This window comes from Gossypium raimondii, chromosome 13 (assembly GCF_025698545.1).
Source record: "Gossypium raimondii isolate GPD5lz chromosome 13, ASM2569854v1, whole genome shotgun sequence".
NCBI lineage: Eukaryota > Viridiplantae > Streptophyta > Magnoliopsida > Malvales > Malvaceae > Gossypium > Gossypium raimondii.
In genome coordinates this window covers 18926057-18998145 of record NC_068577.1, presented here as the reverse complement: position 1 = coordinate 18998145, position 72089 = coordinate 18926057, and the positions used below count along the sequence as shown (strand labels likewise).

Below are 72089 nucleotides of genomic sequence, written 5' to 3'. Positions count from 1 at the left end.
TATAACATCCATGCCCCACATAGAAAAAGGCCACGGAGAAGTCATGACATGAAGGGGCAAAGGAGCTACATGAATTTTATCACCGTAAACTTGACACTTGTGGCATTTTCGTGCGTAGCTAATACAATCTCTTTCCATCGTCAGCCAAAAATAACCATGTCTCATAATCTGCCTAGCCATAGTAAACCCATTGGCATGCGTTCCACAAATTCCTTCATGGACTTCTTCAAGTATTTTTCTAGCTTCAACAGCGTCCACTTATCTCAGGAGCATTTGATCCTTTCCTCTTTTGTATAGGATATCCCCGTCAAGAACAAACCCAGCCGCTATTCTCCTGATTGTTCTCTTGTCATTCTCATTTGCTTGCTCAGGATACCTTTGATTCTTAATATACTCCAAGATGTCATGAAACCATGGTCGTCCATCTGATTCTTTTTCAATGCTAAAACAATGTGCGGGGACCTCATATATGCTCATTTGAAGAGGCATTATTTCTGTTTCTCTATTTGCTTTGAACATTGAAGCCAATGTGGCCAGGGCGTCAGCCAAATGGTTTTCTTATTTTGGGAAGTAATGAAAAGTCACTTCTTTGAATTCTTTGACCAATTCTGCCACGAGATCGCGAGACCTGACTAATTTCGAATCTCTTACTTCCCAATCTCCGCGAATTTGATAAATCACTAACTCTGAGTCCCCATACACCTTTAAGATTTCTATTTTTCGTTCAATAGATGCACGAAGTCCCATGATGCAAGCTTCATATTCTGCTATGTTATTAGTACAGAAGAAATTCAATCTTGTAGTGAGCGGGTAATGGTTTCCTTCAGGTGACACTAAGACTGTTCTATCCCGTGCTCCAATGCGTTCGATGCCCCATTAAAACTCATTTTTCATGACTGATCTTTTGGTGATTCACCTTCGAAAATGCACATCAAGTATTCATTTGGGAAATCAAATCTCAACAGATCATATTCCTCCATTGCTCGACTTGCCAAGAAATCAGCTATCGCGCTTCCCTTTATCGACTTTTGGCTCTCATACACAATGTCATACTCAGACAATAGGATCTGCCATCGTACCATTCTCCCTGAGAGTGCGGGTGATTCCATCAAGTACTTTAATGGATCTAGCTTTGAAATTAACCACGTTGTATGATACAACATGTATTGTCTGAGCCTTCGAACTACCCAGATCAATGCACAACAGAATTTTTCAATTGACGGGTACTTTGCTTCATATTATGTGAACTTTTTGCTGAGGTAATAAATCGCTTTTTCTTTTTTCCCTGACTCATCATGTTGCCCCAGTACGCAACCCATTGAGTTTTCGAACACGGTCTGGTACAATATTAAGGGTTTTCCAGGGGTCGGCGGTACTAGCACCGGAGGATTAGACAAATATTGTTTTATCTTGTCAAAAGCCACTTAGCACTCCTCATTCCACTCTCCTGGATTATGTTTTCGAAGGAGTCAAAAAATCAGATCGCATTGACTGGTAAGTTGAGAAATGAATCGAGCAATGTAATTCAACCTTCTTAAAAATCCTCTGACTTCTTTTTGTGTACGCGGAGGTGGCAATTCTTGTATGGCCTTTATCTTGTCCGGATCAACCTCAATACCTCTCTCGCTGACAATGAAACCTAACAATTTTCCCGAGGTAGCCCCAAATGTACACTTGGCTGGGTTAAGCTTCAACTGAAACTTTTTTAATCTTTCGAACAGCTTCTTGAGGTTCCCAACATGCTCTTCTTCTCCCCGGGACTTTGCAATCATATCATCGACATAAACTTCTATTTCTTTATGCGTCATGTCGTGGAACAGCATCACCATGGCTCTCTGATATGTTGCTCCAGCATTCTTCAATCCGAATGGCATCACTTTGTAGCAGAATGTTCCCCACATTGTCACGAATGTGGTTTTCTCCATGTCTTCGGGAGCCAACTTTATATGATTATAACCCGAGAAACCATCCATGAACGAAAATAAAGAATGTTTTACAGAGTTATCCACCAACGTATCGATGTGTGGCAAAGGAAAATTATCCTTAGGGCTTGCTCGATTCAGATCACGATATTCCACGCACATTCGTACCTTGCCGTCTTTCTTCGGTACCGGGACTATGTTAGCTACCCATTCCGGATATTTAGATACCTGTAAGAAGCCAGCATTGTATTGTTTCTTGACTTCTTCTTTTATCTTTAGCAGCATTTCAGGTCTCATCCTTCTTAACTTTTGCTGAACGGGTTTGCATTCTAGTTTCAGTGGGAGCCTATGGACCACCACATCCTCATTCAACCCTGGCACGTCCTGATACGACCAGGAAAATACATCTTTATACTCACGGAGCAAGGCAATCAAATTCTGTTTGGTGTTCTCTGAAATGGAAGTCCCAATATTCACCTCTTGTTTCTTTTCTTCACTCCCCAAGTTCACTGTCTCAACAGATTCTTGATGGGGTCAAATCTGTTTCTCTTCTTGTTCAACCATTCTCAGTAAGTCAGGGGACGGGACACAATCTTCAACACTTTTTTCGGCTTCGAATTATCCTAAGCAAACAGCTTTCTCGAAATCGATTCTAGGACTTGTAACAGGATTGTTCATGCCATGAATATCTGAGCACCTAAAAGGTGAATGGGAAATAAAACTATAGAGGAACATCAAAGTATTGGAATTAACACACACAATGTTATAAAATGATATGAGATACATGGAGATAAAGGATATGAAGCGAGGGGGTAATTATTAAAGTGATGGAAATGAAAAGATCATGACAAAATGCATCTTCATTAATGTTTCATTGAAATGATAAAGAGCAAACATAAGCTCTTACAAAAGGAATCCCACTATTTAGGGGCACACAAAATAAATAGAGAAGTAACATTGGGCATTACTCTAGAGTGGACTTAGAAACTACAAAAATGTCCACAGTAGTCTAATTGTTCAAAACATATCCTGGAGGACAGGGGTGTATCATTGAAACATCCTCAATTGGATCACTCTCGTTGAGCTCATCATCCATAGCTCTAGCTCTTAGACGTATCATATAAGAATGACGTGATTCCAGACTTGTAGTGTTGCAACTGTGGATTATACGGTTTTGGTCTTAGTGAATGATTAGAGTGATGCACATGCAATGAATGAATGAATGAATGAATGAATGATGAATGTCAGTCATGCATAAATATGCAAAAAATGGTGTTGATTTCAATATAGCCCCATATTTTGGCGTTTCATTAATCAAAAGAGTCCATTACAAAATATTTTGCCAATAAAGATACCCCTAGTGTCTGAGTCCCATTGTTTCCAGATCTTAATCAAGTCTTCGAAGTTATTCTAGCGCATTCGAAATCACATGTCTAGAAAGATCGAAGATATATCCTTCCTTTAAACTATCCCCTTTTACTATCTGAATCCTCGAAGACCAGTCTTGGACTACAGCATTTTTCTCAGTTACTTGTGTAATTGACTATTCCATCAGAAACCCTTTTTTGGCAACTAATCTTTAATCAACACCTTCCTAATAAACTGCCTATGATACATGATGAGAAATAAAATGAAGACAAATAACATTGGTTAGTAATCACAATAGATATAAATAAAGGAAATAACTAAAAACTATAAAAAATCTAACAAATTAAGCTATTCAATCATGCAATTTGGTGAAATAGACCCAAGTTTTTTTTTGCCCCATCATGCTTTACAAGAAACCTACCCCACATACTCATTAGATAATCTACCCGATCCAATTTATTAAACAGACCTAATTCCCTTGCAAAAAAAATGTAAATGTAAAAGAAATAAAATGTAAGAGGCGTTTCTCCCATGTACTTTTTTTGGTGACTATTCAACGAACGGAGGTTCAGTATGGCTCTAATTGGGTGGCTCGTACGGCTCACTATATGTGGTTTTAGTTCTAGAAAGGTACTCAAATTGTCCATACCGTCACCTACTAAGGTTAGTACGGAGCCTCGTTTATCACCCGTTATGGGCTTGCAAGCTCAATTCGAGGGATTACATTTACTTATGCCTATGCGGAGGGACAAGTTAACTCACGAAAGCATAAGTCATATGTAACCCGAAAGTAATTACTAGACTGTGCGGAGGGACGAGTTAACTCACGAAGGCGTAGCGTTTACTTCCACTTAAACGGACGGAGCCCGGGTAGAGAGCTCATGTTATGCAAGAATGCCAGTGCACAGTGTGTGGGGAGAAACTCACAAACCTTTTTTATTTTTTTATTTTTACTAAAAACGAAATAAAATACATAAAACTTAGAGCTGAAACGAAACAGAAAAATAAAACAAGTTAGAAAAATATTAATTTAAAAACCGAATGCAGATGCATGACTTTTCAAAAATAAAATTCAAGGATCACGATTAAAAATTAATTTGAACAAGAAATTTTAAAAATTTGACAACACGCGTTTAACATCAGACTCGACTCTCAAAAAAAAGTCTCCAGTGGAGTCGCCAGCTGTAGCAACTTAAAATTTTTCAAGGGCACTAGTCGAAGTAATTATTGAAAATTTGAAAACAGTGTCTCGATTTTATTTGAAAAAGGAGTCGCCACCGATCTTTTTTCCTAGGTGTGATGGGACACCTAATAAATTCTCTCTCTTTTTTTTAAAGAAATTTATTTTTCAATTTTTTTTTAAAAAAGTCAATTTTAGGTCCACGTCAAAATCCAGAGAATATTAGGGTTCGGGAGTCGGTTACGCGCAAGGAAGGTATTAGCACCCTCGCGATGCCCAAAATTGGTATCTCGTTAATCGCGTGTTGTCTTCATTTTCAAAAATACGAGTTCAATTTAATATTTACTCGCGATCCGATCGAAACATGAGAATTTTCTTTTCTAAACACGAGAATTTTGAAACAAATTTTTTTTAAAACACGAAAATTTTGGAAACATGAGAATTTTAGAAACACGAGAATTGTTGAAAACACGAACATTTTGAAAAAAAAATTTTTGAAACACGAGAAATTTTTGAAAACACGAAAATTTTTTGAATCATCGAAATTTTTGAAAACACGAAGATTTTTGAAACACCGGAATTTTTGAAAACAAGAGGATTTTTGAAACAAGAAAATTTTCGAAAACACAAAAATTTATCTTTAAAACACGGGAATTTTTTAAAAACACGAAAATTTTATAAAAACGTGAAAATTCTTGAAAACACGGAAATTTTTGAATCATCGAAATTCTTGAAAACACGAAAATTTTTTTGAAATGCCGGAATTTTGGAAAACAAAAGGATTTTTGAAACATGAAAATTTTGAAAACACGAAAGCACGAAAATAAAATTTTTAAACACAAAATTTTTGAAAAAATACGGATTTTTTTAAAGACGTATTGCATTTAACACGAACCGGTGATATTCACTCAACATAGCGATGAAATCATCGAATTAGTGTCAAACCGAATCAACTGAATATTTAATCGTGATTTTATTAAAACACGAGAATTTTTAAAAAAACACGAGAATTTTTGAATATTTACAATATTTAAAAGGGCGTATCGTTTTTAACATAAACCAGTGATATTCACCCAACATAGCGATGAAATCAACGATTTAATATTAAATCGATTCGTTGCCTTATTTATTAAAATTATTTAAAATAAAATTACATTAAATTAAATGAAAAACATAAATACAAAAATATAAAAATGCATAAAAATACCAATAATATTAAAACGAAATGACATAAAAATACATGCATTAAATTAAAAGTGAAGTAAACGAAATTACCAAAAAGGTCCAAAACACAAGCTTGGTCGAACGGGTTACGCAAATTCAACCTCTTTTTCTTCTTATTTTTTCTTTTTTTTTATTTTTTCGCTGCCTCTTTTGGGCTCTTTGGTCATTGGTCAAGCCTAACTTCTTTGGGCTCTTTGGTGGACTGAGGGCTGATGAAATTTCTTCTTTGAAATTTGGGCCTCGGCTGGTGTGCAAATTGGCCTACTGGGCTGCCCAAAAAAATGGCCTGCTTTTTTTTTCTGTTTTGCTTTTTTTTTTCTTTTTTTTCTGGGCTGCTCTCTGGACTGGCGCCGAAATTTCTTTGGTATTCTTGGTCGGGGTTCTCGGGTCACTGGTCAGTCGGTCGGCCCGATTAAAAAAGTTATTTTCTTTTTTCTTTTTCTTTTTCTTTTTTTCTTCTTTCTTCTTCCCCTTTTCTTCTTTCTTTTTCTTCTTTCTCGATGAGCCCCCGACGGTGCTCCTCCCAACCCGATGCGACAGTCGACGATGGCGGAGGAGCTCTCCTCTCCCCTCTTTCTTCTTTTTCTTTTCTTTCTTTGCTATTTTTTCTTTTTTGTTTGCTTTTTTTTATTTTTTGTGTCTTTGCTTTGCTTTTTATTTGTTGGCTCTCTTTGTCTTTGGTAGGTAGGAGGATGAAGAAGGCCGGTGGTAAGGTACGGCGGTGGACACGGAGGTGTGGGGCTTGTTTGCTGCTGTTTCTGATTTTTTTTGCTCAAAATTTGTTTTTTTTACTTCCTCCCTTTTTCCAATTAGGGGTTTGAAAAACCTTTTAAATTGTTGATTTCTCTTTCTTTTTGAAAGTAGCAGAGGGCTAGGGAGGGCCTAGGTGGGTCATGCATGGCGTTGCAGTGCAACTTTGCGTCGATGGTACGCCAGAGGAACCAAAATGTAATGGCAGCAAAACTTTTGGGGCCGAAATGTAATTTTGAGAAAGTGTAGTGTTTAAAAAGTAATTTAGAAAAATTAAGGGGTTGAAATGTAATTTTGAAAAATTTTAGGGGTCAAAATGTAATTTTAGAAAAGTTTAGGGGTTAAAATATAATTTTTTAATTAATTTTTTTAAAAAAACACGAAATTATTCCCGGACAAAATTCAGTGATTACAATAACATTAGCATATGAAGCCGCTTCCACCCATTTAGTGAAATAGTCAATAACCACAAAGATGAAACAATGCCCATTAGAAGCCTTCGGCGATATTGGCCCGATGACATCCATACCCCAAATGGAGAAAGGCCATAGAGAAGTCATAACGTGAAGAGGTGAAGGAGGTGTGTGGATTTTGTCCCCATAAATTTGGCATTTATGGCACTTCTTGGCATAATTGATGCAATCTCTTTCCATGGTGGACTAGTAATACCCGAATCTCATAATCTGTCTAGCCATGGTGAATCCGTTGGCATGCATTTCACAAATACCCTCATGGACTTCCTCCAAGATTTTCTTGGCCTCCACAGTGTCCACGCATCTCAATAGTACTTGATCCTTTCCCTTTTTGTATAAAATCTCTCCATCTAAGACATAGTCAATGGCTAGTCTCCTCAATGTCCTCTTATCATTCTTTGTTGCCTGATCAGGGTACTCGCGGTTTTTCACATATTACAATATATCTTGGTACCAATGATGGTTATCATTTTCCTCTTCCTCAATACTGTAGCAATGGGTCAGGGTCTCATAAATGCTTATTTGAATAGGCTTCATGTCTTCTAGTTTATTCACTTTGATCATGGAGGCTAGGGTAGCCAAAGCATCAGCCATCTGATTTTCTTCTCGTGGGAGATAACAAAAAGTGATACTGTCAAACTCTTCGATCAACTCCAAAACCAATCTCCGATAACGGACTAACTTTGGGTCTCTCGTTTCCCATTCCCCTTTGAGCTGATATTTTTCGCTCTTTATATTCAGCCATGTTATTGGTGCAATCAAAATCTAATTTACTGGTAAAAGGATAATGATCCCCATTTGGGGACACAAGAACTGCCCCAATCCCATTACCTACGGCATTCAAAGCTCCGTCAAAATTTAACCTCCAAGGGTGATTTTCTTGAGAATCCTGTTCAGCAGTTGCCACACACATTAAGTCTTCATTTGGGAAATCAAAATCCAGAGGTTCATAGTCTTCTAAAGCTCTACTGGCCAAAAAGCCTGCTATCGCAGTCCCTTTGACAACCTTCTGATTTACATATACTATATCAAACTCGGAGAGCAAAATCTGCCATCTAGCCATCCTCCCATTCAACACCGTTGAATCCATTATATACTTTAAAGGGTCTAACTTTGAAATTAGCCAAGTCGTATGGTAGAGCATGTATTGCCTCAATCTCCGTGTCATCCAGATTAGGGCACAACATAATTTTTCATTAGGCGAATATCTCATCTCGCAATCAGTGAATTTCTTACTGAGATAGTATATCGCATTTTCTTTCCTTCCTGTCTCATCATGTTGGCCCAGCACACATCCTATAGAATTATCAGTCACCGTTAAATACAAAATCAGCGGCCTATCCGGGCTAGGCGGTGACAGCACTGGAGTATTGGACAAGTATTGTTTTATCTTGTCAAAAGCTTCCTGCCATTCTTCATCCCACACATATGGATTATGTTTCTTCAGAAGACAAAATATGGGGTCACATTTCTCGGTCAGTTGTGAAAAGAACCGAGCAATGTAATTCAGTCTTCCTAAGAAACCTTGAACTTCTTTCTGAGTACGTAGTGGAGACAAATCTCGTATCGCCTTGACTTTGTCTGGGTCGATCTCGATTCCTTTTTCACTGACTATGAAGCCCAACAGCTTTCCTGACCTGGCTCCAAAAGTGCATTTCGTTGGATTAAGCTTGAGCTGGAACTTTCTCAGTCTTAAAAACAATTTTCTCAAGACCTACACATGTTCCTCTTTTGTTCTGGATTTTGCAATCATATCACCAACGTAAACCTCAATTTCCTTGTGCATCATGTCAGGGAACAAGGCTACCATGGCTCTTTGATATGTTGCTTCCGCATTCTTTAATCCGAATGGCATCACCTTATAGCAAAATGTTCCCCACAAGGTAATGAATGTGGTCTTTCCTATATCTTCAGAATGCATCTTTATCTGGTTATATCCAGAGAAACCATCCATAAAGGAAAACAGTGAATGGCCCGCCGTATTATCCACCAAAGTGTCAATGTAAGGCAATGGGAAGTTGTCCTTTGGGTTGGCCTTGTTCAAGTGTCTATAATCCACACACATTCGTACTTTCCCATCATTTTTAGGGACTGGGATGAGGTTGGCTACCCATTCGGAATATTTGACCTCTTGTAAAAACCCAGCATCAAACTATTTTTTGACTTCCTCCTTTATTTTAAGCACAATATTAGGCCTCACCCTTCTGAGTTTCTACTGAACTGGCTTGCAATCATCTCTTATAGGAAGGCGATGCACTACAATATCAATGCTTAACCCGGGAATATCCTGGTATGACCATGCGAAAAATTCTTTAAACTCCCGAAGTAACTCGATGAAGTCTCGCTTCGTTTCTTCGGTTATGCATGTCCCAATTTTCACCACCTTTCCCTCTTCTAGGGTCACAATTTCCACCGTTTCCTTATGAGGTAGGATTTGTTTCTCTCCTTTCTCTACCATCCTCAAAAAGTCCGAATATAAGTTATGATCTATGTTATCTTCAAAGTCATGATATCCCTCTAGACACATGTCTTGTTCAAAAGGATTTTCTGAGTCCATAGCAGAGTCACTCATGTCATTGATATCTGGGGACCTATTATAGGTACTAATGAATATACAAAGAATTGTATGAATTTAAGAATACTTATTTGTATGGTATGATTATAAATTAATGAAAGAATGATTTGGCAAAGAATTCAAAATAATTACTCATACAAAAGATTGAAAGAAACTTAAAGGAATATCTACTCAAAATAATTATAAAGATATATTTCATTAAAATAATGATGTTGAATATGAGCCTATTTTACAAAGGAGTTCTTATTGTCTCTAGGCTAAAACAACAAGTGTGTTCTGAATATTACTCTGAGAAAGCTCTAAAAACTTCAGGTATTTCTTCTGCAGTCCAATTATTTAGAACACTCTCAAGTTCATAAGGACGGAGATTTAACAAGGTCCCCTCTTCATTTGTGTCTTTATGTATGGCATTGATGTGAACATTTCCCAACATCTGGTCGATGCTTTCTTTCATCGGTATCCTTCTCTCAGGATGAATGATCCCTTCTAATACAAAGGTTTTGGATATGAGGGGAATTATCATTGGTTCCCATTTAATTTTTTCTCCACTTAGGCGTGTCCTTCTTCTTTCTTGCCTTTTTTCTAACTCCTTCTTTCTCTGTCTTATATCTGGCCTGTACCCTAAGCCAAAGTGATCTTGTTTTTCTTTTAGCACCGGAGCTTCAATTCTTCCTTGAAGATGTCTCCCTAATCCTCTTCAGGGTAAAGCTCATTTCCCTACCAACAACTGTAACCCCATCTTCGTGGTTTTGGATATTTTAGGCACTGGAATTTTATTCCCCTAAGAAATAAATGTTGCATTTACAAACTCTAAAGATCGTAAGGAGCATTCAATTGCCTCATCATTAGTTTCCACGTACGGTGCATCATTAGCTACAGCCGCTATGATATCCTCTTCGACATTTATTGTCACCAGCCGACCTTCTGACACTAGCTTCAACTTCTAATGTAATGATGACGGTACAGCCCTCGCTGAATGTATCCATGGTCTCCCTAATAAGCAATTGTAGGAAGGCTTGATATCCATTACAAGAAAATCCACCTTTTAGATAGTCGAATCAATTAATAAGGGTATTTCGATTCTTCCTATGACCTTCCTTTCTGTGCCATCAAATGCCCTCACTATATTCTGGCATGTCTTCATGTGCGAGCTATCCACGGGCAACCTATTAAGTGTAGATAAGGGCAGTACATTCAATGCTGATCCGTGGTTGATCAAAACTTCTGGCAAGGTATACCCTTTGCATCGGGTAGTAATGTGCAAAGCTTTAGTAGACCACATACCCCCAGGTGGTATTTCATCATCGTTGAAGAAGATAAAGTTATCCACACTTATATTATTGACCAGCCGATCTAATTTCTTGACAGAGATATCATTGGCCACATAGGTTTTGTTCAGCACTTTCATCAACGCATTTCGATGCACCTCTGAACTCAAGAGAAAGGCTAGCACAGATATGCGAGCTGGTTGTTTATACAGCTGTTCCACAATACTGTACTCGCTGTGCTTTAAGAATTTGAGGAAGTCCTTGGCTTCTTCTTCTTTTATTGGCTCGTTGATAGGTAACATAGGCTTGATTGCTTTCCCCTTCTTTTGTTCCGTCACTATGGCCTTTCCTTTTAAAGGTTTTGTTTGAGGACTTATCAAATCGTAGAGTCTCCCACTACGCGTATGAGAACCTATACCTTGATCCTCTTTTGCAGCACTGGCTAAAGTCTCACTTCCCAGGATGGTTGCGTTACACTCATAGTTCCACAAGACTTTCTTGCTATCCTTGTAAGAGAAGGTTACAGGTTTTTGAATTATGATCTTTGGCATTATCGGTACTCCCGCTTCATTATTCTTTGGTCGCAAGATGATGACCACCGAATGATTTACTTTCGGAACCTTTGTCATTGATTTTGACGCGCGTATGCTTCCTTCTTCCTTGACTTCTTCATAGAACTCCACTTCCTTATCATCCATCATGCCTTGAACCAAGGCTCTGAATTCTATGCACTCTAGGATTTCGTGCCCTTCTTTGTAATGGAACTCACAATAATTTCTCGTCTTTTTGTAGATCCCTTTTAAATTCAAAATGATTAACCCCCTTTCTACCATCTTCTTTTAGACCCATCTCAAAGGAGTTCTTATTTCTGCAATGTCTGCCTTATTTCTTCTCCCCATGTTTCCACTCATCATGTTTACCCCATTATCAGTATGATTAGGTAATGGATTTTCTGTACTAGATGAATCATCAAATTTGACAATAACCATATTGATGAATCTTTCAACCAGCTTTTTAAAGGCAATGCAATTTTCTATGGAATGCCCCGTAATTATCTCATGATAGTCGCATTGTACATTTGCATCGTACCATTTGGGGTACGGAGGTTGTAGAGGTTTTAAGTAGAAAGGGGAAACAATGTGTGCATCGAATAAAATTTGATACAACTCCCTATACGTCATTGGAATTGGCGTAAACTGGAGCTTCTCAGTGTTTTGTCTTGTGTCGAATTCTTGTTTTGATGAACCTTGTTGGTTAGCAGCCACATTTCTTGGCTGATTCACCGTAATCGATTTTGAGTAACCCTTGCTATATGTACTTGTGTTGTTCACCTCATTTTCCTTTTTCTTTGAGGCCGCCCTTCTGTTACTTTCCCCAGCATCAATCTTTCCACTCCTTATGGCATTTTCAATTATTTCACCATTCATGATTATGTCAGAAAAGCTTTTTGTGGCACTTCCTAACATATGTGTGATAAACAGGGTTTTCAGTGTGTTAATAAAGAGCATTGTCATTTCTTTTTCCAGGAGTGGTGGCTGAACTTGGATGGCAACCTCTCTCCACCTTTGTACGTATTGTCTAAAACTTTTATTCGGCTTCTTTTCCATATTTTGTAGGGTGATTCTATCAGGAACCATATCTGTTACGTGACTATACTACTTTATGAATGCTTGTGCTAAATCTCTCCATGAACTAATCTTGGTACGACTCAATTGATTGTACCATTTAGATGCTGCCCCTGTGAGGCTATCTTGAAAGCAATGTATTAGCAGTTGGTTGTTGTTAACATATCCAATCATCCGCCTACAAAACATGGTGGTATGAGCTTCAGGGCAACTGGTCCCATTGTACTTCTCAAATTCTGGCATTTTGAACTTGTAAGGGAGTACCAAATCCGGGACCAAGCTCAAATCTTTAGCATCAATCCCATGGTAATTCTCAGTGCTTTCCACTGCCTTGAATTTTTCTTTGAGCCATTTACACATTTCCTCTAGCTGTTTTGGAAATTCCTCCTTTGTTTTTTCTTTTTCAGCCATTTCATCGAAATCAGGGATAGCAAGATTAATATGGTTATCTCTGGGGTTAGAGCCTGATCCAGCTTGGAAGTAAATTGGTGTTGAGGCACCAGCCTAAAACTGCTGAGGCCTGATTGTGACAGAGGATTTGTGCGGGTACACCTTAGCTTGGGTCTGCATATGTGGAGGAGTAAAACCTGGGGGATAGAGAGGTCCCTCATTGTCTCCTTCTTCAATAGTAGCCATAGGGCCCTCTCCTTTATCATTTCCCCCAGCCAACAGTTGAGTCAACTGAGTCATCATGTTTCTTTGATATTCCAGTATTTTGTCCATCATATCTTGCAAATCTTAGCTAGCTGCTCTTGCATTTGCAACTGAAGTTGGTCTTGCATCTCCTTTTGGAGCTGTTCAAGTCTTCCCAATCTTTGGTCCATGTATTTGGTTTTTGCTCGAGTACCGTAACGGTGTTTGGTTGGTTAGTTGGTTTCCAGATTAACTGAGGAATGATTTTAATCGATTAGGATCTTTTAATAGTCTTTAATGCGTATGATGCAATGCAATGAAATGAATACAGAAAAGGCTTCAATTCTGATTCAATTCCATTTAGAAAACTTTACTAGAAAATAAATTTCTTTACATAAAATGTGCTACAAATAAAGTTTTGCCCTAATACTCAAAACTCTAATATTCCTAAGTAACAAGGCTAACTCTTACCCCCGGTCTGATTCCAATTCATACTTTACACTCAGTGTATCGGCCTGTACTACCAAAGTCTGCAGGTGATGAGCTACTCTCGAATCTGAACCACGGCTTCTCCCATAATGCGATCCCTGTTTCTAACTTGATTCTGAAAGTATTGAAGCTGCTCATTATGACAATCTTCATTTGCTTCCAGGTACTCGATTCAGATATCATAATTTTGCAATGTCATATCTAACTCTTCTATACTTTTTTTCATTTCTTCAATCCTACTCAAGCCCGCTCTCAACTCTATCGCAAAATTCTGATTTTTATACTGACAAAGAGATCTTTCTAACTCGGCCACTTTTTCCTTTTGGTTCTCTAACAAACTCTTCTCTAAAGACTCATTTCATGTTTGAACCTGTTGGAATTTCCTTTCCCATCTATCGGCCTTATTCTTTTCTTCTCGAATCTCTTCATGCCACTGCTCTGAAGTTTTTCCCAACTCGGTAATTCTCATTTACAGATGCAGCTTCTTATAATCAGTCTTCAAGCTATCTAAATCCTCTTTGGCTTTATTTTTCCCTATTCTTAATTTCTCGACCTCGAGTTTCTGAACATCCATGTCTAATCTCAAGTTTATCTTTTCTTCTTCCATTTGTTCTATCTTTTTTTTCTAATTCGGCATTTCTTCTTTCAAAATCTTGTCTTATGATTTCTAGCTCAGAAAGGACAACTTGCAAATGTTCCTCTATTGACTGATTGTTTCCCTGAATTGGCTTAGGGATATTATCATTGATCCTTCTAACCCACCATTCATTATACTCAGGAGTTGTCATTAGACCCACAGCTAATCTCTTCATCCGGTGAGCCTGGTTCTATGCATTGGACATCTCTCGAATCATCTTTTTGTAACCATCTCCCTTGTATGAGAATTCACACTCAACTATTCCCTGGGTTGCGAGTATAAATTGTCTTGACCTATACTGCTTGAGTACTAGCAACTGGGCATAACCAACAGCTCCCCAAATCCCAAGCAGAGGAACATAGTCAAAATCACCGCATCGATATAGGATCTCATCCGGAAGCAACTAAGGAGCTCTCCACTTGATGTCCTCTTCTTGAAGATTCTGAAGAATTGTTATCCATTTCTCCTCCAAGATGTCATCCCTTCTCAGTGTAGCTACTATCTCTTTCAGTAGCAAATAGTTTTTGGAGAAGACCCGATACGAAACCCTATCAATCTTCCAAAAGTGACTGTGGAACCATGCGAGTAGGAGTTGCGCACATCCGATGAATCTACCCTCACCTACTTTTCGATATGCATTCAGTGACCTGAAGTTTTCTACCAAAATTGTCGAGACTGGTGTAACACTCTTATCAAGCCGGTCGAATCAATCAGTGACTGCTTCATCAACGTGTCCCAAAGCTTTGGGGAAGACAACTAAGCCGTATATACTCAAAGCAAAGACATCCACCCTCTTCTTCGTATCTGGGTGTGCTAGAATTAGATCCTTCAAGCTCTTCCAGGGAATGCACTTGCTATCCCCCTTCTGCTTGATCCGAGCTGCAACCCACTACTCGTTCATCCCGGTTAAATTTATCAGCTTCTTCAAAAAGGTCGGTACATTTACAGCTCTCGAGTAGGTTCTGTCTACTTGAATCTTCGAACACCAAAGTAAAGTCATGTATTCTTCTATTGTAGGCACCAAATCGACCTTTCCAAATGTGAAGCAACTGTAAGCAAGATTCCAAAACTGGGCGAGAACCCGAAATAGGTGTTTGTCTACCTTCACATCAAGAAGATAAGCCAAATCCCCATAATTAGAGTAGAATAGCTGTCTAACCTCATCGTTCCACTGATCCCAGATTTCCTTCAACTATTGCAAACTGTTTTGAGTTACGCTAATACGGGTAAAGTCCCATAGTTCCGATACATATCCCTCAGCCAAACTATCACCTTTCTTGCATTGTGTCGTTTCAAACCAAGTTTGGACAGCCGCATTATCCTCCACCTTATCAAGAAACCCTTTTTCCATGATAAGCTTTCTATCTAGCAACTGAATATAAACCAACGCCTTTTATAATGAAATGTCATGTAGTTGAAATTCCATGCAATCAAAGTAAGACACAAAAAGTCAGTATCATGTATAAACATAGAATCCAATACAATCAAGAAATAAGAAAACACTTATTCGGGTATTTATTAGGGTTCGGTGTGGTTCTACCTAGGGTGAGTTCCTAAGGCTCACTACATAAAGTTTGGCTTCTAGGGCAAAGGTACTTGAACCAGTCGATTCCTTGATCTTCACCCATTATAGGCTCATGCAGACCGAGTTCGGTTCAGGGGAATACATTTCCCTATGACTATACGGAGATGAAAATCTAACGAAGGTATAGGTACAAATGTATCTCGAAAGTGATCCACTATCCAATACGGAGGTCAAAACCTAAAGAAGGAATAGTTTCTCACTCCTACTTAAAGGGGTAAAATCATCCAACTCATGTAATGCGAAATGTAAATACATTAACGGACTTAAGCCAACCAAGCAAGCACACTATAATGAAAATGAGATTGAATGCAAAGGGGGATATTATGAATTTTAAAACAAAATTTGATTTTTCAACCATAAGACAAAAATTAATCAATTTGTGGCTCGACTCTCTTAAAATCAGTCCCTAGTGGAGTCGCCAAGCTGTCGAAACCACTTTTTGAAAACAAAAAAAAAGTGTTGACTAAAAAATGTAAATTGGAGTTGCCACCGATCTTTTATTGAGGTGTGATCAAATCACCTTAAAAAATGATTTTGGTCTACGAGTTTTAGAAAAATGGGTTCGGGAGTCAGTTACGTACGAGGAAGGATTAGCACCCCCGTAACGCCCAAAATTGGTACCTAATTGATTATTTAATGTCTTAAGGTCAAATATCGTAAAAAAAATGATTCCCCTTTTAAAAATCTTTATTGAAATTTATCATTTTGAAAACTAAAAATTTGGTCATCTTGCTTCAATGAGGAAATCGAAACCCCGTAAGTTAGGGTACGATTTTTTGAAGTTCCGATGACAACATGAATTTGCCTTTATTAAAAAAACATTGTCTCGAGATAGTAAAATGTCATATCCAATGAGTTAGGACACCACGTTTTGAATCTTGAGATAAGCTTTGATATGAAATTTCTATGTTTTCATTGAAAAAGGGATACTCAGTTACTTAAATTCAACGAGAAAAATTGAAGCCCATTAAGTTAGGGCACAATCTTCTCGAAAATCTCGGATACCGAGTATTGCCTTATTTTGAAAACCCTTGAATAAAACAATTTCAACACTTTAGCTAAGCGTAATCTTTTAAACAAAAATACGATGAATGATAGTACATAACGCAAAAGGATAATTCGTAAGTCAAAATGCATACTAATGAACACAAATAATCAATCAATACAAACAAGCAATACAATGTACATAATAATAATAATAATAACTTACATCACATGTAAATATTAACACCAATATTTGAAAGTTAATGACCTAAAAGCCTATCACAAATAAATGTAACAAATTTAAAATAGCTAAAAACATGAGAGAAAAGAAATTTGAAATTACCAATGTATATACACAAAATTCCACGTATATAAAAATTTAAAAGAAATAATCAATATGAAGACTTAAAATAGTTTAGAAATAGAATTAAAAATGAATAATAATATCTAAGTGAATATTGAAGTATGAATTATAAGAAGAAAATCAAAATAAATAAAACCCAAAATAATATACATATATTAATCTAAATAGATAATACATATGAAATGAAACACTCAATATAAATAATATTATATATAATCATATATGTAAAAGTTGAAACAAGTCAAATAAAATAGAGTATTTAAAAGAAATAAAGTATATATATATAGAAAATAGGTATATATATATATATATAATTTGAAATCAATAGTATATTATGTATCTACATATGCATAATAAAAAGAATTCAATATAAATTGTATATACATATATGCAATGGTATTATGAAAATATTATCGTATAAATCTTTAAAGTTAGAAACATATAAAATGGATTTTAAGAATATATTATAAAGGAAAATCATAAAATGTGTACAAATTATACTAGATTAACATAAAAATATGTAAAGTAATACATTATGAAATTAAATAATATATGGAAAACTTAAAATAATATTACATAATAAAGTAAAATAATGTATATACATAAAAAATAGGTAGATAAATATATAAACTAGTATAATAACCATATCAATAATAAATATATTAGTAATAAAAACTATGATAATAATAATAAATTAATTAATAAACTAATTAATAAATAACAAATAACAAAAAAATTAAATCGTAATTAAAATCGAATTAACAGGAAACAAACGGAATTAAAAACAAAAAGAAGGATCAAAACGCAATATGCGGATTACATGGGGGCCAAGTAGGGAATATTCCCTCCCCTCAAAACGCAGCACTTTAGCATGGACTAAATTGAATCAAAAATCAAATGCACGATTAAATTGAAAAGGAAATAAAAAACAAAAAGGACCAGATCGAAATATGTCTGAAAGGAGGAGGGGCCGCATGCGCAAATAACCCAAATGATAGAAACGAGCGGATCCTTCCTCGGGTCAAGTCACCGTGCGGTCATGGCCACTAAACGGCATCGTATTGTAATGTTATTTAAACAAAAATTTCCTAAAAAAAAGCATTAGCAGCGCATGTTTTAAAAAAAAAACAGAATGGCTGCTTCTTTTTCCTCTGCTAGGGCTTTGACCCTAGCCTCAGCCACCGTTCTCATGCCCCCAATCCCCATTCAAACTTCGATTGCAACGAAGCGACAAGGATTTGATGGCGCCGATATAAGGTAAACCCTTACCCCTTTTTGTGTGTTTCTTTTCTTAAACAATAAACAATTATCAACCAAAATAATCGAAGAAACAAAAACGAAATTAAAAAAATCAAATCACCTTCAAAAAACAGCTGTGATTTTTATTGCTTTCTAATTTTCTTTAGTCAACTTTCGATTTTTTTCCTTTTTACAATCAAGTCTGCTTTTTATAGCAGATAATGGAAAAAGAAAATTGTAAAAAAAAATCTAACTTTAAATGCATTATTTGCTTGTTGCCTTTGATTTGCGATTTTTCTGATTTTCTTTCTTGTTGCCATTTTTGTTGTGCAAGTACAAGCTCGGAGGAGACGCCTTGTGTGTGCAGCAGACGCTGTGAGGGCTGGGTTGGTTGTGCAGAGGCGAAGGTTCTTTATTCTTTGCTAGGGTTTTATTTTTTTTTTAGGCTAGAAATGGGTTTGTAATTTGGTTATTGGCTGGGGCTGAATTTTTGGCTTTTAAATTTTGGTTGTAATCTAGACTGGACATTTAGTTTATTAATTGGGCCCGGGCAAAATTGGGTATTACATCCCTAATTGGAATTGTAGATGAAATAAGAATCCTTCTAAGTATTTGAATCAAACACTCACTTTGATTCTTTTACGAGATTACGGACTTGCTTAGATAATCTACTGATGTAAGTTGTCTTTCTAGCAATGTAAACGTTCTTACAGTGCCATTTATCATCAATTTGAACTTAGACAATCAATGAGCTAATATTTGTTTGTCACAATTTCGCTATGCATGTAAAACATGAAAGGCAGAAACACAAAAGACATAATAGTGAAATGTGAAATTAACTTTATTTGTTCATTCATTGCTCAAATACATAGAAAAAGATTACATGTTTACTTCAATATGGGCACATTTCCCAACAGGAAGTGCATCATTAGATAAACTGGAGTAAAGGAAACTGGCACATATAGTGCAAACTGGTGCACGAAGCGCATCTTGACACACAAAGTGTATCCTAGCGTACAAAGTGCATTCTAGCACACAGAGTGTATCCTGGCACATGAGGTGTATCCTAACCAATAAGTGTATAATCTCGTACACAATCCAATCTTATGGTATGCCAACTATATTCGACTTAGCTCGACTAGTTAATAGGGTACCAATGCTCAATTACATTTTGCAATTCAATACATATATAATTTCTCGATTATGATCATATTCACGATGCAATTCATCATTAATACACATATATTTCATGTCATACAACATATTTCCATCCATTTTCCATATCACATATCATATTCCAAGCAATTCATACCATTTTCTATTCCATTCATTTTAGTCATCTATCTTTATATTCCATATCAGACTCAACCAAAACAATTCATACTATCATGCTCACCTTGATATTAAATCATTCATTTAACATATATATGCAAGCAAATTAAACAATCCTGAATCATAAAAGTACAAACCAAGATTTCACTTCACTTGTCGAAAACTTTTGCTTTTCCTTTCCCTCTCGAAGGTTCTGCATCGATGATAGCTACGTACAGTCATAAAGCATATAACACTATCAATTTCCATCCAATTCACAATCAAATACAAGATCAAGCATATTTTGCAATTTATTTAATTTAGTCTCTAAATCAAGGACAATCATAACTTTCGATCTAAAGCTTTGGATTAGAATTCGATTTCTCCTTTATTCATTAGGGACCCTATACTTTATATCCCTAGCATAATTTCATAACATGTTTTCATTTTATTCAATTTGGTCCCTCCCTAAGGGAACAAAGTTAACGATCAAGCTTGTTAAGCTTTACAATTTAGTCCTTTTCATAATCTAAGCTTAATTTTTATCAATTTTTCAACTAATTCTTCAATTTCTCAACAATGAAAACTTATCAAAATTTCACTAATTGAACAAATTGATACATGGGCTAGCTAAATCAAGCTCCCATGATTCAATTTTCATAAAAAATCAAAGAAAATGGCCAGGGACTTACTTGTAATTAATGGCCGAATACGAAAATAGGTTAAAAGCTTTCTTCTTTTTCTTGGCTATGGCAGACCGTCATGAAATGAAAAAATGATGATGGTGTTGTTTATCATCTTTTTCCACTAACTTTTCACTTCTATAGTTAGATTAATTTTTAATTAAACATGTTTAATTAGTTTAATCTTAATTAATTAAGTACTAATCTTTGATTAACTTAATATAATGACAGCCGCCATCACAATCCACTATCATCTAATTAAAATTGGTTTATTGTTCATTTTAGTCGTTTGAATAATTACTATTTAAGCCCTCAAATCTTTTCCTAATTAAAACTCTATAGCGATTATCCAAAAGACTTAAATAGTAAAATTCTATTCTTATGACTTGTCCAAAAGTAAATAGTAAAATTCTATTTAAGTTCCCAAACCTTTTACTATTTTATCTAATTTTAATTTTGCTTTTGGACAAGTCAAAATAATACAATTTAGTCCCTAGGCCTTAATTAATCTCATTTTTGCTAAATTACTTAACCAAATTTTAATATATCTATATATTAACTCCTTAAATATCCTATTTAATATTTATGGATCTAATTTACGAAAATGAGGTTCCAAAAGCGCATTTTATGACATAACTAGAAATTGGGTCGTTACATTTTTTTATATTTTATGCTTAAAGTTTGATTAAAGTAATAATTCCATTTTTAAATTGGCACAATTTTTAACTAATAATGTAAATTAAATTATAATTATTTTAAATACGTAATTATCGAACTTCTATTAAATTACAATTTGTTTTAAATGCATAATTACCACAACTTCTATTTTATTTCACCTTTTTATTTTTAAAGTGATTTTAGTAATATGATGAAAATAAAGATATTCTCATCAATTCAAAAATTTTTCCAAACTCGTGCTTCTATATATACTAGCTTCTAATGTCACATGCATTGCATGTGATTTTACATGTTTAATATTTAACTAGGTTTTTAAATATTGTGTTTTTAATTACAGTAATGAGAATAAAATAATAATTCTTTTTTAGAGAGCATAAAATAATAATAGAAAATAATAATTTTAATCTAATAATTCAAATATATTAACTTATCAATTAAAAATACAATAGAAAATTTTCAATAATAATTAAAGTAATTTTAACATATTCAACACACAATATAGTATTACTTTATGTAATTAATGAAAAGTAACATTAATAAAAACAATAACTAATTAACATAATTAATTCTAATATCAATTAAGTGATAATTAATATGCTTAGAATTCTATTTAAGTAACAACTCTATTTTACATCAATACAAGTATCACAACTTTTATTTATCTCAAAAATTCTTAAGTAATAATTGCAACCTATAATTATTACTATCACAATTTTTTCTATTTTTTATGCCTAGAGTTCTGCTCAAGTAAAAACTCTATTTTAAAATGAACACAACTTTTTTAACTAATAATTGTAATTTAAATTCTAATTATTTTTAAATGTGAAATTATTACAACTTTTATTAAACTAGAATTCTTTTAAATGTATAATTAGCACTTCTATTTTATTTCAACTTTTTAACAAATAATTCTAAGTAAAATATTGCAATTATTTTAAAATGTGAATTGAGTACTGTCGAAACCATTTTTTTGTAAACGGGGTCGACTTTGATTTTGAAAATAAAAAAACGAATGTGGAAGTCGCCACCAATCCTTTTTTATTTAGGTGTGATTAGATCACCTCATAATTAAATCATTTTAATAAAAATTTAAATTTACTAAAACGATAATTTTTTTGGCCTTAAAAATCCAGAAAACGGGTTCGGGAGTCGGTTACGCACGAGGAAAGGTTAGCACCCTCGACAAGCCCAAAATTGGTACCTCGTTGATTAATTAGTGTCTTAATATAAAAAATGTGCAAAGATTTTAAAATACGATCATTGTATTAAAAAACTTGTATAAATCAAATTACATGTTAAGACCCTCGCATTTCGGAGAGAGAAAATGTCACACCCAACGGGTTAGGGCATGATATTTCACATTCTCAAAAATGAGCTTGTCCTTTAAAAAACTCACACAATGGAATTTAAAAGGATATTCAATTGTTTATGAAGAAATCGAAGCCCAATACGCTAGGACCCAATTTCTCAAAATTCCAAACATTGAATATTGCCTTTATTATTTTTTATGGAAAAACCTTCATCTCGAGAGAACAACATGTCATATCCAATGCGTTAGGACACAACGTATCGAATCCCCGAGAATGAGCTTTTTATTTATGTGTTTTGATTAAAGAATATTCTCGATTATTTCGATTCAACAAAGAAAATTGGAACCCAATACGTTAGGGCTCAATCCTCTCGTAGATCCCAAATACCAAGTATTGCATTATCTTGAAAGCTTTTGAATAAAATGATTCCCAAAACTTAAACCATATTAAACATATTTTTTTTGAGCAAATAAAGCATGATGGAAGTAAAAGACGAAAATAAATTACGTTACTAGTATGCATAACAGAATAAATACTAAAGCATTACTATAAACAATGATATGAAGAAACAAAAATGAAATAAAATAAACAAGTTGAAATTAAAATACAAATAATAAATATAACACATTAACAATTTAAAACTAAAGATCTAAATTTAAATTAATATGGTATAAAACAATCTAAGAATCATATTTTTTAAAAAAATGATAATGATAACAATAATAATAATTAAAAAATCTAAAATTTAAAGATGAAGGAATATTTAATAAGTAAAATAACATACTAAAAAATAAATATATTTAGATAGATAAACAAATAAATACAAAATAACTATTATAATAATAATCATAAGTAAATAAACATGAAAAAATAAAAACAAAAAATAAGAAAAATAACTAAATATATATAATAATGGTAATGAAAATAATAATTATAATTATAATAATAATGGCAATAATAATATTAATAGTATTAATAATAAGAAAAAATAAAATAAAATAAATAGTAATAACATTAATAATAATTCTAATAATGATGTTAATAGTAATAAAATAGCAATAAAACTGATAATAATAATAATAATAATAATAGGACAAAATTGAAAATAAAACAAAATCTCAGAGGAGAAATCAGAAATAAAATAAGGCAGAGGACCGAATTACACTACGCGAATGAAACGGAGGGACTGAAATAGTGCATATCCCGCCCTCCAAAATGCATCACTTTGCGCGGGACTAAAATGAAATAGAATTAAAATTATGCGGAAAAATTAAAATAAAAGAAAAGAAAGAGAAATGACCAAATTGCAACACATCGCAAAAGGGGAAGGACCGCACGCGCAAATAACCCATTTTTAAAAACAAGCGGATCCTCTGGTCGGGTCCGATCGACGCGCAGATCCTGAGGCAAAACGACGTAGTTTTGGGGCTTATGGACGCCAAACAAAACGGCGTCGTTTTATGCTGCCTATATAAGTAAAAAAATTTCCCAAAAAATCATTTCAGCTCCTTTAAAAAAACTATCTAAAAATTCGGCCATCGGTCCGGTGAGGGCTCCAGCCGGAGGCGGCCGGCACTGCCGTATACAATGGTCGGTAAAAATAAAAAAGTGTCCTTTTAAGCGCCTTTTCGCGATGAGTCCGATTTTGAGGCTAGAAGCGCCGAGATCTCAGCAAATCGGGCCAAAAGTGAGAAAAACCTTTCGGTTCTCTCTTTTCACCGCCACCAAAAACAGGTAAAACCTAACCCCTCTTTGTATTTTTTATATTTTTTTGTTAAAATATATTTGTAAAATATAAAGAAGTAAATAAATAGAACGAAGAAAAGGTAACAAATGGACTATATTAACACCTTTCAAAAAAATTTCTTTCTCTATTTTTGATTCCCTAGAGTCTGTCCCAAAAAAGATTACATTTCGTTTTGGCTTTTATAGTCGATTATGCTATTGTTCTACTACTGTTGCTGCTCTTTTTCTTGCTTGTTTGCAGGTGATTGATGTTGATGGAGTAGGTGGCGCGGCGACAGGTGGTCAGGGGTTAGGTGCGGCAGTGGCAGAGCAGTGGCGCGGACCTAGGTGCGGCGCCTAGGGTTTTATTTTTTTATTTTTTTGCTAGTTTTTTGTTTTGGGTTGGTGTTTTGTTATTGGGCTTATTCGGCCCGGGCATAAATTGGGCTTGTACAGCTGCCTCTCTTTGCTCCTTGTCGTGTAACGAGAACAGAGCAAAAACTAAGAAAGACTAATTTTGCCCGGTCTCGCCGATTCTTGACTTGTTCTGGTGCCTTTCTTCTTCAAGTAGCCTCTTTCCAGTCCACTGTGTCTTGTTGCTTCAATCCATTCCACTGCACTTGAAAGAGATACGGATTGTAGCTTCAATCCACTCTGCTGCAACTTCAGGGGGACGAAATTTGTGGTTTTAGTCTGCTCTATTGCACCTTTTGGGAGATAAGACTCGTGATTTCGAACTGCCTCACTGCAACTACTGCAACTTCAGAGGTATAGGATTCATCGTTTTAATTCACTCCACTATAACTTCAGGGAGATAGGATTAGTAGCTTCAATCTGCTCCACTACAACTTTAGGGAGATAAGGTTTGTTATTTCAACCTGATCTACTGCAACTTCAGAGAGATAAGGTTTGTGGCTTTAATCTGCTCCACTGCAACTTCAGGGAGATAAGATTCGTAGCCTGTCTTCAATCTGCTCCAGTACAACTTCAAGGAGATAAGATTGATTTATTTTTAACCTGTTCCACTGCAATTTCAAGGAGATAATGTTTAATATGATCTGCTCTATTGCAACTTCAAAGAGATAAGATCCGTAATTTATAGCTTCAATTTGTTCTACTGTAACATCAAGGAAATAAGATTCGCTATCTTCAGTCTGCTCCACTGCAACTTTAGGGAGATAAGATTGATTTATTTTTAACCTGCTCCACTGCAACTTCAGGGAGATAAGGTTTGATATGATCTGCTCTATTACAACTTCAGAGAAATAAGATCTGTAATTTATAGCTTTAATCTGTTCCACTGCAACTTCAGGGAAATAAGATTCGCTATCTTCAGTCTGCTCCATTGCAACTTCAGGGAGATAAGACTTGATTTATTCAATTTACCCCAGTGCAACTTCAGGGGGATAAGATTAGTGGCTTCAATTTTCTCCACTACAACTTCAGGGAGATAAGATTTGTAATTTATAGCTTCAATCTGTTCCACTGCAACTTCAGGGAAATAAGATTCGTTATCTTCAGTCTGCTCCACTACAACTTCAGGGAGATAAGACTTGATTTATTCAATCTGCCCCACTGCAAATTCAGGGGGATAAGATTAGTAGCTTCAATCTGCTCCACTGCAACTTCAGGGAGATAAGATTTGTAACCCGTCTTCAATCTGCTCTACTGCAACTTTAGGGAGATAAGGTTGATTTATTTTTAACCTGCTCCACTGCAACTTCAAAGAGATAATGTTTGATATAATCTGCTCTACTGCAACTTCAGAGAGATAAGATCTGTAATCTATAGCTTCAATCTGTTCCACTGCAACTTCAGTGAAATAAGATTCGTTATCTTCAGTCTGCTCCACTACAACTTCAAGGAGATAAGACTTAGTATGATCAATCTGCCCCACTGTAACTTCAGGGGGATAAGATTAGTGGCTTCAATCTGCTCTACTGAAACTTCAGAGAGATAAGATTTGTAACCCGTCTTCAATCTGCTCTACTGCAACTTCAAGGAGATAAGAGTGATTTATTTTTAACCTGCTCCACTGCGACTTCAGGGAGATAAGGTTTGATATGATAAGATCCGCTATCAACAGTCTGCTCCACTACAAATTTAGGGAGATAAGACTTGTTATGGTAGATTTAATCTGACCTACTGCAACTTCAGAGGTATATGATCCATCGTTTTAATCCGCTCTACTGTAACTTCAGGGAGATAGGATTAGTAGCTTCAGTCTGCTCCACTATAACTTCAGGGAGATAAGACTGGTATCTTCAACTTACCCCACTGCAACTTCAGGGGATAAGGTTTGTTACTTCAACATGCTCTACTGCAGCTTCAGAGAGATAAGGTTTGAGGCTTTAATCTACCCCACTGCAACTTCAGGGAGATAAAATTCGCCATGATAACTTCAATCCATCCTACTGTAACTTCAGGGGTATAAGATTTGTGGTTTCACTGACTTGTTCTCTAGGGAACATGACCTGTAGAATCCATTTTATGGACCTATTTATGCCTAGTGATTAGGATGTCATGATCAGAATGAATCAAATGCTCCTAACTAGATGTGTATGAATGATATTTGCATGAATGCATATTGTCATTTTTTTTAGAATGATCCCTTTTTAATGCTTAGGTTGTCATTGCTCGTTGTTCATCAAGGTTCCATCACTGATGTGTTACCATGCCTTCTTGTTCAGCTGGTATCTTTGACGGAAAACCCGAAGAAATAGCCATAATTCAGACTATTCTTTCTCAAATGTTTCTAACCCTTAGGTTTGGTTAGTTCTAAATAATAGTCCTGTTTCAGGTCCTCGCACTATTTAGTACCTTTCAGAGTAATATGCAGAACTCCTTTTACTTGAATATTATCAGTCCATTAATTGTTATGACAGATGCTTGAAAAAGATTATCACAATGGACTAGATGGAATTTTATTGAGAGCAAAGCTCAAAATGAATAAATTAATCAAGATAGCAAATTTTGCTAAGATACGAAATGAATAAGATGAAAACAGGTGCCCCAGATATCGCAACATGAGCTTCTCTGCACAAAACTTCTCAAGGACCCTTTGAACTTGATATGTGTTTAGAAGTCCTAGAAGACTTTGTTGATGCCCCAAGATGTAGCATCCCTCTTTCTTGTTAATTCAGAGAGGACAAGACTACCACATGCCCCACCGTTGATCAAAAATTTGAATTGCCCATTCCCGGGTTTTCAATTCAAAACCCCTTTGGTCTCAAGGCGCCCTTTGCGGGTTTTCGCCTTAGCCTCTCATTTTTTTTCTTTTTTTTTGTTTTTCCTTTCTTTTTTATGAAACATTTTTTATTGAATCTAAACTCATAGGATTAGGAAAATCCTTGTTTTCCCTCCCGGTCAAAGTAAACGTTTCTCCAGATAAGGCCTTCCACATACGGTTCTTCCCAGTTTGGTATCCAATTTCTTCTGAAGTCCTTTTGTATGGGGAAGATCTTCTTCGATACCAGGTCCCCCTCATGGAATTCTCTAGGGCGAACCTTCCTTGGTAAGCTCGTATAATTTATTTTTGATGCATTTGACCATGACAGATAATTTTAAGACTTTCTATTCGATTGGGATTGGATCTAAAAAACTCAGAGAGAAGAAAATCTCGACCTCAATGGGTAAAATTGCAATAAGCCAACGAGAAAGGCGTTGCCCCGGTAGAGTTTTTTTGTTTTTTATTTTTTTATTTTTTTCATTTGTTTATTTTTTTCCCTATTTTTTGCCTCCACTGCATCGTTCACTTTGGGGCGATATGGCGTTTAATCTTAAACAGACTGCAAACTTTTGATACCGTGCTGTTGTTCAAATTTAGTGTATTGTCAGATATGATCCATTTTTGGCATTCCATACCGACATATGACTTTTTTTAAAGAATTTGCTAACTGTTAACTTTGTGATATTGGCATATGAAACAGCCTCTACCCACTTGGTGAAGTAATCGACGACCACAAAGATGAATCGATGACTGTTAGAAAATTTTAGCGAGATCAGCCCAATGACATCCGTGTCCCACATAGAGAAAGTCCATGGATTCTATTGATTCTTTGTAAGGTAGGATCTTGTTCTACCATCCTTAACAAATCAGTAGACAAACTGCAGTCTCGATCATCTTCAAAGTCCTGAGGTTCCTCTAGACACATATCTTGCTTAAAAAGAGGTTCTGAGTCAATAGTAGTGTTGCTTATATCATTGATATCTGGAGACCTGTTATAGGGACGAAGGAATATCCAAAGAATAAAAGAATCTAAAAATATTTATCTGTATAGTATGATTATGAATGAAATGGAAACAATAAAAGAATAGTTGCTCGAAGTGAGAAACAAATATGCATTTTATTGAAATAAAGATATTAGACATAAGTCTATCTCACAAAAGGATTCTTATTGCTTCTAGGCTTAGAGTAATAAGCGTGTTTTGGACATTACTCTGGATCAGCTTTAAAAAATACAGGGATCTCTTCCGCAGTCCCATTATTCAAAACACTCCCAGATGTGTAAGGGCAGATGCCTTATAAATTCTCTTCCCTGGCTCTCTCTTCGGATACCGTGTTAATGTTCAAATTCCCTAACATTCTTTTCGGGCCTTTGACTTCTTCAAGAAATTCCAACTCTTTATTATCCATTAGGCTCTGCACCAAAACTTTGAATTCAGCGCACTCCTAGATTTCATGGTCTCCTTCAACATGGAACTCACAGTAGCTCCTCATCCCTTTTGGTCTCTCTGAATTTTGAATAATGAATCCCATGTCTATCATTTGTTTCAAAACCCATTTCAATGGTGTTTTTACTTCTGCAACATTGGTTTTGGTTCTATTTCCTCCATTCTCAATTATCGCATGTACCATTGGGTCTGGATGACTGGGTAATAGATTTCCTGCCACATTAGGTCCTGATGGATCATAAAACTTCATGATACCCATCTTGATAAACCTTTCAACTAACTTTTTAAATGTAGTGCAGTTTTCAATTGAGTACCCTGTTATTCCCGCATGATATTCGCATTGGACATTCGCATCATACCATTTCGAGAACGGAGGTTGCACGGGTTCTGAGTAGAACAGAGATACCACATGTGCATCAAAAAAATTCTGATACAGCTCCCTATATGTCATTTGGATGGGTGTGAACTGGAGTCTTTCTGTGTTTGGCTTTGAGTTAGATTCTTGCCTTGAAGTGCTTTGATAGCCAACGGTTATGGCCCTCGGCTGGCCCACAGTGACCGATTTGGGATACCCTTTATTATACATGCTCAGGTTATTCACTTCATTTTCCTTTTTCTTTGAGGTTGATCTTTTGACGCATTCCCCCGCATCTATCTTTCCACTTCTTATTACGTTTTCAATCATCTCGCCAGACATTACTATATCTGAGAAGTTCATGGTAGCGCTTCCCAACATATGGTTAATGAATGGGGCTTTCAGAGTGTTGATGAAAAGCATCGTGGTTTCTTTCTCCAAAAGAGGTGGTTGGACTTGTGTCGCTACCTCCCTCCATCTTTGGGTATATTGCCTGAAGCTCTCACTTTGTTTTTTTTCCATATTTTGCAATGTAATTCTGTCAGGTGTCATGTTTGTTACATGGCTGTATTGCTTCATAAAAGCCCATGCCAAGTCCTTCTATGAGTGGATATTAGCACGGCTCAGCTAGTTGTACCATTTGGCAACCGACCCAATCAGACTATCTTGGAAGCAATGAATTAATAATTGGTTGTTATTAACATATCCTGTCATTCTTCGGTAGAACATCGTGATGTGAGCTTCAGGACAACTAGTCCCATTATATTTTTCAAATTCGGGAGTCTTGAATTTCGGCTGGAGTACTAGGTCTGGAACCAAACTCAGATCCTTGGCATTAACCCCGCAATAGTAATCAACATTTTCTATTGCTTTGAATTTTTCCTCTAACCATTTACATCTGTCCTCCAGCTGCTTTGGCAATTCCGCCTTCACTTTTTCCTTTTCAGTCACTTCATCAAAGTCAGGTATAACAGGATTAGTTGGGTTATCTCCTGGGTTTGAACCTGATCCAGCTTGAAAGTTCATTGGCATTGAAGCACCGGCCTGAAATTGTTGAGGCCCAATTGTGACAGATGGTCTCCGCGGGTGCATTTCAGCTTGGGTCTGTACATTTGGTGGAGTAAAACCCAGAGGATACATCGGCTCCTCACTATCTTCCCCGGGATTGGCCATAAGGCCCTTTCCCTTATCTACTCCACCAGTTAGTACTTGGGTCAACTGAGCCATCATATTTCTTTGAGATTCCAACATCTTTTCCGTCATATCTTGCTAAATTTTAGCTAGCTCCTCTTACATTTGCGTTTGTAGTTGATCTTGCATCTCCTTTTGAAATTGTTCAAGTTTTTCTAATCTTTGGTCCATGCTTCTTGACTTTGCTCGAGTACTGTAACGATGTTTGGTTGGTAAATTTTTGTTGGTTTCCAGATTAACTGAAATGATTTTAATCAATTAGGACCTGTTTGGTGGACTTTAATGCATATGATGTAATGTAATGCAAATGCATGAAATGAATGCAAAAAGAGATGTTGATTCTTGGTTCAATTTTATTAGAACAACTTTACTAGAAAACAAATCTCTTAACATAAAGCGGATATATATACGGCATTGCCCTCATACTCCAGGCAAAGACATCAATCATTTTCTTCATTCGGATGTTAAGATAAATCTCACGACTTTTCCAATGGATGCCTCTACTAGCTCCTTTTTGTTTGATCAGAGCCGCAACTCATTATTCGTTCATCCTCGTAACGCTCGTTAGCTTCTTTAAAAAGGTCGGGGCATGGACGACTCTTGAATCCTCGAGCAACAAAGCAAAGTCATGTAGTTCTCCATTAAACTATCATCCTTCTCTTGTCACATTTTCCTGGACCATATTCGGACAACCGCATTGTCTTCCACTTTATCAAGAAATTTGTTTTCCATGACAAGCTCTCTATTTAGCAACTGAACGTGAATCAACACCTCTTTTTTTATGATGAAAATGCAATGCAGTCATAGCCAAAACCAAACAAGTTAGTACAAGGCAAAAGCAAGTAGGAAAATAAAATAAATAGAGCACCTATTTGGATGACCACTAGGGGTTTGGAGTGGTTTTACCTAGGGTAGGCTCTTAGGGCTCACTAAATGCGGTTCGGTTCTAAAGAGGGGGTACCTGAACCAGCAGATTCCTCGATCCTCACCCATTATAGGCTCAAATGGACCGAGTTCAGTTCAGGGGAACACATTTCCCTATGGCTGCACGGAGATAAAAATCTCACGAAGACATAGGTACAGATGTATCCTGAAAGCGATCCACTATCCTGCACGGAGGTGAATACCTCACGAAGGACTAGTTTCTCACTCTTACCTAAAAGCGTATAATCGAAAAGACAGAAATTAATCAATTTGTGGCCTGACTCTCAAAACCTGTCCCCAGTGGAGTCACCAAGCTGTCGAAACCCTTTTTTTGTAAACGGGGTCGACTTGGATTTTGAAAATGAAAAAATAAATGTGGGAGTCGCCACAAATCCTTTTTTAATTAGGTGTGATCAGATCACCTCATAATTAAATCATTTTAATAAAAATTTACATTTACTAAAACGAGAATTTTTTTGGTCTTAAAAATCCAGATAACGGGTTCGGGAGTCGGTTACGCACGAGGAAAGGTTAGCACCCTCGACAAGCCCAAAATTGGTACCTCGTTGATTAATTAGTGTCTTAATATAAAAAATGTGCAAAGATTTTAAAATGCGATCATTGTATTAAAAACTTGTATAAATCAAATTACATGTTAAGACCCTTGCATTTCGGAGAGAGAAAATGTCACACCCAACGGGTTAGGGCATGGTATTTCACATCCTCAAAAATGAGCTTGTCCTTTAAAAAACTCACGCAATGAAATTTAAAAGGATGTTCAATTTTTTATGAAGAAATCGAAGCGCAATACGTTAGGATCTAATTTCTCAAAATTCCAAAATTTGAATATTGCCTTTATTATTTTTTATGGAAAAACCTTCATCTCGAGAGAACAACATGTCATATCCAATGCGTTAGGACACAACGTATCGAATCCCCGAGAATAAGCTTTTTATTTATGTGTTTTGATTAAAGAATATTCTCGATTATTTAGATTCAATAAAGAAAATTGGAACCCAATACGTTAGGGCTCAATCCTCTCGTAGATCCCAAATACCGAGTATTGCATTTGTAATGGCCCAAATTTAAGGTTATCGGAATAGTGGTTTCGTAACCACAAATCCGATTTAAAGAGAAATTTATTTTAATATTTTTGCATGAATATTGATATGATAGGAAAATCGTATGAAAATATAGATAGAAGAATTTTACTGATTTAGTGGTTAGTTAGAAAAAGAAATTATTGAAGAAAATGGGTAAAAATAAGGTATCAAGACCTCGATCTCATAAAATTGAGTCAAAAATATTTTTATAAATATTTATGAAGTGTTAGTAATATGATATTAAAATTTCGTTAGAAAATTTTAATGTTTGGATAGTCAATTAAGTGAAAAGGACTAAATTGAAAAAGGTGTAAAAGTTACTAGAAAGATTAAATAGCTCAATTGTTAAATGAGGAGGGACATAAATTGCAAATAAGCCCAAAAGAAGATATTTTGGGCAGCATACGCTGAGAAAAATCAGGAGAATTGAAGAATTAAGGGTAAAATTGGAATGTTGCAAAATTTACTTTAAAAGTTAGGACTAAAGTGGAATATCTAGAATTCTCTTTATTATTCTGCATTCTCATCAGCCAAAAACGTCCTAAGAGTTTCTTCAAGCTGGTTTTTCATAATTTTTGCACCAAGTGAGTTAATCCTTGCCTTTTTCTTGTAATTTTTGTGTTTCTAAGACTTTTCAACTAGGTCCTATTACTAAATTCAATAGTTTTTGATTTTATGAATGAATTTGAAAGTTGTTATGAATATGTGCTGGAATTTTATGATGAAATAGGATGAAATTGAAGCTTTAATTTGTTTATGAGATGATTTTATTAGGTAATTTCAATAGAAATTGATTTGTAGGACTTAATTGTGAAACAGTTTGGAATTAAAGTCTAGTGCTAAAATTCTGATTTCCAAAGGTTATAAAGTAGTTTAAAGTGATAGAATAAAGTGTTGGTTGAGAAAAATCAGCTCAATTGAGAGGTTAATTGAGCAGGGATGGAGTTATCATTTATTGAAAGCTTAGGGAAATAATGGTAATTAACATTATGCACTAAAACAGTTTTGGACAACAGCAGTAGTCTAACTTTGAAAAATCACCAAAAATTTTAGATATCGAATTAGAGAATGAATAAAATATGAAATTAAATCTTATTGAGTCTAGTTTCTTATAAAAGAAACGGTGTAAGCAATGGAATTGTAAATCATGAGATATAATATATTTTGTGAGACAAGGTCAGAATGAATTCGGGTTCCCCTATTCTAACTTTGGAAAATCATTAAAAATTGTATAAAATTATTATGAGTTATAGTTTATATGTTTAGAATCCTTAATGAGTCTATTTTCAGAAGAAACAAAAGGAAACATCATCCAAATTCTGTACAATGAGATAATTAATTTTTAGTGAAGAGAGGTCGGAACTGTCGAATAGTGAAACAGGGGAAACTTTAAAGAATAAACTGTACTTATTGGCTAAACCAAAAATTCTGAAAATTTTATCGTAAGAATATATGTGAGTCTAGTCTTGGGGAAAATTATCGGATCTTAACTTGAAGTTCCGTAGCTCAAGATATAAATAATTTAGTGACTGTGACTTAGTGAGACAGCTTTGAATGCACTATAAATAATAATGGAATTATAGAGAATGTTACATATGAACATGAAAAGTATTAGATTAATGATTAAATTTATTTATTTAGATCCGGAAATTTCAAATACGAAGCAAGATCGAGGAAAAGAAAAAGTTCGGGATTAGTAGATTTTTGGTTACGAACAAGTGTCGAGGTATGTTCGTATAACTTGAATTATATTCTTAAATGCTTGAAATGTTTGTTATTGATGTGAATATGATTTGGATGTTTATTGTATGATAATTGATGAAAAGAGAAAATAAATCTCGGTTGAATGGAAGGAAAATTCGATGGATCTCTGAAAAGGAATTGACGGTAAAAAGGATCTAGCCCGGACGGGTGATCCTATTCTGATATAGCCCTCCCGAAGAATATGTGGAAAATGGATTTATCCCGGATGGGTAATCCGAATTAGGGTCTAAATTTAGCTTTGGATGGTAATTGGATCCAAGCTCATTAGAGTAATTGTCGTTGCAGGGGATTTAGCATGGACTGGTAATCCCGACAATACTCTATGAGTTTATATTACAAGGGATTTAGCCTGGACTGGTAATCCCGCTGTAAGGATGAGGTTTCGGGAGTGTGCTCTCTGAAATAGAGTGTGCGCACATGAATATGAATTGACGGGCCCGAATTTGTACACTAAAGTGTACATCTGAAAATTCATCGAAATTCCGGGAAATTCAACGGGATAAATATGGAAAAATAACAAGGGAATGGAAAATATGGAATTGATGAGCTCATCAATCATTTGTCTTTGTAATGAATTTATATGATGTTTACTTAACTAATGCAAAAGTCGAGTTTGTATGTGATAGGTATATGTTTATGTGAATTGGATGTGTGCTTGTGTTATTAAATGATAGGTGTATAAAATGGTAAGTATAATTCTTGTTGCATGAACTTACTAAGCACAATGTGCTTACCCCGTTCTCTTTTTCCCTATTTTGTAGTGCTCGGGAGCTCGAAGGTTTGAGATTAGTCGGAGCTTTATCACACTATCAACCCATATCTTTTGGTATTTGAAAATGACTTATTTGAAAGAATGGCATGTATAGACTAAATACCAATATTACATAGAAATGAATGTTTGTAACTTAGCTGTTGGTATGGCTAGAGTAAGTATAACTTTGAGATTTTGCGAAAAATTTCTTATGGCTTCGATTTAATATCAGTTTAGTCCCAATGTATGTTTTGGGCTTTGGAGGCTCATCCAAGGGCCGTCATGACATGATTCGATAAATGAATAGTAATTAAACTCGTAATAACAGAAAAATTAAGTCAGTAAAATCTGGTAATGCCTCGTATCCTATTCTGGCGACGGAAACGGGTAGGGGGTATTACAGCATTATCTTGAAAGCTTTTGAATAAAATGATTCCCAAAACTTAAACCATATTAAACATAATTTTTTTGAGCAAATAAAGCATGATGGAAGTAAAAGACGAAAATAAATTACGTTACTAGTATGCATAACGAATAAATACTAAAGCATTACTATAAACAATGATATGAAGAAACAAAAATGAAATAAAATAAACAAGTTGAAATTAAAAATACAAATAATAAATATAACACATTAACAATTTAAAACTAAAGATCTAAATTTAAATTAATATGGTATAAAACAATCTAAGAATCATATTTTTTAAAAAATGATAATGATAACAATAATAATAATTAAAAAATCTAAAATTTAAAGATGAAGGAATATTTAATAAGTAAAATAACATACTAAAAAATAAATATATTTAGATAGATAAACAAATAAATACAAAAATAACTAATATAATAATAATCATAAGTAAATAAACATGAAAAATAAAAACAAAAAAATAAGAAAAATAAATAAATATATAATAATGGTAATGAAAATAATAATTATAATTATAATAATAATGGCAATAATAATATTAATAGTATTAATAATAAGAAATAAAATTAAAAAATAGTAATAACATTAATAATAATTCTAATAATGATGTTAATAGTAATAAAATAGCAATAAAACTAATAATAATACTAGTAATAATAATAATAATAATAATAATAATAAAATAATAATAATAATAATAAAAGGACAAAGTTGAAAATAAAACAAAATCTCAAGGGAGAAATCAGAAATAAAATAAGGCAGAGGACCGAATTAAACTACGCGAATGAAACGGAGGGACTGAAATAGTAAATATCTCGCCCTCCAAAACGCATCACTTTGCGCGGGAATAAAATGAAACAGAATTAAAATTATGAGGAAAAATTAAAATAAAAGAAAAGAAAGAGAAAGGACCAAATTGCAACACGTCGCAAAAGTGGAAGGACCGCGCGCACAAATAACCCATTTTAAAAACACGCGGATCCTCTGGTCGGGTCCGGTCGACGCCCGAATCCTGGGGCAAAATGACTTCGTTTTGGGGCTTATGGACGCCGACCAAAACGGCGTCATTTTATGCTGCCTATATAAGTAAAAAATTTTCCCAAAAAATCATTTCAGCTCCTTTTAAAAAAAAACTAAAATCCTCTCCTCTTTCTCTCTAAAAATCCGGCCATGGGTCTGGCGAGGGCTCCAGCTGGCGGAGGTCGGCGAAAATAAAAAAAAGTGTCCTTTTAAGCGCCTTTTCGTGAGGAGTCTGGTTTTGAGGCTAGAAGTGCCGAGATCTCAACAAATCGGGCCGAAAGTGAGAAAAACCTTTTGGTTCTCTCTTGTCACTGCCACCAAAAACAGGTAAAACCTAACCCCTCTTTGTATTTTTTATATTTTTTTGTTAAAATATATTTGTAAAATATAAAGAAGTAAATAAATAGAACGAAGAAAAGGTAACAAACGGACTAAATTAACACCTTTCAAAAAAATTCTTTCTCTGTTTTTGATTCCCTAGAGTCTGTCCAAAAAAAGATTACATTTCGTTTTGGCTTTTATAGCTGATTATGCTATTGTTCTGTTGTTGTTGCTGCTCTTTTTCTTGCTTGTTTGCAGGTGATTGACGTTGATGGAGTAGGTGGCGTGGCGACAGGTGGTCAGGGGTTAGGTGCGGCGGTGGCAGAGCAAGTGGCGCGGACCTAGGTGCAGTGCCTAGGGTTTTATTTTTTTTATCTTTTTTGCTAGTTTTTGGTTTTGGGTTGGTGTTTTGTTATTGGGCTTATTGGGCCCGGGCATAAATTGGGCTTGTACAAGTAATATAATAGAAAATAAAGGATACTCTCGTTAGTTCAATTTTTTTTCTTCTAAATTCGCGCTTGTACATATATGATAAATAGATTATAGATTATAGATGAAATAGTAAATTTTCAATTTTTTGACTTGCCCAAAAATTACAATTAAAAATTATGGACAATATTATTTTATTAACTATATTTGTTCATGAACTTATGTGATTTACCAAGGGACCAAGGGTTTGTACCCATAGACTCACTCAGGTTTGAGCTTTTAAGGTAATAAGTAGATGTGTTCATGGGTCGGCCCACTTGGTCCGACCTGAAGGCCCGCTCGAAATGTGGGAAGGTTTGGGCAATAATATAGGCCCGAAAAATGGGATTGAACAAAAAAATAAGGCCCATTTAAAAAACAGGTCGGGCCTCGGGTAAGGCATTTTTTGCCCAAGCTCGGTCCGACTAAAGGACAAAAAAATCTGTTTTTCTTTTTTTTAATATTATTTTCTTATTGTTTTCTCCCTATTTTGCTACTATTTTACTATTATGTTGCTACTATTTTGTTTTTATTGTTTGGATATTGTATAAAACTTATTTTATTGTTAATTTTGTTATTATTTTAAAGGCATTTGTTAATTTTATTATTATTTTAGAGGCATTTGTTTGTTAAGTTGCATCTATCTTAGTGTTATTTAAGTATACATATTTTTTAAAATTTATTTTCAATTTGTTGGGAAATATTTATTTTGATGTTTTTAGCATTTTTGATGTATTATATATATTTTAAAACTATATAAAAATTAATATAAAAATTAATATGGGTGGGCCGGGTCGGGCCCAAGTTTTAACATTTTTATCCGGGTCGGTCTTGGACAAAAATTTAGGCCCATTTTTTGGGCCGGGCCCTGGCCTAACAAACGGGCCTAAAATTTTAGTTGAGTTTGGCCCGGCCCGGCCCATGCACACCTCTAGCATGTCTTTATTTCAATAGTTTTTTGATGTATTGTATGAGTGTGTGGTGTGGGTATGTTTTATGTGTGTGAATCATGGTGGTCAGTTTCGCACCAATTCTGATCGTACTAGCTTGTGCAAATCATTCTAGTACTAAAATATAACAAGCAACACCCTTCTCCACATAGGTGAAAATTATGGTCCATATCGGTAGCACTAGCTCGTTCTAGTCAATTTTGATTGCACCGACTGAAATATGGTGCACCGATCGGTGTTGAATAATATTAAAAAATATAAAACTTTTATCTACTTACTATTAAGCTAAAGGTTTAAGTGGAATGTATTGACCAATAAAAAAAATTACACTAGAAAGTAAAATTTAACATTTTTTAAAATTTTAAATTTTTCTTTAAAAAACATTTTCAAAATTTTTGGACATACTTTCACATTTAAAATATAAAAATTAAAATATAATAAAAACTCACTCACCCGTTATCAAAGAAAAACAATCCTCCTTGGTCTTTCTACTTCTTTTATCGAAAAATCTCACCCTTCACTTAATTTTTCTTGTTAATTTTGAATTTATTGAATGATGAATTTTATTTGTGGATTAATGAGTATTTTATATAACTGATGAATATATTATACTTTAAAATTATTTAGTATTATTTATTTGATATTTATAAATATTTTATATACATATATCAAATTTTTTAAAAAATATCAAAACAAACCAAAATAAATCAATACCAATACATACAAATTCTATTAAAAAAAAATGGTGCATTCATCAATATAGTACTATCTTAATGTAAATATTAACCCTTTAGTTGTACTCTAAACTAGAGGTGCTCATGGGCCTAGCCGGGCCCAAAAAATTTTTGGCCCGCATCCTAGGTCTGAGCCTGGCCCGGAATATGGGCCTGAGATTTTGTCCAGGCCCGACCCAGGAAAAAATTCTTAAGCCCGAGCCCGGCCCGGCCCGACCCGACCCGACCCATTTTTTTAACAAAACACTAAAAATTTATTTTAAAAATAAAAAAATTTAAAAAAAGTATTTTAAAAATATTTTAAAATTTAAAAAATAAATAAATATATATTTATTATATTCAGGCCAGGCCAGGCCTGGGCCAAAAAAGTGGTGCCCGAGGCCCGGCCCGGCCCGTTTTCTAAACGGGCTTTATTTTTTGCCCAAGCTCATATTTCGGGCCTATATTTTTACCCAAACCCTCCCATATTTCGGGTGAGCCGTCGGGCTGGGCCGGACCGCCCGGCCCATGAGCACCTCTACTCTAATCTTAGGTTGCGGTCCAAATTTTTTATTTTACTCTCAACTTGAATTTAGTATTCATTTAATGCATTTTTAACTATTTTTATTTATAATTTTTAAGATTAGCTTTAAATAAAATTATTTTTTATTAATAATAATTTGCAAGTCTAGAATCCCATAGAAAAATCTGTAAATCTTTAATAAAAATATTTTTTATCCAACCAACCTAATTGCTTACATATATTTAAGAAAGGTTCAACAAAAATATTAGAATAAAAATGAGTTTAAATAAAAATAAATTCATTTAAATAAGTTTTAATATTTAAAGATTCATTTTCAAATTTATAATATGATTTTTTAATATTTTATGTAAATTATATTATTTTATGTAAATTATATTATATAAAATTAAATATATTATATTATAATGTAAATATTAAAAAATAATATTTAATAGTAAAAATATTAACTTCACAAGCATGTTTTTTTTTAAAACTTAATTTTTCATTATTTTAGCGTGTTTTACCCATTTGACCATGCTTGAGAAACCAAAACAATCATCAGCCTTCGATTTGGGAAGAAAAACATCAAGAAATCCTAGATTACTGTGAAAATACGAGCACCCACCCAAATCTTAAGAGAGCCATGCAATCAAAACGACAAAGATGGCCATCAAAGCACAATCTCCAGCCAAAACGTTAACCAGGGAGGATCAACCCATCGTCGATCAGTCGCCACTGCCGTCAATGCTACTATCGGAACCTCCTCAACCCAGTAAGTATCTTCGCGCAATGCGAAACCCTCCTGTGCAATCGCATGGGCTACCTTATTGCAATTTCTATTTGCATGTAGAAACAGAACCTTCATGAAATGATTCACTTGTGTTCTAGCATCTGATATATATGCACTATTATGAGATTTATCTTCCTTTGCACCATTAATATTTGAAATGACTGTGCGAGAATCCCCTTCAACTTCAATCATGGTGAAACCCATCTCACGCGCAAATTTTAGAGCCTGAACACAAGCTAATGCTTCTGCCGAGAAAGCATCAGGTATGTTTCTGATAAGCAAAACACAGCACACGTCCACCTGAGTCTCTTATTACACTATCTGATCTTGATCGTCTCTCTTGCTCTTTGAATGCTGCATCAAAATTGATCTTGACATAAGGATTCCTTGGGGGAGTACACTTGGGCAACTGAATGATTAATCTGCACAGGTAATTTCAGCTCCAAATTGTCCAACTCCTTGAGATATGCTTGAATTTTACCCACTATATCATGTGCCGACTGCAGCTTGTTCTCCTAATCTTCTTGTTTCGCGCATTCCAGATTGCCCAAATAGCCACAATAATCATTCTACAGTCAGGTATGGAACTGTTTCTAACAAGAAATTCAAACCATACCCAAAAATGCTCATTCTGTGAATTAGCTGGCCAAGTTAAAGATAATGATTGCCAAACCTCTTGTGCAGGACCAGACGTTGTAATTACATGTGAAACAGTTTCAGGTTCGGCTTGACATCTAGGACAAATAGGAGTGGCTGCAACACGCTTCGTATAGATTCACTTAAGTAGGCACCTAGTTATGTAATAATCTCCAGGTCACGATTTTGATCTTAGAAGGGACCGGAGTGTTCCATAGTTTCTTGTAAATTGTTCTATCGTCAGCATTAGGAATAGTCATCATAGGGTCCGTATTTAGAAGTCTATATCCACTCCGCACTGTATACTCCCCTGAATACTTCGCTTGCCATACCACATCATCCTCTTGAGAGCTATCAGATAAAAGGTTGCACAGAATTCGCTCCGAGTTTGAAGCTTCGAAAATCTCAGTAATAATAGAGCCACCAATTCTATTAGGAGTTTCTAAATTCCAGTGCAATGTACAAAATAATTTTTCATATTGAAACTATGTTAAGTTATTTATATTTAGAAATTTAACATATATATATATAAGATTATTTAGGGTGAGTTTGAATGAGCGGTGCGTTTAGCTACGGTTAATGTAAAAACAGTGATGACAGTGAGACTAAATACTGTAGCGTAAGATGAAAAGTAAACTAAATGCACCATACTACATCTCATCGCCGATCTAAACCCACCCTTAAACTTTAGTTGGTATCTTGAGTCAACTAGCCGTCAACTTTATTAGGAAATGATTAAAAAAGAATGCTTTTTTCAAAAGTAAGTTATATTATTATAATGTGTGTTTGTTTTTTATATATGGTATAAAATCAATAAAACTAACATATGATAAGATTTACACCTAAATTGCCATAGGTTTTAATCCTTCAACTTTATGGAGGGATTTACCAAAAAAAGCCAATTTTTTTATAAAATTACGAAATAGGCGGTTTTTAATTATTTACGGATGGGCCATTTCCCTAAAATCGCGCCACGTCGGGCGATGTCGGGGGCGGAGAGAGAAGGTCGCGTCACGTCGGTAGCGACTGCGGCGTGGAAGGAAATCGCGCCTCAAGGAGGCGATTTCCTTCCACGTCGGCAGAGTCGTGACGACGTGGACGCTGATGTGGACGACGCGTGAACAAGGTTTCAACGGTCAAAAAATTGACCGTTGGCCCCCCCAACAGTCAAATTTTTTTACTATATAAACCCCCACCCCTTTATTTTCACAAACAAATTCAATATCAATTTCTTTCAAAAATTCTCTCAATTCCTTTCAAAATTTCTCTCAATTCCCTTCAAAATTTCTATCAATTTCCTTCCAAAATTCTCTCAAACTCTCAAATTCCTTCCAAAATCCTCTCAATTTCCTTCAAAAATCTCCAAATCCATATTAAATTTCTTTTCCATTAAATTTCATTTTTTAAGAAAATTTTAAAATTTTTTTTAAATAATTTTAAAATTTTTAATATTTTCAACAATGGCCGGATCATTGATTCGTCTTGATAGGAATCACATATCGGTGGAGCAAATGAACATGGTAAGTATTAAATTTAAAATTTAAAATTTTTTTTAAGATATTTTTATTTATGTATTTTTAGATATTTATTAATATATTTTTTGTTATAAAAGGCTGAAGATCGGGTATTGGAATGCAATATTCGGAATATGCATGCTCCATCGCAGTTAGTAGAGAACTACCTGCGGGAAGCGGGATTTTGGCACGTGGCGACGGTAGGCCGGGGATGCAAGTTGGAGCCGAAACTGATCAATGCGTTGATCGAGAGGTGGAGACCTGAGACGCACACATTTCATCTTCCATGTGGAGAGTGCACTATCACTCTAGAAGATGTCCATCTGCTTTTATCGTGGGCAGTATCAAGCTAGCCAACATAGCTGAATCCATTTTCGGATGATCTTCTGAAACACCTGTATAGGGAGGGAGTACATTAAGTAATGCAACATTGGAAAATAAAAAAATTATTCATACACATTCAATACTGTACCTGCAGCACATGTATGTGGACCTTTGTACTTTTTGATCTCCCACAACCCTGTCCTCTTCCTTAACGAGGCGACGATTTCCATGAACATGTGCCGTCTTGCACCGCACACTTCGCCTCAAACTTATCAGATTTTGATTTAACGACGTGGTAATTAACGCCGTTTTTGATGCTATGCTGTTTCAAAGCACCAATAAAACTATCCTTATTGGTAAACTGATTACCAACTTCAAGTTCACCAACATCTACTCCCGAACTTGTACGATCGCGCACCCGGTGTGGTAGATCTGGAAACTCTAACGCATCATCTGCTGATAGATCGACATTATGCATGTGGGCTGGAGGTGAATATGCTCTGAATCGTGGATTTTCTTCATCATTTGCACTCATATCACCATCTTCACCTTCTATTGGAATAGGCTCCGGTTCAGAAAATAATCCCACCTCTGCACCATCCGGCCCGGGCTCTCGAGGTGGATCCACATCGGACTCACCTTCTAACCCACAATCATCTGCAGCGTACGACGTCCCCTCACCGGTTGATGTCGTAGGTAGTACGTCATCCCTTCTTCTGGGCATTTGATAACGCCCCCAATTGGATGTAGATTGCCATCCAGTAGAACTTGATGCGGTTCTCCAGCTCGTATTTCCAGCGTCAACCGTTGAGCCACCGACGTACATGTCCCATCCACCCAAGCCAGTGTCTTGGGGATGTGCATTCGACACCGCTATCGAACATGGGTCATTCGTATTTTGTAACACGCTAACCGAGTGTCGGCCGAGGTCGTGTATACATCTCGAACACGGACGGAAGTACATCATTTGGTGACGTAAATTGTACATATAACTCAATATAAGTTGCTCGCTAGCAAGATGAGTCTCGCACCATTGCCTCCACGCCACGAGCACCTTTTATGTCGAACGAGTCATATGTCACCGGATCAACGAGAAGAACAAAATCGATCGTTATTGATGAACTTTCATTGGCGTGGTTCAAGATTTTACGCCTAATTCTTTTACTGAGTTCTGTCAAATCTATGTTTTGGCTAAATGACAATGCACCGTATTCTCCGACAAAAAACAACACCATTCTCGGTGTGGCAAACCTCACCATCGTAGTAAATAACAGCACTAATACGTTCGCTCATTTTGAAACTCTAAATTCCCTAACCCTAACCTAAAATGTTTCGCTCGAGTTATGCATTCTAAGAAAATTCTCGCCTAATTTATAGCCTCATTAAACTTGTTATCAGAGCGAAATCGCGTCCATGAGGGCGATTTGACACTATTTGCTCGAAGCGTCAAAAAAATTATTTCCTACATGACTAATCAGAGCGAAATCGCGTCCACGGTAGCGATTTCACAATTCTTCTCATATAGCATCCTGATATCAGCGATTTTATACTATTTCCTCAGAAAACGTCAAAAAAAATTATTTCTCACATGACCACTGTAGCGAAATCGCGTCCACGAGGCCACTATTTCAAAATTTCTTCTTAAATAGCGTCCTAGTAGAAGCGATTTCCCACTATTTAACCAGAAACGTCAACTCGAAAAAAAATTTTCCTGGACCCCTAACTCCTAAAAAGCCAGCACCCTAAACCCTAAAAGCCATAAAACCCAGGTGTAAAAATCAGGGTCAAAATCACGTTCCCGATACCGCGCTAAGTGGCGGAGGTGGCGTCCACGTCGGTAGCGACTGGCGGCGTGGAAGGAAATCGCGCCTCAAGGGAGCGATTTCCTTCCACGTCGGCAGGTCGCTACCGACGTGACGCGACCTTTCTCGCCTCATCTCGACATCGCTCCGACGTGGCGCGATTTTGGGGGAAATGGCCCAGTCCGGTAAATAATTAAAAAACCGGCCTATTTCGGTAATTTTATAAAAAAATTGGCTTTTTTTGGTAAATCCTCAACTTTATGACTTTAACTAAAGTTTTAATTGATTTTTGTATAAGCATTTAATAGTATATTTTTCACTTACAGTATAAGTGTACTATAATCTAGTGTATATAATGGTAGTAAAAAATGTACACATACAGTTAGTTCATATTAAATAAAAATAATATATATTTTAAAATATATATACGGTGGGTTTAAAAAACTTAGGTTAATATTTAAGTTCACAAATATAAGTGAAATTAGAAAAAAATTGAAATTATTTCTAAAAGAAATCAACACTCAATCAATGAATCAGAGAGTTCAAAATACCATTAAATCTTCATCTTTGGTAAAGCTTTTAGAAATACAATTATAAGTTAATATTTAATTAACTACCAATAAAAACTTTTAATTTTACAAGCAATGTTCAACAAGTCCCTTTTACTTTCTTAAAGAAAATCTTAATTTATTATTATTTTGGTTTAATATAATATTAACACTTAAACTTAACAAATTTTTTTTAAAATTTGATACATAAACTTGATATTTTTTCTAATTTAGTACTTAAGCTTATTTTATCCAACTTGATACCTAAACTTGTCAAACGATATACAAAATTTTCCAATATACTAACATTCTTTGTTTTCATGAGGTAACAAAATAATCAATGTATGATCGACATGTAACAAATAAAATGATTTTTTATTTTAAATGTTTAATTACTTTTGTTTGTTTATTTATTTGAATTTTTAAATTTAATAAAATAGATTTCTTTTTTTTGGTTTTAAAATTATTTTTCTGGTTCACTATTCATTTGTTAAGTATAGCCAAAAACACAATTTTTAACATGAATTTTCTTTGATATTAATAATATTTTTGCGGAATTGATGAACTTGTGAAGACCGTATCCTGGTTTAAGGATGCAATCCTTTTGAATAATTATTGTCTTTAGTCAAAATAATTTTTGCTACATATCGATTATGTATTAGCTATTTTGTCCCATTATAAAAGAATTAACACCGTTAATATTTTGTGGTACTTTGTATAACATTGACAAATTTAATTACACAACATCAAATTAAGAAAATGTTAAATTGGAAAAAAAACAAGCTTTAAGCATGAGATTAAGAAAAAAAATCTAATTCAAATAGCAAAAATGAGAAAACTAGATATTATTGTATATAAAATTATATTTATGTATTGATGAGATTCTGACAGATTGAGAAATGATATTTGATGGTCCAATCTCCAACTCCAAACCGCCTTCTCCTATCACCGCCAATCCAAATGATAAGTTCAGTTTTGAATCTGAAGTTGAATGTATATAAAACACAGAGAGACACAGTCCATTTGAGACACAAAGACTCGGCTTCTCTTGATTGAGTGAGTGGCACCTAACAATTTAATCACTTTTTGTTTTTTGTTTTTATTTATTTGTAATTTAAACAATAAAATAATGAAACCCAACTTCTTTTTTTTATTTATCTGTTAAATTTCTCTCCTTTTTCTTCTTTTATCAGTTTATGCGAATCCATTCTCGAAAAAGTTCTTTTTTTTTCTTTCTTTTTTTTACTTTGTAGATTCTCTAGAATTCCCAACTTCCCAGAAAGAAAAAGATCCCGGAAAATCACCTTCGTTTCTATTCCGGGAAAGGGAACGAGTGAAATAGAATAACCAAATTCTTTTGTGTATGGAGAAACGGTGAACTCACTGTGTCTGCTTTGCTATATAAAAAACTTAAGAAACACTCCCGACTCATTCGGTGTGACTCGGTGAGTGCACTCATCATCAATGCCAAATATTTTCTTTTCCTTTGTTGTATTTATTTTTTAATTCTGGAATCTGGGTATTGCTTGTTTTGCCATTATGTAATCTGGGTAATTTTTCCCCCATTGTTTGCTTTGCTTTGCTATGCTCTATTTCATTTTATTTTCTGGAAAAGGTGGTTGTTTTAGATCCAAATATCGTGTTAGAATAGAGATTGTGACGAGTTTATCTGTATTTTTCATGTTTCTATTTTAACTGTTTGATACTTTATTATATTTGGTGTTGTGTTTACAGAATGGTGAGCCATTTAGGATAAAAATTTTGTACTTTGATTGTTGGTTGAATGTGAAAGAAGTTTGTTTTGATCTTTAAAGATGCTATTTTGGTGCTTTTTGTAGGACCTTCCATATTGGTTTTTCTGAAAACAGACAAGAGTTCACCCAATGAAAGAAAAAGTTAGATTGCCATTGCTCGATTTTGCTTTTTTTATTTTCTCCATAATCTTTTGTACCTTTACAGTGAATGTCTGACAGTGGTTTTTGGGTTTTTAATGTGAAAATATGAAATATTAATGACTAGTACCACCGATTATCGTGACAGTTAGCAATCCAAGGTGATAATAAATATGTTTTTCTGTAATCTTTTATTGATTAATAGCTGCTTGCTTTTCTCTTATCATTGTTGAGTTTGATTCTTTGTTTTTTTCCTTTATGGAGTGGTATGTTATGTAAGTTTTACAAAGATGATTATTCAATTTGGTTTCCCTCTCATTTGGTGAAATCTTTTTTTTTCCACAAAGCTCTTTTCTGCCGCATCCATCCTACAAAACTGAGGGATGTGCCCTTTTATATATATATATATATTATTAAAGTTGTACTAAAAGAGAGCATAAATCACTGAATCTTATTTCTACCTGAACTGCATCATTCTTTAAGGTTGAACTTTGAAGTCATAAAATTTTCTGTATGGTTTGTTCTCTAGCATTTGTTAGATAAAACAAATGAACATATGTGGATGTAAAAAGGTTGGGGTTGCTATTAATTATCATTGCATTCTAAGGTGCTGACAATTATATTTCTTTTACTTTATTTTCAATTTTATTGTTGATTGAGATAGGAACTTGATCATTTTCTTGTTTTATACATGCAACTTTTATGTTGAGATGACAGAGAAAATAAATGGTTGTCTTACATGAAGATCTAGTTCATTGTGTGCTTGAGGCTGCTTTTAGTACTATAACATTGAAGTGTTTTCTGTGTCTTACGAGCCACATCTATACTATAATTGTTTCTTTGTGCTTCATATTTATTTATTTATTTATTTTCTCAACTTATAACAGAAATAGCTGTCATACAATGCCTCAAGATGCTTCTGGTCTTGAAGCACAGCAGAAAAGAGCAGGTCTCTTAAAAGATCAGGTTCGGCTGGTTAAGCGAAAGGATTGTGATCGCCATGAGATTGTTCCAATCCAAGGACCTTTGTCCTTTGAGAAGGGTTTTTTTATTGTCATCCGTGCGTGCCAATTGTTGGCACAGAAAAACGATGGGATAATATTGGTAGGATTAGCGGGTCCTTCTGGAGCTGGGAAGACTGTATTTACAGAAAAGATACTCAACTTCATGCCCAGCATTGCTACCATATCAATGGACAACTATAATGATTCTAGTAGAATTGTTGATGGCAACTTTGATGGTAATTCATCTTTACTCTTATTTGTTGGCAACTATAACGATTCTAGTATTTAACCTTTGACTCATATTTATATCTGCCTTCAATTTGAGTTGTCTTTCTTCTTTCTTCTTTTTCTTTTTGGGTGGTAGAGGGGGTCAAAAGATGGTGCATTAACATGGATCTTGTTGAATGTGGTTTATTTTTATATGAATGAGTATTAAGCATCAATAGAAAATGACAAATGACCGGCTGCTTCAAAACTTTTATTTAAATATCTACATCTTTGGATTAGAAGTTGAGGATTTTAACTGATAGCAAGTGAAGCTGTAAATTGACAATCTTCTGATTCTTTTAAACAACAGATCCTCGATTGACAGATTATGATACTTTGCTCCAGAACCTTCATGATTTAAAGGAAGGGAAAGAAGTTCAGGTCCCCATATATGATTTCAAGGCTAGTTCCCGAATAGGATACAGGTTGGAAACTCCTTCATTTAGTTCACATCAGTACTATCATTTGCTCAAAAAGCTCTTAAGGATTGAGTTATTGCATTTTATTGAAAATCAATGGTTTTGGTAGTGGCATTTAATTGAAAATGTAGAACTCCTAATCAATGTGGAATTGTTATTAATCAGAGAGATTGGTGCTTTCATTTCTAGGTAGTAGATTTTATATGTAATCCTCCAAGCTTGCTTTTATGACAGGACGCTTGAAGTTCCAAGCTCCCGCATTGTAATTATTGAGGGCATCTATGCCTTGAGTGAAAAATTGCGACCCATGCTTGATCTACGAGTATCTGTCACAGGGGGAGTTCACTTTGACCTTGTTAAACGAGTCCTACGAGACATACAGCGTGCTGGCCAAGAACCTGAAGAAATAATCCATCAAATATCTGAAACTGTATGTTCTCCTTTTTCTTTCATTTTGGGTAAAATTTATTATTAAAGACCAGGCTGTGGAGTGTGGAATATTGTTGATCTACTTCTATGCACTTCAGTGCTCTAATTTTGCTTTCTAGGGTCAAACTTAGCATGTTCTCTGTTTAACAGGTATATCCAATGTACAAGGCCTTCATTGAGCCAGATCTCCAAACGGCACAAATAAAAATCATTAACAAGTTCAACCCATTTACTGGATTTCAGAGTCCCACTTATATTTTAAAGGTTACTACTCCCACCAACTTTTTTGGGTGTTTCTTTGTCACAAATTTTATGATACTGGTGATAGTACTTCCTACTACACCCTGGCATCCATGTCCTTATCTTTTCTAGCATCTCATTTTTTTTCTTTTAATTGTAGTCAGCAAGAGAGTTAACAGTTGAGCAAATTAAGAGTGCCATATCTGATGAACATATAGAAACACAGGAGCAGACTTATGATATATACCTTCTACCTCCTGGTGAAGATCCTGAGTCTTGCCAATCATATCTGCGGATGCGGAATAAAGATGGAAAATACAGTCTCATGTTTGAGGTTTGTCCCTTAAATTTCTGTCTTGTTATCATGAGTCGAGTCCCTTTAGATGTGCACTCATACATTCATTAGTCATTGACAATTACTTGGTCTTATAAATCATGCATTACAGCAGTTAATATTGTTGTAGGACATTGGAGGTATAACCATATGATTTTTGAGAAAGTATGTATGTGCTCTTAGCAGATATTAATTATAACAATTAAAATTTTGGGCACCGCACGTCTTCAACATTTGCATGCCGGTCAATAGATCTTCCCAATTACCTGGTTCTAACAACCATGTAGCTGTATTGGAAATATCTTGATGAAGTTATCTAACAAAGAAAGAATAATGGAACACTCCTGTCTTGTTAGTTTTTTCCTTTAAATGTTGGATTGAGGTTCTTTCTTTGTTTTCTTATATCATCAGTTTTCTTTGTTCCATATATTTAACATTCTCCATAGTTTTATGTTTGTTAAGACACTGTACCTACCCACAAAAGTCTGATTTGGTAGTTATCATTTTTCAGGAATGGGTAACGGATATTCCATTTGTTATTTCTCCAAGAATTACATTTGAAGTCAGTGTGCGCCTTCTTGGTGGGCTAATGGCCTTGGGTTATACAATAGCAACCATCCTCAAAAGAAACAGCCATGTCTTCTCTGATGATAAAGTTTGTGTTAAAATTGATTGGCTAGAGCAGCTAAATCGTCAATACTTTCAGGTACTTCTGAGAATCTGAAATCTTTTGAGTACTAGAATGCAATATTTTTAATGTACTTTCAGAATCCTTCTCTTTCCCCCCTTGGAAGTCTTTCTTCATTTGGTCACTTGAATTATGTTGTAACAACATTGTTTTAATCATGAGTTTCTTAATGAGAATTTGACTTCCATGATGATTTATCTAATTGCCAATATCTTTTGGAAGGTTTAAAAATTGGTGTATCCATTAATATGTTTCACAACATAAATGCTTGATAAGTGCCATTTGCCACTTTTGGAGATGACCTAATTGGCATTTTAAGTTCCTCAGTTAATGATGTGGGAAATTTGATGCTTTATATTTCATTTAAAACTTTAGGCATAATTTTTTCTTCATAATAATGTGGTAATATGTTATCTTTAAGCTAAAACTAGACCATCTGTTTGTAGACTGTTTAAGGCCGGTATTGATCATTGTGATTTGACATTCTTAAATAGGTGCAAGGAAGGGACCGGTCAGTTGTAAAATGTGTTGCAGAGAAGCTTGGTTTGGAAGGTTCATATATTTCACGTACCTATATTGAACAAATTCAATTGGAAAAGCTTGTAAATGAGGTTATGGTATGAAAACTCTCTATCTGGTAATGTCTTTTTCAATTTTAGTAGGCTAGTTGCTCTTATCTAATTATTGGACAGGCCCTGCCAGAGGATTTGAAGACAAAGCTCAGCCTAGATGAGGATCTGGTGTCAAGCCCCAAAGATGCACTCTTGCGGGCCTCTGTGGATAGGGTTGCCTTGAGAAATAGGCATCTCAAAAGGTACAAACATGTGATACATATCTTTCTGCTGCATAAGAATGCTGTTAAATGGCCTATATGAGTGGATTTAATTAAATAGAGTTGATGTTTGCTAATAAAAACAGTGGCATTTCACATTCATATTCTACTCAAAGGGAGAAGAATATGTCGAACTTTGCTGGATATAATGTGAACAACCGGCGGTTTGGTGAGAGAAATTCAGAGTCGGCTCTAGCAAATGAGGTTTGTATGTAGCTCTTTTAGCTTTGTACATGATCTTAAACTAATTTCTTGGTGAAATGCTTTGGCAACTAAAGTCTCCTGTATTATTCTTCTTCCCTATTTAGGGAGTCATAACTCAGCTTTCAGAACAGATATCCTCTCTGAATGATAGAATGGATGAGTTTACGACCCGTATTGAAGAGTTGAATTCCAAGTTAACCATCAAGAGATATACTTCTAGCCAACAAAACTTGGCTTTCCAAGCTGAATCATGCAATGGCTCTGCTCCAACTTCTCACTTCATCAATGGTTTAGGAAATGGTTCCATAATGCCCAATTCCTCATCATCCTCCCAGCTGGCTAAGGATTCACCTATAATGGAAGAGGTACTGTAACTGGTCTATTTATGCCCTTTTATTTTCAAGGGGTCACAGGTTCCTGAATTATACTCGTTATGAGGTACTGTCCAGTTTGAGAGTTTGGGGACCATCTTTGTGATTTTATCTTTGAAGCAAAGTCATCTAATAGGGGATAGGATGACTTGCTTATAGAGGCCACAATACAATTATTTGCTATAAGATGTAAGATCGTTTTTTTTCCCCTCATCATACGTAAACTGGCTAGGTGTTCATAGTTCTGATGCAAGTAGCCTTATTCCTGCTGTGAAGTATATTTATTGATTTGAACTTACAGTTCTTTGTGTAAAATTTTTGAGCTGTTTATGAAGCAGATATCCAGTGTGGCACGCGGACAACGGCAAATCATGCATCAGTTAGACAACCTTAGTAATCTCCTGCGTGAGGGAATTGGAGAAAGGTCACAAGCAGCTAGTACAAGAAAGAAAAACATGATGGCTGGTGGTGAAGATTCTATAAAAGTTCCTGTAATATTAACATTGGCAATTGGCGGTCTGGGAATCTTCTTATATAGGGGCATTTTAACCCGACACTGATTCAGACCTCTGGAGTATTTTTGCACAAATTTAAGATTTTCTTTTGTCCCACCAAGTGTTCTCTTTTTACAGGGCACTAATCTTCTGCCTCGAGAAAGACAAGTTGAGACTGATATTTGAAAGAGTTAAGGGGCCCAAACAAAACAAAAGCAAATGCTTTTTAAGGTTTGCCTTTTGAGGGTTTTTTTCGGCAAAGGGGTGCTCATCTATGGCAATTTTTCATTTTTCCTTTTTCACTTTGTGGGAACTTCTCTTCCTCTCGTTTACTCCTTTGAGACATTCATTCTCTGGTTAAATTTAATAGCAGCAGCTAATAGTTCCACACTTCATTACTGACTTATAATTGTTTAATCTTTTATGAAACTGTTTTTACTCTTTTTTAAAGCTGAATTATCATTGATAATTACGAGTTGACAGCAAGAGCAACCTTGGTGAAGACCGAACTACATTCAGCAAAAGTCTCTCAATGGCCCAAGAGAGAACACCTCATAGTAGGGGACGATGCGTATGAATCCCTTTGCCAAAAACCCATTATCCAAAGGTCTGGTTTCTTTAAAGCCCGTTTTGGGCCGTTCGAAGTTGATCGAAATGATAGATCCTTGGTCAAAGTTCCCATGTGAAAATCATCCGGTACAGCTCTGAATATTCAATACTCATTAAATATAGTTAAACCACTACTAGAGGTGTGCATGGGCTGGGTTGGCCTGAAAAATGGGCTTAAAATTTTGTCCAAATCTGACCTGGATAAAAATATTAAAACTTAGGCTTGACCCGGCTCGTTCATATTAATTTTTATATAATTTAAAAATATATATAATACATCGGAATACTAAAAATATCAAAATAAATATTTTTCAACAAATTGAAAATAAATTTTAAAAAATATCTTTACTTAAATAACACTAAGATAGATATAACTTAACAAGCAAATGCCTCTAAAATAATAACAAAATTAATAAATGTCTTTAAAATAATAAAAAAATTAACAATAAAATAAGTTTTATACAATATTCAAACAATAACAACAAAATAGTAATAACATAATGATAAAACGGTAGCAAAATAAGGAGAAAATAATAAGAAAATAATATTAAAAAAATAGATTTTTTTGTCTTTTAGTAAATTCGGACGGGCCCTGGTAAAAAATGCTTTACCCAAGTCTTAGCTAGTTTTTTAAACGGGTCTTTTTTTTTTTTGTCTAAACTTATTTTTTGAGCCTATATTTTTACCTAAACCCTCTTGCATTTCGGGCGGGTCTTCGGGCCGAGTTGGGTGGCTCGACTCATGAACAGGTCTAACCATAACCCTGAACCTCATTAAGACATGGGAGGCTGTAGGTGAAGGCTTCCCCAAAGTCAAATTGACTAGTACATGTTTCATCCTCCTGGAACCCTTTTAGATATTACTCTTAGCTCGAAGCATTGGGTCATATTCCTCACAACTTGAAAAAACATATTCCTTTTTACCATATCTCAAACCACAGTGGTAAAAGAATTTGGGAAGCCTTTCACAACGATATCTCTTTTCTTCTATCCAAAGCATTTTTGGCGTTTTTGAATCACAACCCTACCTTCAAACCTTTATAAATCAACACCTTGACTTTGGGACTAAGAATTCCATTCCGAAGTCAAGTTCCCAGTGTATTATGTTATGGTATATTTGATTGCCGACTCGAAACTCGGGTTGTCAACCTGCGACTTGAGTTTAGACCCCACCAAGTGGATACGTTAACGGGTTTACGAGATGAGCTTGCGAGCCCAGTTTGCATGTCTCTATGTGTTCTCAAGCACAGGGTACAAAGCTAAATGAGTGAATTGGTGAACACCTAGACCAACGAACATGTGTTAAGTTTAGGAGAGCATACGTGTCGACATGTATGGAGTCTACCTAGAATGTCAATTCCATGAACAGTAACCATGCCATATAAATACCCGATTCTCCCTATTAAGAGGACACAATAAAAACACTCAATAATTTGGTGCAGTGAGCTTGGACAAATTTCCAACTAATAGATTTTCTTTTAGTTTGAAAAATCAGTATGGCTCACCCTAATGAGAATTCCCCCGTTAACTTTTTATTTAGATAGGCTGGAGTTTCGGGTTCAAGTGGTCAACCCATCGAGATAGATTTATTTGCTGGTTTGTTGACTAACCGAAAAACTTGGGTAACATGACCCACACGAGAGCTTCATACACACTTGACTTAAATTTTCCTTTTGGCTAGGGGTTACCATTTTTCTCTAGTCAAGAAGCGTCGCAGCAACAGTTCTTGGCTTTTCAAGAACAGATGAGGTTGATGAAGGATCAGATGGCCTGCAGAATGTGAGATTTGAGTAACAACAAGCTTTTCAATAGGGACTCTCGAAGCAAAATGAAGAGTTTAGGAGAAAGGTATAATCTGAAAACTCTAATTTTCATGATAATGTGGCCATACAGGAGGAAGGACCAACCATGGATGCATTGCGACAAGATGTGAGGGCTTTGCATCTTGAGTCTCAAGACATGAATTGACTTTTTTGTTCCAATAATCGTTTGGCTCCAGAGGTAGCAACAGTTGATTTACCAGCTGATTTCAAGGTCCCGAAGGACATGTTTGAGGGAAGGATGGACCCCCGAGCTCATTTTATGTAGTATAATGACTACATGAATGTGTTGGGGGCCTTGGATCCCGCAAAATGCAAGGCTTTCTCTAAGAAACTTAAGGGAAGTGCGAAGGATTGATACTTGTCTTTCTCTGAAGGATTTATTAGAAGTTTTTCTCAGCTAGGTCAGATGTTTTCGGATGGTTCAAAGCATATAGAACAATCATGAGTGCTTTTATTGGTTTAATATTTGTGAAACAGAGGGAGGGAGAGTCCTTGTAGGACTATATAAAACGTTTCTACGTGGAACACTGAACACAAAGAACCTTGAAGATTAGTGGGCTATTGATGCTTTTATTATAGGAGTATAGAACGTGCATGTACAATATTCCTTCACTAACAATAGGCCCTAAATTTCGGTGGATCTGTATAAGATGGCAAGTTCGTAGAGGCAGAAGAGATAAAGAGAGCAATACGTAGCACAATCCAGATAGAAGATAGGAAGTTCAAAAGTAGAGATGGGGCTCGCAACAGACAAGGTCTACCTTATTAGTTTTTGTGCATATAGACTGGGAGGCAGCAAAGAGCACAATCACAGAATGTGCCACCTAGGGCATCTTAAGGAGTTCAACCAGAGCGCATAAGAAGGTACATACCCTAGGGAAGGTTTGAAGTTTATACCCCCTGAATGCTACTCGTGCCTATATTCTGAATCAGGTGAGGAGTTTGGGTATTTTCCTTGCCTCTTTCCCTATGAGGCAAAGCGCAAGACAGTCAGAGTCAAGAGACAGATGTGCTTTCCATAATGATGAGGGATACAAGATTGAAGACTATTTTTCTTTGAAGGACGCTATTGAAGAAGCAGTGAGAAATGGTGAACTCGCAGAATTTGTGGCTCAAGGCATTACCCAGCAAGGCCAAAGTTCGCACACTGCTGCCAAGTGCAAGCAGAAGGTGAGGGGTACGATACATGTAATATGGGTACGGATGAGGATTGAGTGACCTTTAGCGCCAAGAGAAAGGCTCACATGAGGAGTGCGATGTCATTTAATGCACCCAAAAGATAGTATCAACAAGCGAAATGGAGTGTTGAATTTAGTAACGAGGATGAAGAGTTGGTATGTGATGAGGAAGGGAATGATCCCATGGTTGTTTTTGCAATGATTGCAGGTTTTGAGGTAAAAAGAATACTTGTCGATAATAGAAGTGTGGTCAAGGTATTAACATGGGAAGTGTACCAAAAGATGGGGTTAAAGGAGCAAGCATTGAAGAGGGCAAACTTTTTGTATGGTTTTACGAACCACCCTATCGAGGTGAAGTGTTGCATTGCTTTGCCAGTTACCTTAGGAGATGGTGAGCATACTATGACGGAATATGTCCAACTTTTTGTAGTTGATCACCTATGGCTTACAATACTGTATTTGAGTGACCGATTATTAGAATGGCAAAGATGATGGTGACAACGTTTTGTATAAAGATAAAATTTCCTACGCGAACGAAACTAGGGTATATGTTGTCAGATCAAAGAACAACTAGGCAGTGCTATATACTGTCAGTGAAGCAAACACCTGAGCAGGTTCAGCAAGGATAGAGTTCACAGCCAACAAGCACAAATGGTTAATTTTTGGATTTGGACAATTTTGATAACAAAAGTGAGGAAAGAGTACAAAAGCTACAGACAACGGAGGTCATGAAAACTTTACAACTATTTTTACGATGATGTAGATAGAGTGGTCAAAATTTTGTCCACATTGGCAAGTGAGGAAAAATATAGTTTAATGAAGTGCTTAAAGGCAAACGCTGACGTCTTCGCTTAGTCAGCCGCAGATATGCCAGGAGTGGACCCTTAAGTGATTGTTCATAGGTTGAATGTCTTACCCGAAGCTAAGCCAGTGAAATAGAAAAGAAGAAGATTTGCTCTACAGGTTGTTGAAGCCGTGAGACAAGAGGTTGGAAAGTTGTTATCATTAAGGTTCATTAGGGTCGTTGAGTATCTTGACTGAGTTTCAAACATTGTAATGGTGAATAAGGCTAATGGCAAGTGGAAAATGTGCATTGACTTCACCAATCTTAACAAGTCTTGCCCTAAAAATACTTTCTCTTGCCTTCTATTGATAGATTGGCTGATGTGTCATCGGGTAGTAAATTCATGAGTTTTATGGACGTTTTCTCTGGATATAATTAGATAGTCATGGCACTGGAAGACCAGGAGAAGATAACTTTTATTACTGAGGAAGAGTTATTCTGCTACTGTGTTTTGCCTTTTGGTTTGAGAAACGTAGGCGCAACCTACCAAAGGCTGTTGAACAAGATTTTTAGGGAACAGATCGGGTGAAGTGTTGAGGTCTACGTTGATGATATGCTGGTAAAAGGTCCTACTCTCGGTGAGCATGTTCAAAATTTGATTGAAGCGTTCGTTGTGTTGCGGGCTTATAACATGAGGTTAAATCTGGACAAGTGTGCTTTGGTGTCAAAGCTGGCAAGTTCTTGGGTTTCATGATTTTAGAAAGAGGAATTGAGGTAACAAAATTTATAACCTGAGATACTATGCCATGAGTATTTTTCAAAATTAAGCATGTTGGATATTTGTAATATCCTGTAAATGCTAATGACCATCAGCGATATAATTCGTTATCTTTACGAGAATTTGTGATAAAGTTATACTTTATTCTAAGATCTTTTTTTCCATTTTGTTGCATGCAAAATAGTAGTTAGTTCACCTTAGGAGGATGTAAATGCGACTGCTAGCTCGAAAATATGTTAGTCTATGTTGATGGTTCCATAACAAAGACAAGATTAGGAGCAGGAGTATTCCTAGTTGATCATAGTGAGAATGAATGTGTAAGCCCGATTTTGGGCCCAGTCGGAATATGTACGAAATGATTTCGTGAAAATTTCGTTTGAAATTTTGACGTTTGGGCACTCAATTTAGTCGAAAGGACTAAGTTGTAAAAAAGTACAAAACTTGAGTTCTAGAAGCTAAAGGTTTCTAATTGCTATGAAATTTTAAATTGGAGGTCCTTAAAAGGTAATTAGACCATTGGTTAATTTTTTGGACAAAATGGACATGAAATAGGTGAAATAGAATATTTTTAAGTTAAGGGCATTTTAGTAATTTGGTGACTAAATGAATTAAAAGTCAAATTAAAAGCCTATTTTTGCTCATCTTCAACCCCTTGGCCTAATTTAACATGAAGAAGACATAGCTAGGGTTTTTCAAGCTTCTAAGCTCGATTGTAAGTCCTTTTTAGCGCCGCTTTTAATGTTCTTTACATTTTTAAGATCCTCGTAGCTCGATTTAGCTATTTCTACCATTATTTTGAGCTATGGTTTGTGTTTAAAAATTTACCCATGGATGAATTGCATGTATTTTGATGTTTTATGGTAGAATATGAAAGTTTAAAGTGTAATAAAAAACTTTTACTAAGTAATTTTAGTGAAATTGCATAAAAGAACTTATTTGTAAAAGTTGTAAAATATGTGTAAAAAAAGAAAAAAAATTGATTTAGTGAAAGTTGTGGGTTGCTATAAGAGGTAATATGAATCAGCTAGGCTTGAGTAATGAGAAAAATGAGTACTTTTCATTTTATGAGCCTAGGGGCAAAATTATAAATATGTGAAAAGTTAGGGGTAAAAATGTAATTTTTCCATAAGGTGTTTTTGGGGCTGAATTGAAAATGTGTGTATTAAATGAGTTAAATGTGTTATTATAGATCAAGAAAGATGAGGAATTGAGCTTGACCGGGGAAAAGGTAAGGTTGTGGACTAAGACGCAAACATTTGATATTTTGGACCGAGGTAAGTTTGTATGTAAATAATGCATCGTTTTTACTTACGTTTTCATATTTTGATATATTTTGTGAAATGTGGCTGAATATTTGATGTATTTGAAAAAATATCGACAAGTGAGAAATTTCCCGGTTGAACCTTAAGAATATAATAGGATACAAGTGACATGTCACTAGGAACCTATGTGAAAACTATGTGAAATTGTGACTAAGTGAAACCGGGTGCTGGTCTTATAAGTTCTACCAGTGACTGGGTAATTCGGTATGTGTTGCGGATACCTGACAGCTTGTGTGAGCAGTACTGAGTAGTTACGAATGACCGACAACTTGTGTGAGCAGACCCGCGAATGTAAATAGCTTGAGAACGAGCCTATGTGTGATAAGTGATGTGAAGTAGCTTTGGCTACAAGTGTGGCACTATGTGCAATATTTCGATGTATCTGTTAATATTCTGATGTGTTCAACGGGAAATGACTAAGTGTCAATGATTGTGATTATGTGATGAATGAGTGCAGGTACATGTGTATATATATTCATGAGCAATGTGCTTGATATGTGATCGAATTTTGGTAAGGTTGATGTGGAGTAAGTAGGACTATGAAGACTTGTAAATATTTGATAATGACTAGCTAATGGAATGACAAGCTATGGACATGCTTGGTGTTATGTGTGTGTAAATGAAATTTAATACAAAGAAAACATGAAAGCGTAAAATTAGCAATAAAATAGTTTTGGACAACAACCATTGTATAAATTTGAAAAATAAGAAAAAATTGTGAAATTTTAATTAGAGATTGAATAAGATATGAAATTAAAGCTTATTGAGTCTAGTTTTACATAGAAGAAATGGTGTAAGCAAGAGAATTTCATATTATGAGATATTTGAATTTTTATGAGACAGGGTCAGAGTGATTTTGAAATCCCCTGTTCTGACTTTGGAAACTCATTAAAAATTGTATAAAAATGATTATGGGTTAGAATTTACATGTTTAAGATTATTAATGATTCTATTTTCAATAGAAACAAACGAGAACATCATCCAAATCTAGTATAAGGAGATAATTAATTTTTAGTGAAGAAGGGTCAAAACTGTCAGACAACAGAACAGGGATGAATTTAAAGAATAAACTGTTCTTATTGGCTAAGCCATAAATTCTGAAAATTTTATGGTAAGAAGATATGTGAGTCTAGTTTCAGAGAAATTTAGTGGATCTTAATTCAGAGTTCCGTAGCTCAAGATATAAATAATTTATTGGCTATGACTCGCGTAGACAGCTTGATATGAACATGAGTGAATAGCGAAACTATGTGCAAATATGATTGTATTATCTTGAGAACACATTATGAGGATTAATAAAAGCATGTTAATAAATTTTTTATTATTTACATACCAACTTACTAAGCTATATACATACTCCTTTTTCTTTCTCTTGTCTTATAGTGTCACCAAGCTAGCTCGGGGTACGGAGATCGTCGGAAATCCATCCACACTATCAACACTCTTTTGGTATTTTGAAAGCAATATTATGAATTATGACATGTATAGAGGAATTGATTATTTTGTTATTTTTCATAATTGATTTTGCCTAAAATGTTGGCCTATGTTATTTGATAGTTCATTTTGTATAAGGTCATTGATGTTGGCTATTATTGGTTAAGTTGTATGTTTATGATAATGCCATGTTGTGTGTTGATAAATTTGGTATAAGTGTGTAAATTTTTGGATGGAAAAGGGCTTGGTAAATATCCTAACTTTCATCCACACGGCTGGCCACATGGCCATGTGCTCAGGACGTGTGCCCTTGTTTTTCAAGAAAATTTTCAAAGTTTTCAAAAGTTCTCGGTTTGGTCCCGAACCACTTTCAAAGTATGTATTGGGTCTCGTAAGACCATATTAGGGACTTTATGATGAAATATGAAAAGTTTTAATTTGGATGAAATTTCATGACTCGGTTTTGTATGATTGGTTATGTTTAGGTCCGGTAATGCCTCGTACCCTGTCCCGGCGTCTGACACAGGTAAGGGGTGTTACAGAATGGAAATATGGGCTATCTTCTGATTTTCCAACATCCAATAATACAACAGAATATTACAATTAGCTCACCAACTTAGGGAGAGGGACCTTGTCATACACACAGACTCCCAGTTGGTGGCAAATTGGATGAGTGGTGAATATAAGGTGAAAGAGTTAGTTCTGAAGAAGTGTCATTAGTTCTGAAGAAGTGTCATTCAATCGTAGCACAATTTCTCACAAGATTCGACAAGGTACAGGTGAAGCAACTTTCAAGGAGGGATAACACGTGTGCAGATACTTTATCTAAACTGCACTCCAAGCTACAACATCCCACAAATTCTTAGCTTGGATCAAGAGAAGACGTGGATGACTCCAATAATTCACACGTTATAAGGAGATGAAAGTCATATGGACAAGAAGGAACTTGCAAAGCTACAACGCAAAGCTGCGAAGTATGTTATTATTACGCATTATGCATACTCAAAATAGCTACAAACTGATGAATTACATGCTTAAGTAAAATATAGTTAGTTATCCAATAATTGAACTATACAATCAATTAAAACAATTTATTTTGTTATACAACTGCTAGGTATACCTTCATAGAGGGTGCATTATATAGAAAGGGGTATTCACATCCGTTGCTGCGATGCCTAGGACCTTTTGAGACTAAAGATGTGATGCGAGAAATTCATTAGGATGTTTGTGGCGATCATTTGGGTGGAAGGTTACTGGCATAGAAAGTCTTCAAATAAGGATATTATTGGCTGACAGTACAGAAGGATGCTCACTACTTGGTGCGAACTTGCTACTCTTGCTAGAGTATGCTCAGGTACAACGGAAACCAATAGAGCCTCTACAAATGATGTTGAGTCCTTGGCCATTTACGACTTGGAAAATTGATATACTCGATCCATTCCCAATAGCTATAGCCTAGAAGAAGTTCATAGTGGTAGCTATAGACTATTTAACTAAGTGGATCGAAGTTGAAGCTATGGTGACCATTACAGAGAGGCAAACGGAATCTTTCGTTTGGAAATCAACCGTGTGCAAGTTTGGCATATGACACTTAATCATAACAGATAATGGCACACATTTTCAAGGAAAATTCAAGAATTTTTGCGAGGACCTACAGATCGCCTTAGCTTAGAGTTCTGTCAAAACGCCATAAATAAATGGTCAAGTCGAGGCAATGAACAAAAAGATTTTGACAACCTTAAAAAGAAGGTGGAGAGGCCAAGGGTGCCTCATTGGAAGAACTACTGGGAATTATGTGGGCTCTACGAACTTTACCTTATACAGTAACAGGGGAAACTGCATTCTCTCTTGTTTATGGTGTAGAAGTAGTAATTCCTGTTGAGATTGACATGCGATCACATAGAATGATACATTTTGATAAAGATACCAACCAAGAGGCTTTGAGACTTAACCTCGATCTAATTGATGAAGTTAGAGAAGCAACAGAGGTTAGGAATGCAACACACGCTCAATAGGTGGCTTGGTACTACAATTCTGAAGTTAAGAATAAGCAATTCCAAGTCGATGACCTGGTCTTGAGAAATAGTGAGGCAAGTTTCCCTGCATCACAACAAGGAAAGATAGCGTACAATTGGGAGAGACCATATAGAATCGTGCAGAAAATAGGTTATGGAGCGTACAAGTTGGCCAAAATGGAAGGCACTGTCCTGCCACTAACTTGGAACGCTCGACACTTGAAAAAAAATACTGTGTATAATTTCTTACCCCTTAATGAAGAATGCTATTGACAGATATCTGTACTTAAGTTATTTGTTTGTCAACATAGCTCGCGGACCTATGTTCCCAGCTGATGTTTAAAGGTTAGATGAGTTATACTCAAAACATTCATTTATTTGAGTAAGCTGAGTTAAGCTTGCTACTCTGGAACAGCTCACAGAATTACGTTCCCAGTTGATGTTTAAAGGTTAGATGAGTTATACTCACAACCTTCATTTATTTGAGTAAGCTGCGTTAAGCTCGCTACTTTGGAATAGCTCGCGGACCTATGCTCCCAGCTGACAGCTCATGGATCTACGCTCCCAGCTGAAAAACTTCAACACAGCTCGTGAACTTACGCTCTAGACTGATGTTTAAAGGTTAGATGAGTTATACTTAAAACCTTTATTTATTTGAGTAAGCTGAGTTAAGCTTGTTACTCTAGAACAGCTCGCAGACCTACTCTTCCAGCTGATAAACTTCAACATAGCTCGCGGTCTTACTCTCCCAGCCAATGTTTAAAAGTTAAATGAGTTATACTCACAACCTTCATTTATTTGAGTAAATTGAGTTAAGCTTGCCACCCTAAAACAACATTTATTCCACCCTAGCCAATTTTTAAAGGCAACTTGAGTTAAGCTCTCAACCTAAGTTACTTAAGACTTTTTGAATCAAATGGGTTAATGATCGCATAAGTAAAAGCATTTGGATACTCTAAGTCAATTGAAAGCTTATAAGCACGTGTTCAAAAAATTTTGGCATACTTCAGTTCCTCATTATTAAAAATGCCGTTATGCAACGAATTATATGGTGTTCGCAAAGGGTTATAATAACATAACATTAGCAAATAAACTTAAAGTTTTTTCAACTTAAATTCTTCATTTCATACTTGAAAAAAATAAATACAACAATAAAAAAGTTAAGACATATCACTAGCCCTTTCAAGGTTGCTGGATGCTTCATTCTCTCTCGTGCTTCCTTTGTTAGATTTGTTGTTATCATCTGGAAGGGGCAACGCTGGTTTTGGCTCGATCTTCATCCAAGTAAAAATATTTAGAAGTTCTCCACTTGGACTCGAACTCTTCCCATATAGCTCTAGAAAGGAAGTAAATATCAAATCCCAGTTGGTCATCAGCGACATTGCAAAGAGCATCAAAGTCAACCTTGCGTGCATCAAAAGGCCCACCAGCAACTTAAGCATGCAGCAAAATATTGGCCTTCAGCTTGGGGAGGAAGTTGCTAAAGTTTTGGAGGGATTCCTTCTTAAAACTTTCTTAAACTTCGGCATGCGTCTGTTCCAAGCTCGCCATAACAACCTTTGGCTTTTCGACCATCTTGCTCACAATGCCCTGATGCTCTTTAATCATCTTCTTCATAGCAGCATCCATGCTTTCCTTTTCTACTCTTTCAGTTGTGACCTCCCTAAATAATTTCTCTGCCTTGCCTTTAGCGACCACCGGATGCTCAGCTAAGTCCTTATTCTTTCCCCATAAGTCTTGCTTTTATTCCTTTAGTTTGGTATAGAGGTTGCAGGCTCTTTTTAGGGCTCGTGAGGCATTCTGGTAAGAGTCACCGAGCTCACTCTTGTTAGTTTCAGCTCTGCTAATACCTTCCCTGAGACTCAAACCAACCATATTGACCTCAGCCAAGAGAACTTGTAGGGACAGAGCCAGTTCTTATAGAGAAGGCTTCTTAACACCACTAGATGAACCAGCTGAACACTTGTGATCCTTAGCTACTTCTGGCAGAGAGGTCATCAGATGGTTGGTGACATTGTTAGGATTATAATGGAACTCCCTTATGCTCAGGTTCTCATGCCAAGGGAATATCTCGCTAGTCTCACCACCAATCCCAACAAATTTTACGGGTGCATCAACAACACCATCCTCCACGATGGTACCAAAACGCTTTCATTCGAAGGTCCCTCCATGGTTGAGGGATAAGAAGAAGGAAAAGAAGAGGGTGAGTTTGAAGGAACAACAGGTGATGAACTTACATGGACAACCGCAGGTGAGCTCACATAAGCGACAGAGGGTGAGCTCGCAACAGCAGAATTAAGTGTGGTGACCATAATAGTAGAAGGCCCAACGTAGTCTGTCCTCTTTTTTTGATGCTGTTATAGTCTTGCACTATCTTCCTCCTCCTCGCTGCTTACTGGAATGATGGAAATGTACAAGTGTACACAATCGTTATCAAGTAATAAAGTGACAAGTAAATGTCGAGTTATCATACCCACAGGGACTGAGAAAGAAAATATTTATGAAATGCAATTTAAAAAAAATTGGTGAATGAAAATATTTGATTTTGAGAAAGTGATTAAAAACTAAAATTTAACTAAGTAAAATAAAATAAAATAAAAATAAAAATTTCAATGCATGATTTCAAAAGATGGGTTTAAATCAAGATGACATAAATGTGTTGGATCAATCACATTCTTTATCTTAGAATTACTAAACTCATGCTTATGTTATTACGAATAATTTCATGGCAACTCGATAACTTGCTAACTATTGCACATACTTATTAAATTAACCATCTCTTGAACATTTTCCAATGTTAATTCAAACTATTAATCAATCTTCATAAGTATCTAATAGTTTAAGTGAAGTAACAACATATACCTATATTGAAATAGTTTAATCACAATAAATTTGTGAGTTATGCAAGGCTAATGTATTGTTTAATACCGTCGCTAATTTAACCTTTAGCTACCTTAGAAGATTAAACATGCACCAATTAAGTACTACGTCCATTAATTACAATTTAATTCCATTTAAATAATTAATTCAATTGTTATCTTGCAATTATAGTGCAAGCATAACATAAACATGATTTTACTTAATTGAACAACTTACCAAGGCCTATAACAATACAAACATGATTTTAGTAAATTAAGCAAACAAATGCTTCCAACACCAATTTACTTTAAATCATTTTAATTAAATCAAGAATAACAACAAAATAAATATTCATCATCATGCTCAAAACATAAACAAGAAAATCTAAAGAGAAGGGAATTAGAAAGTAATCTCAGTGTTTCTCTGTAGCCGAACTAATACGCTCCTCTATTTTTTTTGTGCTTGTTCTATCGATTGAGGCATGTATGAGAACTTCAAATGTCGCTAAACAAAGGTGGATTGCGGCACTTTTCCAAGAGGAGATATCGGCAAGGAAATGGATATGGGAAATGGGAAAATAAAGGGAAAATGAGGAGAGGAAAGAAGAGATGTGTGAGAAATGAAGGCGTGTTGAATGAGGAAGGGAAGAAGGGTTTTTATAGATGGGAATGGCTAGTAAAAATAGAAGATAAATAGCAGTCACTCCTCTTCCCTTGTCCGACCATATATGGTGCAAGTTTGAATGGCTCATACTTGCTATTTTAAGTTACGGGCAAAAGTTTGAAAGCATGAAAAGTGAAGGGGTTTGAATAGGATTTTAAGGAAACTTCAAAGGCTATTTTGCAAGTGTGGAAACTAGTTGATTGACTCAGCTCTATGGACGGTTTGGGCTGCCCCATTTTCTAAGTGGATCAGTCTTCTTTACTTAGCACAAGTGGGCCTCTTTTCATATTCAGGCTTATAATTAATTTTTGACCCAATTAATTTCGGATCAAAATTATTTATAAAATATTTTTAGTACATATTTTTAGACCATCCATGGTTGGAAAATATTATTAGCCTTGCTCTTGATCACTTGATGCATAATATTGCACTAACAGTTCAAGCCTCTCGAGGTGTTTGCCGAGTCAATTTTCACCATTTGTGCAAAACTATCGAAAATAATCCAAATTTGTGTAAATTTATTATAAAAATAATTTAATTTCAATATGTTAAGAATGTAACTAAAAATTATTATTTTATAATTAAATTATGAATTTTGAAAAAAATTACTACGAAACTGCATGAAGTAGAGCTCAAAAGGTGCTGAAAAAGTCTATGTATTTTTGTGTTTCCACTGAGCACAACATTAGTAGCCCCTGTATTAGTCATGCGCTTCTTGCCTATGTCCAACATAGAAGCTAGCACGCCCATATATTCATCGATTTTGCACGACAAACTAGTAGTCTCCTCCGAACTATACTCATTATCGTGAGCTGTGCTTGCACCACCAACAATTCTAAAATCAACAGTAGTAGTAAGCAAGTTAGGGTTCGCACCACTTTCCACATGTAGATGAGGCCTCATTTTACAATAACTATAGAAGTAATTTCTTGATTCTTCTTTGTATCACAACAGAACTAGTCCTAAGTCATCTTTGTCCCTATGTGACCACATGAACCTCTTAGATTGCACCCCAACAACATCAGCTATTTCATTATCATCACATTGTCTCCATCCGTTGGGGCAAAAGTTTTCCAGACAGAATCAGAAGACATTCTTCGCAGTAAAGACATCTTCCAAATTTAGAATGCGACATTTTGCGAAGCCTCTTAAATTGTGCCCAACCCTCTCTAGTCATAATGTCTCACTGAATTAAACATGCGTCCTTACTTGGTAAGGACCACTCCGTGGGAAAATCGAAGCCATCATCGAGCTTGCACTGCAACAGCCCGTTTTCAGTGAAATCAAAAAAGTGGTTTTAGGACCACAAATCCAACACATATATATTTATTTTATGATTATTTTAATGTCTACAGTATGTTAGTAGTGTCGTATAAAAATTTCGTTAAGAAATTTTGTCGTTTGCATGCTTAATTTGGTGAAAAAGACTAAATCATAAATGTGTAAAAGTGGAGTTCTAGTAGTTAGAAGTATCCTTTAGCTATGAAATTAATTTTTAAGGGATTTAAGTGGTAATTACACCATTATATTAAATAGTAGACATTTATGGACATGAATTAAGTGATTTTAATGTTAAATAATAAGGTTATATATGTAATTTAATAAATATATGATAGTAAATTAAAGAAGACAAAAGCACCATCTAGTTTGTTCATCTTTTCCACCGAAATTAAGGTGAAAAACTCCATTGAAGGAGCTTGAGTATTTGGCTAAGCATTCTCCTTGCATATAAGATAAGTTTCATTCGGATCTAGATCGAGGGAAAGATAAAGCCTCAGATTAGTTGATTTTATGTCGACGTCTTTAAAATTGAGGTAAGTTCGTATGTTTAAATAATGTTTTAATGTTATTTGATTTATATGCTATTTATCATGTCATGTTACGATGGAAATGCAACGACATTTTGACGACTATCGAGTCCAGTTTGAACTTTAGGAATATATAGGATACAAATGACATGTCATTAGGGTTACCATGTTTTGGGTGCTAGTCCTGAATGTCCTACCGATGGCTGAGTTCTGACATTTGTTGTAGATACTTGTCAGCTTGCGTGAGTGGCTCATGTAGCTACATTCCGACTGTCATCTTGTGTGAGCAAATCCATTTATGGATAAAGTGAGCATCGATGTAAAGGAAAAGGAAAAGGAAAAGGAAAAGGAAAAGGAAAAGGAAAAGGAAAAGGAAAAGGAAAAGGAAAAGGAAAAAGAATGGTTTTGACCATCTATTTATCACACTTTGTGTGAGCTTCCCGCGTATTCGATATTATTCTAAGTGATGCAACGGACATAAAAATGGAAGGAATAGTAAGTGTTCCAATGGCTAAGTTATGAACTTATGGAAAGATATGATTTGAGGATGATCAAAGTATGTATAACCATGTTTATAGAAAGTATGAATTCAAATGTGCTATGTTCATGAAATCTATCTTACCATGTGATGATTTTGTTAAGTTATATGTTTAAGCACTAACTTGTGTTGTTGATGATGCTTAGGCTTGTGCCAAGCTTATGTTGGATTGATTCATGTTAATTTATAAGGTTTTGCATTGAAATGGTAAGCTATGTACATGATTTACGAACTTACTAAACATTACATGCTTATGTAGTTTTTTTTCCTATGTTTTATAGATTATCGAAAGCTCGACTGGTTTGGAAGCTTGTCGGAGACCTATCACACTATCCAACAATTATATCAGTAGATTTTTATGTTTTGGTCAAGGTTATAATGGAGTGTATAGGTGAATTTATGTTTAATGGCTAGTTGATGATTTTGGCTTGTAAATGTTGTTTTGAATATATGGTACTTTTGGTACATTATGGTTTGGATGTTAATATGGTCAAGTTGATGCATAGTTTATGACCAAAGTGGTAAGTGTTGGTATGTTTGCAATATGGTCAATTATGGTATGCTTTGATATGGAATTGAACTAAATGTGTTCGGATGAAATATGACCAAATATGTTTAAGATCAGGTATATGTGCTTGGTAGTGATTGAGGTGCCTATACGACATATTGGTCGGATGGATAAATAACCTATTGAATTGGTCTTATTGTGCATGTTTTGGTATGTTTTAGTACCTTGATTATATGTGCATATCACTTGTAGGAACATGCTTGAATGGGTGAAAGAAATGACTTGATTTTGGCCAATTTCTTGTCCATACGGCCTAAGACACGGGTGTGTGTCTTTGCTGTGTGTGACACACGACCATGCGAGATGGTTGTGTGTCCCTTATAGGTTTTAAAGGTTACAAGTCAGGCAGTTACACAACCAAACACACAGCCTGCCACACGGGTGTGTGAGGCCATTTCGAAAGTTACACAGCCTGGCACATGGGGCATGTAGCGTGGCTCTGTGACCCAAGTCAGAGAGTTACACGGGCATAGACACGGGTTGGGACACGGGCGTGTGTCTCTATTTTGAATGTTACACGGCCTGAGACACGGGCGTGTGACCCTTGTAGTTTGAATTTTTCTAACTTTTTCCTCAATGTTACAATTGTTTCTAATTCAGTCTTGAATCATTTCTAAAGTGTTTTTAAGACCTCAAGGGCATGATTAAGGGAAAATGTGCATGTGTATGATTGAATTGTGCTATGATTATTGTAATTTTTGGAAATGAATGTTTTTAGGTTACATTTTTATGGTAATGCTCTATAACCTTATTCTGACAACGGATACGGGTTAGGGGTGTTATATATAGTGGTATCAGAGCTACGGTTCAGTCGATTCTTAGGCTGAACATACTGTGTACGAGTCTAGAAATACACGCCATTATATAACCTGTGATAGTGTGATAACTCCTGGCTTGATTTGAACATGCTTTCATATAGATAATGTCATCCAACCGAGCCAATTTCGATGAGGCCAAAAGTAACGCGTAAGCCTCTATTTATGGTGCAGCATCGAGTAGTAGTAGGACCGTATCTGAGGGTCAGCGAGGAGAGGCTAAAGGCGCCTTCTTTCAGATGATGAATGAGTGGTTTACCGAGTTCGTACAAATAAACCCGATGGCTCAACGACTTCCACCCCTACCTGTTCCCTAATCGATCCCTATAGTTCCTCAGGGTTTTGAACCAATATGGTTGAGTAAACCTCCAGTTGATAAAATCCGTAAATAATAGGCTGAAGAGTTTAAAGCCACGTCTGAAAATGATCTTGAGAGAGCCGAATTCTGGTTAAAAAATGCAATCAGGGTTTTCGATGAATTATCTTGTACACCGGCTGAATGCGTGAAATGTGCTGTTTTCTTATTGAAAGACTCAGCTTATCAGTGGTGGAACACCCTGGTTTCAGTTGTGCTGAGAGAGCGAGTAGAATGGGAATTCTTTCAAACTGAGTTTCGAAAGAAATACATAAGTCAGAGGTTTCTTGACTAGAAACGTAAAGAGTTTCTCAAGCTTAAACAGGGCCGAATGAGAGTATCTGAATACGAGAGGGAATTTGTCTGATTGAGCAAGTATGCCCGAGAATGTATTCTGACTGAGATTGCCATGTGTAAACAGTTTGAAGATGGGCTGAATGAAGACATAAAGTTGTTAGTTAGGATTCTTGAATTGAAAGAATTTGTTGATCTAGTTGACCGAGCACACAAAGCTGAAGAATTGAGTAAAGCTAAAAGAAAAGTTAATTATGAGGCTCGTGATTCGAGTAAGAGACTGGCAGAAAAATCATTTCAATTGCCGTCAAAGAAATCAAAAGAATATCATAACCGTTCATCAGCTTCAGTGGGTTATTCAAGGAGAGACTGAGGTAAACAACATGCAAGTTTAAAACCTCAGGCTACGTCTGTAGCGAGCGTAGGTAATGTTAAGAGTAACAAACCTTAATGTCAGCAATGTGGACGTCGACACTTCGTAGAGTGCAAGATGAAAGAAGGATTGTGTTTTAAATATGGTTCATATGAACATTTTATTCGAGATTGCCTAGATAGGTCCAAAAAAGAAAAAGCTCAAACTGTTTGACCGAGAACATAGTTGCGAGAGGTAGACTGTTGCAGAGGACTGGAAATGCAAGAAATAGCTGCAATGGAACAAAGGACTCTACTCTAAGATCCGGGGCATAAGTACCTGCTAGAGCTTATATGATCCACGCTAGAGAGGAAGCTTCAGCGCCAGATGTTATCATTGGTACATTCTCTATATTTGATGTTAGTGTTACTACTTTGATTGACCCGGGCTCAACACATTCATATGTATGCACGAATTTAGTTTTGAATAAGAAATTGCCTGTTGAGGCCACTTAATTTGTGGTTAAAGTAAAAACTAAATTTAGTTTTGAATACGAACCCCCTCGGTCAGTATGTGTTAGTTGATAAAGTCTGTAAAAACTGTCCTTTGATGATTCGGGGTTGCAATTTTCTAGTTGATTTAATGCTACCTTTTGATGAGTTTGATGTGATTTTGGGTATTGATTGGTTGACTTTGTATGATGCTGTTGTGAACTTTAGACGAAAGCTTATTGTGTTAAAGTTTTAGAACTGTGAAAAGCTTCAGATTGAATCAAATAGACTGAATAATATGTCTAATGTTATTTTGGCTATGTCAGCACAAAAATATGTTAGAAAAGGTTGTGAAGCGTATCTTGCTTACATATTTGATTCTAGAGTATCTGAGTTGAAGCTAGAATCGGTTCCAGTGGTATGTGATAATTCAGATGTGTTTTCAGAGGAGTTACCTGGATTATTGCCAATCAGAAATGTTGAATTTGCTATTGAGTTAGTGTCAGGAACATCTCCGATATCGATAGCTCCTTACAGAATGGCACCTACAGAGTTGAAAGAGTTGAAAGTACAGTTGCAAGAGTTGGCAGATAGGGGTTTTGCTCGACCTAGCTTTTCTCCTTGGGGCACACCTATTCTATTTGTTAAGAAAAAAAGGATGGATCCATAAGATTATGTATTGACTATCGATAGCTCAACAAAGTTACGATCAAGAATAAATATCCATTGTCGCGTATTGACGTTTTGTTTCATTATTTTGAAAGGTGTGACAATGTTCTCAAAGATTGATCTTCATTCTGGTTATTATCAATTGTGAGTTAAAGACTCAGATGTGCCAAAAACCGTGTTCAGAACTAGGTACGGACATTATGAATTTCTTGTGATGCCATTTGGTTTAATTAATGCACCTGTAGTTTTTATGGATTTGATGAACATAATTTTCAGACCGTATTGAGACAGATTCGTGGTGGTACTCATAGATGATATTTTTATTTATTCATGGGATGAGTCAGAGCATGCCAAGCATTTGAGAATTGTTTTGCAAACTTTGAGCAAAAAACAATTATTTGCTAAGTTTAGCAAATGTCAATTCTGGCTTCGAGAAGTCAGGTTTCTAGGACATGTTGTATCAGCCAAGGGCATTAGAGTTGATCTGAGTAAAATTTCAGCCCTGGTAGATTGGAAGCCTCTGAGAAATGTATCTAAGGTTAGAAGTTTTCTGGGTTTAGTCGGATATTACAGAAGATTCATCAAGGGATTCTCGATGATTGCTACACTGTTGACGAGACTGTTGCAAAAAGATGTGAAGTTTGAGTGGTCTGAGAAGTGTCAGCAAAGCTTCAATCAATTGAAACCATTGTTAATCGAGGCACCAGTGTTAATTCAACCAGAGTTGGTTAAGGAAT

At 35.5% G+C, this 72089-nt stretch overlaps 2 protein-coding genes and 1 long non-coding RNA gene across 7 annotated transcripts; 2 read left to right on the top strand and 1 right to left on the bottom strand.

Annotated features, from left to right (window-relative positions):
- Positions 1-29679: 29679 nt before the first annotated feature.
- LOC128036145 (uncharacterized) lies at positions 29680-30315 on the bottom strand. Its single transcript, XM_052627030.1, has one exon. The coding sequence runs from the start codon at positions 30313-30315 to the stop codon at positions 29680-29682; it is 636 nt and encodes a 211-aa protein (XP_052482990.1).
- Positions 30316-39754: 9439 nt separating this feature from the next.
- On the top strand, positions 39755-41148 carry LOC105781241 (uncharacterized). 2 transcript variants are annotated; one of them, XR_008192902.1, is made up of 5 exons: positions 39755-39982; positions 40171-40263; positions 40382-40430; positions 40507-40579; positions 40685-41148. It is a non-coding gene; the product is annotated as an uncharacterized LOC105781241 (long non-coding RNA). The 2 variants fall into 2 exon arrangements; XR_001129575.2 differs by having other exon boundaries at positions 39755-40263.
- A 4557-nt stretch (positions 41149-45705) lies between these two features.
- LOC105783717 (inorganic pyrophosphatase TTM2) lies at positions 45706-52393 on the top strand. 4 transcript variants are annotated; one of them, XM_052626848.1, is made up of 13 exons: positions 45706-45880; positions 46663-46719; positions 47604-47956; positions 48298-48412; positions 48641-48836; positions 48986-49099; positions 49236-49409; positions 49921-50115; positions 50592-50714; positions 50790-50911; positions 51016-51133; positions 51238-51498; positions 51843-52393. In XM_052626848.1, the coding sequence occupies exons 3-13, from the start codon at positions 47620-47622 to the stop codon at positions 52062-52064; spliced, it is 1977 nt and encodes a 658-aa protein (XP_052482808.1). In that variant the 5' UTR covers positions 45706-45880; positions 46663-46719; positions 47604-47619; the 3' UTR covers positions 52065-52393. The 4 variants fall into 4 exon arrangements, with proteins under 4 accessions (XP_052482808.1, XP_012464776.1, XP_012464777.1 ...); XM_012609323.2 differs by lacking the exon at positions 45706-45880 and adding an exon at positions 45896-46269; XM_012609322.2 differs by lacking the exon at positions 46663-46719.
- Positions 52394-72089: the final 19696 nt, after the last annotated feature.

Excerpts from the sequence above, each read along its gene's own strand:
- LOC128036145 (XM_052627030.1), bottom strand. The coding sequence starts at position 30,315 with ATGACGGAAAAGATGTTGGAATCTCAAAGAAATATGATGGCTCAGTTG.
- LOC105783717 (XM_012609322.2), top strand. The coding sequence starts at position 47,620 with ATGCCTCAAGATGCTTCTGGTCTTGAAGCACAGCAGAAAAGAGCAGGT. Across the intron at positions 49,410-49,920 it reads AATACAGTCTCATGTTTGAG|GAATGGGTAACGGATATTCC; the intron begins GTTTGTCCCTTA and ends ATCATTTTTCAG. Across the intron at positions 50,912-51,015 it reads AGAAATAGGCATCTCAAAAG|TGGCATTTCACATTCATATT; the intron begins GTACAAACATGT and ends TAATAAAAACAG.